This window comes from Cupressus sempervirens, chromosome 5 (genome assembly GCF_028749045.1).
Source record: "Cupressus sempervirens isolate cs-2001-9-10 chromosome 5, ASM2874904v1, whole genome shotgun sequence".
NCBI lineage: Eukaryota > Viridiplantae > Streptophyta > Pinopsida > Cupressales > Cupressaceae > Cupressus > Cupressus sempervirens.
This window is the reverse complement of record NC_143122.1, coordinates 375,379,568-375,451,656: the sequence shown is the minus strand read 5'-3', so window position 1 is coordinate 375,451,656 and position 72,089 is coordinate 375,379,568. Positions and strand designations below refer to the sequence as shown.

At 34.9% G+C, this 72,089-nt stretch overlaps 1 pseudogene; it reads right to left on the bottom strand.

Moving 5' to 3' along the window:
* Positions 1-28,536: 28,536 nt before the first annotated feature.
* Positions 28,537-66,881, bottom strand: LOC149556328 (oxoglutarate-dependent flavonoid 7-O-demethylase 1-like; annotated as a pseudogene).
* Between the last annotated feature and the right edge of the window lie 5,208 nt (positions 66,882-72,089).

Below are 72,089 nucleotides of genomic sequence, written 5' to 3'. Positions count from 1 at the left end.
CACATGAATGGTGGCATCATGGCATGGTGACTTTGGGGCATAATCATATTACATCCTATGAGGAATTCACTGAAACATTGATTGGGAGATTTGACACTAAGGATCCCGAGTTACATTTCAAGGAGCTAGCACAGTTAAAACAGTCAGGTTCTGTGGATGCTTACATTGTCGAGTTTCAGCGCTTGTCTGTACTTGTTACTGATATCTCTCCTAGGAGATTGGTGGTGTTATTTTGTGATGGTCTTGCTGATCCATTACGAGGTTGGGTGAAGGGACATGATCCACTCACGTTAACTGAAGCAACTAAAAAGGCACGAGATTTAGCCCCTTCGGTATACAAAGGAAAAAACTATTCAACAGATTCTTCCTACCGCAAGGACAAAGACAAAAAATCATTTCAGAAAGAGTATAGCAAACCCAAAGAAGGATCAAAAGGACTAGACAATGAAACCTTGAATGAAATTCGAAAGAAGAAGCTGTGCTTCCATTGTAGAGAGCCTTGGGACTTATCTCATAAATGTTCTCTCAAGGCTAAGGCAAATCAAATGGAGTATTTTTCAGCAGAAGAGTCAGAGTCAGAAGGGGAGGATCAACACTCCGATTCAGATGAGGGTAACACTATAGAGGAGAGCAACATTCCTAAGGATGATAGATCGTTGGCACGCTTGACAGGGGCCCAAAAGGCAATCACATTTAAGGTCAGGGGTACTATCCAGGGGCAGAAAGTGATATCTCTTATTGACACTGGGGCTACACATAACTTCATAGATGCACAGTTGGTAGCTAGGAGAGGGTTACAGACAGAGGAGCATGATGGGTTTAGAGTCATGGTGGCTAACGGTGATAAGTTATTATGCACTCGGAAGATATCTAATCTTCGCATCAGGTTTGGAGATGGCTATGAGTTGGAGGATGAGTTCTATGTTGTGGACATGGGAGATTATGATGTCATCCTCGACATGACATGGATGGCTTCACTAGTTGAGTTCACACTCAATCTAGCGAAATTGGAGATGAGATTCCAGCATGAGGGGAGAACTGTGGTACTTAGAGGGCTTTCAGATGGAGGTTGCAGAATAGTGTCCTTGAGGAGAATGCATAGACTTTTTCGTCATGATGAAATAGAGTGGGCGACAGAGTGCCACATTATGCCAACTTCACCAGAGCCACAAGAAAAGAGTCATCCACTAGATGTCCAGAAGATACTCGATAGACACACTAAAGTATTTAGCGATATTCCTCATGGGGTTCCTCCTGACAGAGGGATGGAACATGTTATTGAGCTCGAGGAGGGAGCCAAACTAGTTATGATTACTCCCTATCGTCATCCTAAGAAACACAAGGATGAGATAGAGAAGGCGATTAAGGATTTGTTGGAGATGGGGCATATCAGGCCCAGTAAGAGCCCTTTTGCTTCAGTAGTAGTATTGGTAAAGAAGAAGGATGGGACGATGCGCATGTGCATCGATTATAGGGCACTGAATAAGAAAACAATTAAAAACAGGTATCCCATTCCTAGGATTGATGAGCTGATTGATGAGTTGCATGGGGCATGCTTCTTCACCAAAATTGATTTGCGATCTGGATACCATCAGATCAGGATGAGAGCAAAGGACATTGAGAAAACAACCTTCCGATGTCACTATGGCCACTTTGAGTTCATGGTTATGCCATTTGGTCTAACCAATGCACCTGCTACATTTCAAAGTTGTATGAACCAGGTATTCAGGAAGCAGCTGAGGAGATTTGTCTTGATCTTCTTTGATGACATCTTGGTCTTCAGTAAGACCTGGGAGGAGCACTTACATCATCTAGAGGAGGTGTTATCTATTTTGGAGAGAGAGTCATTGTATGCCAAGGAATCTAAATGTGAGTTTGGCATGACTGAGCTCCTTTACCTGGGGCATATCATTAGTGCAGATGGCGTTCGAGTTGATCCCGAAAAGATTAGAGCTATTGTAGAATGGCCTACTCCCACAAACCTTACATAGCTTAAGGGATTCTTTGGTTTATGTGGTTTTTATAGGAGGTTTGTTAAGGGATTCTCACAGATTGCTACACCCTTGACAGATCTTACCGGGAAAGGAGCCTTCGTGTGGACAGGGGTAGCACAGAGGTGTTTTGAGCATTTCAAGCAGGTAATGTCTTCATGTCCAGTTCTAGCTCTACCGAATTTCACGAAGCCTTTTGAGCTTCATTGTGATGCATCTGGTGATGGGATTGGAGCAGTATTGATGCAGGAGAAGCATCCCATTGCATTCGAGAGTAGGAAGCTCCGAGGAGTTGAGAAAATTTATTCTGTCTATGACCGGGAGATGTTGCCCATAATGCATGCATTGGCCAAATTTCGATCATATTTGGTAGGTGGACGTTTTGTGATCAAGACTGATCACAACAGTATTAAATAGTTCATGAGCCAGCGTGATCTTAATGACCGGCAACAAAAATGGGTGACTAAATTGCAGGCTTATGACTTTGACATAGAGTTTGTCAAAGGTAAGAAAAATGTGGTGGCTGATGCCTTATCTCGGAGACCTCACTTATGTGCTCTGGCAGAGATTTTAGGAGATTGGAGAGATCGGATTATAGCAGAGTATGTCAGAGATGCTTGGGCTTCTGGATTGATTTCAGGTACCATACAGGATGATCGCTATGAGGTGATAGATGGATTGATCAGAGTTCAGGACAGGGTTTATTTGATTCCATCATCACATTTGAGAGAGGCGATACTGAAGGCATTTCATGATGCACCCACAACTGGACATCCAGGGGTCTTCAAGACCTACAGGCAGATCCGAGAGCGGTTTTCATGGAAAGGGCTCAAGGATGATGTTCAGAGGTATGTCAGGGAGTGTGTGGTTTGTCAACAGAATAAGGGAGAACACACATTTCCTGCAGGTTTATTACAGCCCTTGCCCATTCCTGATAGGAAATGGGAAAGTATTTCGATGGACTTCATCACTGGTTTACCACGAGTACAGGGAAGGGATTGCATCTATGTGGTGGTGGACCGCTTGACGAAGTTTTCTCACTTCATTGCTATTCCGTCCACTTACACAGCAGCACAGGTGGCAGAGCTTTTCTTTAAAGAGATATTCAGGTTACATGGGTTGCCCAGATTCATTGTCAGCGATCGGGATAGTAAGTTTATGAGTGTTTTTTGGCAAGAGTTGTTTAGGTTGTGTGGTACAGATCTTACACCTAGCACTAGTTATCATCCGCAAACAGATGGGCAAACAGAGATTGTGAATAAATGGGCGGAAGGATATTTGAGGAACTATGTAACTACACAACAAAAGGCTTGGATCAGATGGTTGCATATGGGAGAGTATTGTTATAACACCACTTATCATATGTCCATCAAGATGACTCCTTTCATGGCACTCTATGGTTATGAAGCACCTAGCTTCATGGATTTAGTTTTGGGGGACAGTAGAGTGCCCAAAGCCAAAAACTTATTGCAGGATAGTCAGGACATCCTAAAAGTGCTCAAAGAGAATATACAACAGGCCCAGAATCAATAAAAATTGTATGCTGATCAGCACCGAATAGAGCGCAGCTTCGAGGTAGGGGATATGGTTTACTTGAGGCTACAACCATATAGACAGTCATCGCTCAAGAAGAGCGGAGCTGAAAAGTTGAAACCTAGATTTTATGGTCCATACAGGGTGATTCGCAAAGTGGGCAAAGTCGCCTATGAGCTTGAGCTTCCAGAAGGCAATCGAGTGCACAATGTGTTTCATGTGTCTAGGCTTAAGAAAGCCATTGGTCAGAGTGTAGTGCCTTCTGTAGATTTACCCCCTTTGGATGAGGAGGGGAAGCTTGTGTTAGTACCTGAGGCTATTCTGGATACCAGAGAGAGGAAGCTTAGAAGCAGGATAGTGAAGGAGTATTTGGTCAGATGGAAAGACCTGCCGGAGGAAGATTCTACATGGGAGAGTGAGCAGGTTATTCAGCAGGCTGGACTGAGATTGCTTGAGGACAAGCAATTTCAAGGGGGGCGGACTGTAATGTCCCCATTTTAGTAGTTGACCAAGTGTGTGTGCGTTAGCCTTGTTCTACATGGTCCCGAGGGCTAACGAAGGGTTTAATGGGATCTTGGAGTGTTTTGGCCTAGTCATTTCCAGTTTGGGCCAAAACGAAGTTGATTTACTCAGTTTCAGGCATACTTACTATTTTTAGTAAGTCGGCAGGACACAGTGCAGGTCAATTTTGGCGATTGGATTCGATACTCCTCGGTGAGAGCTTTCCGATGAGCTATCACTCACATTATTCGGAGTTCGATTGCTAATACATTTTAATGCCTGAAGTTTTATTAAAGTAATGTCTAATTTAATTGTAAAATATTAAAGTGCTACTTTAATATTTATTTTATGGTGATGTGTACCCAAAGGAGACATAAGGGGTATTTTAATATATGTTTTATATATTACACATCTTTTATCCCACATTGCCCATATGAGTTGAGTGGACCCTTGGAAATAGAAGAAAAGGAAGCATTTGTGGCTTCATTAGACAGGTTGAATATGAGAAGAAATTGGTGTGTGAGTTGCAGCTTTGTTCTTGGCATTTGAGGACGTCTATCCTCTCTTGTAACATTCTAGACGTCATTCCCTTGGGGTTTGGCCTTTGGAATTCTTTCTTATTGGCTTCATTATCAGGCAGTTTAGTTGCATTTCCGGCTACAGGCAGATTTGATATTTTGGTCATATCTTCTTCACTACTTGTCCGACACTTATGCCACTTGGAGGGAATGGTATTATGAAGGTAGTGGACTGATTGGAGGACAAAGTATTGTAGCAGCAAGTTCGTAAGCATGGGCTGGAGTATTATGACAATATTGCTGAAGTAATTAGTGAGTTGATAAATCTGCCATGTATTTGGTTTTATGAATTCTGAAAATAAGATTTTATTAGCAGCCGTTCATTTCCACTTTGCATATTATTGTAGTTTCTTTCTTGTTTATGTTGTATGATACCAATTCCGTGCATGAAACACAACAAACAAATAAACGTTTGATTTTCGGAGTTAATAAGGGGTTTTAAGAAGTTGAATGCAAACTGTTTGACATAATTCCTTTCAGCAATTTGGTTTAGTTTTTTGGGACATCCAGGGGTGCCCATTACATTAGTCTAAAGTTTAAGCCAATAATAGTACCTCCCAACCAATTCTAAGGTTTTATCCAAACCAAAATGTCCACCAATTATTCCACTGTGTTTCTCTCTGATAATGTTTGTCCTCATAGAGCACCTGGGTACACATAGTTATCCTCCTCTGAAAAGAAGTCTGTCTTGTATCAAAAAATCAAAAAAATCAGCATGGTATCTCTCACCAAACTCCATACATACCTTGTAGATGTCACCAAAATTTGGATATGCTACATACATGTCCTTGAGTGCTTCAATTCCCACACTTTCTAGCTATATCTGGGAGCCAGTCAGATTCCTTCTACTAAGAGCATCAACAACCTTGTTTGATATGCTCTTCTTATGCTTGATGGTGAAGGTATAGGCCTGTAAATACTCCATCCATTTCATGTGCCTATGATTTAATTTTTCTTGGCTATTCAAATAACTGAGTGCTTGGTTATCAATATACACAACAAACTCCTTTGGAAACAAGTAATGTCTCCACCTTTTGAGAGCTTGAACCAATGCATACATTTCTAGGTCATATGAAGAGTATTTCTGCTTGGCTTTATTGAGCTTTTCACTTGAGAAAGCCACTGGTTTTCCTTCTTGACTAAGAACTACCCCTATAGCAACCTTGCTAGCATCACATTCTACTTGGAAAACTTTGTTAAAATTAGGTAAAGAAAGAATTGGCTGCTCACTAACCTTTTTCTTAAGCAATTCAAAAGCTTCATTTGCTAATTGACTCCATGCAAACTTACACTTCCTTCCTCCTTTAATAGTTTCTCCTTCCTCCTTTAATAGTTTCTAACATAAGAGCACATATATGATTGAAGTCTCTTATGAATTTCCTATAAAATGTAGCAAGACCATGAAAGCTTCTAACATCTCCAACTATTTTTGGGGTTGGCCAGGATAGTATAGCACTTACCTTATCTTTATCCATCTTCAAACTACCTTGGGAGATCACAAAACCGAGATATGTCAACTCCTCTTGCATGAAAAAACACTTTTCCAAATTTATTACCAATTTCTCCTCATGAAGTCTTCTCAAAACCATGTCAATGTGCTCTAGGTGTTCTTCCTTTGTCTTGCTGAAAATTAATGTCATCTAAATATACTATAATGAACTTGCCATTGAAGTCTTTGAGTATTTCATTCATAAGTCTCATGAAGGGTACTAGGAGCATTAGAGAGTCCAAATGACATTACCTTCCATTCATATAATCCATCATTGGTTTTGAATGCTATCTTCCACTCATCTCCAGCTCTTATCCTTATTTGATGGTACCCATTTTTTAAGTCAATCTTGAAGAAATACTTTGCACTTCCCAAACAATCAAGCAAACCTTCAATTCTTGGCATTGGAAACTTATATCTAATTGTAATCTTATTAATGGCTCTAGAATCAACACACAACCTCCAAGTTCCTTCCTTCTTGGGTGCCAAAATAACAGGTACGACACATGGGCTTAAGCTTTTTGCAATCAAGCCAAAATCAAGTAACTCCTTTACTTGTCTAGCAATCTCTTCTTTTTGTTGAGGTGTCATCTTGTATGCAGCCTTATTGGGTAAAGTAGCTCTATGAATGTAATCAATACAATGACTAATGTCTCATATGGGTGGTAAAGACTTTGGCATACCTTCTAAAATCAAACCTTCATACTTATCCAAAAGTTCTTTCACTTCATTAGGAATTGTCTTCTTTGTTTCAGCCTCCTTTTTGTCATTTCCAATGGGTTCTTGTGGTTGTGGGTTAGGTAGAAAAAGAAAATAAGGTTTAGGTTCATCCTTCATGTCCTGTAAGAATCCCTTTTTATCAACCATCATAATTTTTGCTTCCCTCTCTTTATTTTCTTCCACTTCTTCATGATCAACAAATGGAATCAATCTAATCACCTTTTCATCCTTCTTGATGGTGTATATATTGATTTTTCCATCATATTGTACCTCCAAATCATACTGCCAGGGCCTACCAAATAATAGGTGGCATGCATCCATGTCAACTATATCACACAAAATTATGTCCTTATACTTTTCAATCTAAAAATCAACCCATGATTGCTCATTTACAAGAGTTTGTTGACCCTTTGTTAGCCATGAAACCTTATAAGAAAAAGGATGAGGTATTCTCCTAAGTTTTAACTTCTCAACCATCTCAAGAGAAACTAAATTTTCAGTAGATCCTGAGTCAATAATGACTTTACATACCTTACCTCCAGATTTGCAAGCAGTCCTAAAGATAGTTTTCCGTTGTGATGGTTCCATGGTAGTAGGCACTTTCAAAAGTGTTCTTCTCATCAATAAACTTTCTCCTCTTTCAGGTACACTATCTAAGTCAGCCATCTCCTTCTCTTGGTATTCATCATCTTGTACCAAATGTGTTCTTCTTTCACCTTGTGAACTTGAACTTGCTCTATCCAGACACCTAGATGCATAATGTCCCTCCTTATTGCAATTGAAACAAACAATTAGACTTGTCCTTCTACTACCAAATCCACCTCTTGAATTGCCTCTTCTACCTGTGAAGTTACCTCTAAAATTTCCTTTGCTTTGCCTAGTTTCTTGCTTTATCTCCTTATGATCTTCATGGTTTTGTCCTCTTCCTTGGAAATTTACTCTTCCCCTTTCGTTTCTTCCTCTTCCTCTACTATTTTTTTCTTACCTTCTTTTCATTTTGGCTTCCAACTTCAATGATAGGTGATAAAATTTTTGTACTATATCAGGATACAATAAATTAAGTTCTTCTTGAATGCTCAACCTTAATCCATTGAGATATCTAGCAACTTTTACACTTTCACATTCACTCTGCTTTGCCCTCAGGCTTAATTTGTGGAATTCTTCAGTATAGGTAGTGACATCTAGCTCCTTTTGTCTTAAAATTTGTCTCCTTCGATGAAGTTAGATTTCATAATCTTCAGGTAAGTATGTTTCTCTCACCTTGGCACACATCCTTTCCTATGAAGTTATCATGTTCTTACCTTCTTTGACCCTTTCTCCTCGAGTGAAATTCCACCAAGTGAGGGCTGGTCCCTTCAACTTTGACTTGAAAATTTTTACCTTGTCCTTTTCTACTATATTTTCACATTCAAAATGGTTGTTCAAGGCTTCTATCCAATCTACAATAGCATCAACATCCATCTTTCCTGAGAAGATGGGTAGGTCACCTTTGGCATCCTTCTTGCCAACTCTTTCAAGGGCTTCTATGAAATATCTCTAGTCTATAGGTAAGTTAACCACCTCCTACTTAGGGGTATCCTTTTCTTCCCCTTCTTCCTCTTGCTCTAAAGGAGCCTTTGCTCCCTTTTCCATCTGGCCCTTCATCTTCTCAAATTCATCTAATAACCACTTATTGATTTTCTCTTGTTCTTGCATCTTCTTTGTCAGTTCAACATGGGTGATCATGTTTGATGTTTCAACTTCTGACTCTGATCTAGACATAAAATCTAATTACCTCAAGAGCTTTCCTCAAGCTTTGATACCAAAAATGATGTAGAGATAAAATTCAACGAAAGCAAAAACAAAAGGAACCAGCACCAACAAGAGATAGATAATAAAATTCTTCTAATTGATTTATCAAATGAACAATACATACACTTTCTTTCCTATAAATTTCTTCTCCTCGTAACTTTCTATCCAAAAAATTGACCTAAACCTAAACCTAAAACTCTATTTATACTTGCTAGGATAGTATACAGAACATTCTAGATTATTACAATATAGAAAATTCTAGATCAATATAGAATAGGGAAGAATGACCCCACAATGGTTTGAACAAATCCCAAGAAAAGATCTTATCCTAATGATGAAATCAAGATAAATTTCTCAAGTCAGCTTGTGCATAAAACTTGACCTAAATACTTTATGTGGGTGCTCTTGCACCATGAGGTTTTGGTGACTTTCGAGGCATTATAGAAGTCATGTGAAAAGCATAATTCATGGTTCTTGACCAAGACCTTTCAAGTCATGGAAAAAGCTCTGGGTTTTAGATGACTGAGGGTGTGAAGAAAATTGGATTTGCACAACTTGACATCTTGGGTCTTCCAATTTCTGATGCACATGCAGTATCTATTCACAGGATGACACCTCTGGCTCCCTCAATTCAATTGGCTAGTGAAGCTGGTGACTGGTTAGTTCCTACTCTAAGTGCTCTTGGCTCGGGACACCTTGTCTCAAAACCCCACTCAGATAATTCCAAAGCAACAATTTGTGGTGTTATTTCTGATGTTGTTGTTGAAGGCTTGAGCTTGGGATGGGAGGTGGTGCCACTACCATGTTTAGATATTGGATGGGGTCACTTAGTACAACATGGTTTGACTTCCACTTCTGTAGAGGGTGCCGAGGACATGGAAGAAAGTATAATGACATTCTTCTATTTTTTGAATTTTTTCTTCTAAATTTCAGGCATATTTTGTAAAATGTTTGAAAATTTTGGTTGAATTGAGTCCCTCATGCCTCCTATTTTGATACACTCGAAAATGTAAAATTCATTAAATTTTAAATTTTGGCAAAATTATATTTCTCCATCAATAAAATATGATTGTCAATATCGATGCTTGTAATTTGTGCATACTACGACGATGCTAAGTTTTATTTTCTGGTTCTTTCCCAGTTGAGCTCTTGAAACAATTTTAAATTTTATATATATATATATCCAGTGGCTCGTCCACTTTTGCCAAAAAAAAAAAAGCTATGTTGGGTTTCATAGTTTGGTTTAGAACGTCCTACAATGTGATGGGAGTTCTTGTAATTTAATCTAGGATAACACAAGATTTTTGGAAACATAAGAACTTTGGGATCCACTATGAAAACATCAATAAGGTATTTTGTATGATTTGACAATGTTCATTGATCAATACTATTTGCACACGGTGGGACTTGAAAAAAGGAAGTGAAATCTTTTGTAATCTCTGAGCCTACTTTACCAAGTTATAATGGAGTAATTTGATATGTATAGACAACATTATAAGGAAAATCACAATTTTTTTCATCATTAAACACATTAAATCTACTCAACGAAAAGCGTCTTATATTGGCATTTGTAATGGGCCAATGATGGCAAAAATAGCCAACAATTGTGTCTTTGAAAGTTAAATGGAATATGGGTTAATAGAAGGATGAAATGAAAAATCTTATCAAGCTATTATGCACATGAATACAACTTATGTAAATAATCACAATATTTTATTCTCTATGTTGTTAGTCATTTTTTATATGGAGTATTTCACAACAACAACATATAATTAAGTAATATAGTACTTTAGTGTAGTCTTGATCCAAGAGAGTACATTGCAAATCAATACCTTTACCTTTCAAATATAGGAGTAATTGTCAATTGCCTATAGGTTGTAAGACCTCATTACAAGAGGAGGGGTAGATGTTGAAAGAAAAGCACATCTTTAAGAAGCCAATGATGCTTGCGAATGTAACAATATCAATGTTTGGCTTGTGTAATAAATATTGATGAGACAAATTTAAATTCAAACTTTCTTCTTGATTGACAAAGAATCATTAAGTGCTAGTTTGAGATTAGGTTAATAATATCTTTACTTAATAAGGAAAACTACTATTGTAAATTAATGGGATGATATCTTATTTAGATGTACAAGGATCTTTTAAGTCTTAATAAATGTTAAGCTTGATGGAACATATTAATAGGAATTGATAGTAAATATTGTTTAAGCTAGAATATCTATGTTGGGTTTCATAATTTGATTTAAAAAGTCCTACAATGTCATGGATGTTCATGTAATTTAACTTAAGATACACAAGATTTTTGGAAATGCAAGAACTTTGGGATTTGCCATGAAAGCATCACTAAGGTATTTTGTATGATCTAACAATGTTCATTGAGCAACAATATTTGCACACGATGGGACTTGAAAAAAGGAAGTAAAATCTTTTGTAATCTCTACGCCTACTTTACCAAGTTATAATAGATTAACTTGATATGTTTAGACAACATTACAAGGAAAAGCACAATTTTGATCATCATTACTAGCAAAGAGTACCTTTACAAACCAAGAGGGAATTTTCTTTTCACTGTCTCATGATAGAGATTCAAACCAAACTATCAATCATGTTAGTTAGTTGAGAGCCACATTTGAAGTGAATTTACTATTTGCTTCATATTTCTATATATTCTTAGGAGCATCAAAACTAATTTACAAAAACTCAAACATTCTTTTCTACTACTATTTACATCACTTCATGAGGCTTTGAATCTTATAAGAATTCTTAGCTATATTTACTCGATAAAATTTAACAACCACAATAAAGAAACCACAAAAGATCTAACTATGAAACCTTTTTTTTATGGAAAAACAATAAAAGAAGATTGTTTGGGTCTACCATCCAAATCTAGCCGCAAAATTAAAACTCTTACAAAATTTGTAGACACCAACACATTGGAGACTTTAATCCCCACTTTTAAGTACCAAAGCAACAAGTTATCTGAACCTCTAAATGAACAAAACTTTATCTTCTTCACTATTGCTTCATCATTGCGTACTGACTATTAGATTTTCCTTTGTAAAGTCTTCTTGTACTTAACATTTATTTTTTTCTTTTGAAAATTCTACTTAAATAAGAATGATAGTACATTTTTTGTTTTCTTTTTTCCATTGCATATCTTTTTGACTCTCATTAATACTCATTAACCAAGAGAGCAATGGATCACAAGGGGCCAGCCATACTTGCAAATGAATACATTTATTTTAATTTTTCAAAAAGGCCATGTATACTTAGATGGATGATTCATTTTAAAAATCCCTCAAATCAAAGTTTTTAAAATAGGCTATCTATCTTTTTATTTTAAATTAATTCTTGATAATTTCCACTAGGGTTGGCCTTCTTTCTATAAACTCCATCAATGCCTTAGGTAAACTCTTTCTTTTACGAGGATCCATGATTTATGATTTATTAGAACAATGATATTAATGGCCTTCTACATTAACATGTTTAAGCCCATTATTATGTAGACATACTAATTTCTTCTACTACAATGGTAATATTCTTCCAATGAATTTTCTCCTCTGCTTTGACATAAATGAGAATAATGTTTTTAATAAAAACATGTATCTAAATAAAGGGAAGGATGCTTTTCATTCTCAAACCATTACTTACATGTTTATTCATCAACTATATTTGAAAAATCACCACTATAAATTTCTTAGGTACAAATATTGCTATATCAACTTTCAATTCTTGGGCCACATTCTGAAAACACGTAATTTGTGTCAATAGGGGATTAACTGGAAACATTATCTAAATAATTTTTTTTGAGCTATAAAAGCAAGTTTGAGAAATGTAGATAAGTGCACACAAAAGAATCCATTTGACACTACTATCTATGTAATGATATGGAAACATCCCTTTAGAAAAGGTGCTTTCTTCAAGCATGAACTTGTCCAGAGGTCACTAACATCAAAATGCAAACTTGTCATCTATTAACTTTCTAGGATTTTTTTTGGGTTTATTTAGAACTTTTAATTAAGTTTTTTAGCCTTCTTTAACTTTGTTTAGCCTTTTTTCATGAATAGAGACAGACTATCATTTAATCTTTCTCTCTTTTAATACTCATTTCTTGTGAGTATAACATTTCAATCTATGTAAAATACACTTAAAGTTCATTTTTTTAATTCACTATTTGTATATTTTTTAGTTTTATTATAGATGGAGTATATTTTTCATTAAAAGTAGTATATTTATTTTTAATTAAATTTTGGCAACTTTGAATTTGTTCTATAACATTCTTAAAGTAAAACGAAAAATTGAAAATATCTTAATTGTTTTAGGCCATTACTAGGAACCTTAATCTTAATTGTAAAAGAGAGAAGGAAATCCTTAGTTAATTTATTCTCCTTTTTTTGGGTCTTCTTTTCTACCTCTACTTTGAAAATTCAACCATGAATGTATTTTTATTCTTAAAAGCCTCACCATATTTACAAAAAATATTGCCAATGGACTTTCTTTTATAACTTTTGATAATTATTTATTGCTATACACTTTTAAATCATGTATAGATGATATTTTTAGTAATTGTATTCCACTTTACGATAAATTCTCTCACAAAGAATCTTGTACTTATATTTAATGAATTATATATTGATATCTTAGTAATGACTCATAATAAATACAATTACTATGATAATTATGATGACTTTCTTCTAGAAAAACCTCCCTTACCTCTTAGAAATTATTGTATCCCATATCATTCTAACCTCACTTGAACTCCATAATTCACTTAGAAGATTCTACTTTTTCACAGTATGATAAAATGTGAGCACACTTCTATAAACCATTATTCCAAAAGAATCCCATGAGAAGAGAAACTTGAGAGGTAACTTATAGCTTCCTATCTATGACGTGCAAGAATTAAAGTGATGTGTTGGTGGCTCTCAAATGAACCCAAATATGGAGACCCTTGCAAGGTGCACCATAGAATGGAAGATTCAAGAAGTAAGAGAAAGAATGCTAGTATCCAATAACTTCGAATGAGAATCAATGCAAGTAGTAAACTAGGGTGAGAATGCAAGATTAATCTCTTATGATAATGTAAGTGAAAGAAAAGAAAACTAAGATAAAAAGATGAAGATTAAAATCCTCCTAGTTTAGCTATGTGAGCTAAGCTAGATGCAATAAAAGTAAATACTAATCTAGTATGCAAATATGAGAGTGCAAAGTGAGTGTTCAAGTGCTCAAGAAATCAAGGATCAAAGAATCAACATAACAATAGCATGAAATCCAAATATGAAGAGGGTGAGGAGAGAGCCTCATTTTAAAGAGAGTTGCATTGTTAAAGATGAAGAGACGGTAGACATTTGTTTGTTAGTTGATCCATGTGAAATATATTCTCAAGAGCCAAAAGAGATGGATGAGATTAAGAGACACAAGATGAGCAGAGGAAGTTAAGAAGAAAAAGAGATTCCAATCACCTTGGAAAGTGTGCATTCAATTTGTATTTACTAATATTTTTAAATTAGAAATTCCTTTTTATGTGCACACATAGGATAAAGGGGATTTTTATTGATTTAAAAGGAGTCATGTTCTTCTAATTAAATAAAACTTAGGATAATGTGGTGAAACTATAATATAAAATAAAATAAATGATTAATTGATGATTTGAACAATGATTAATAAATTATGTCAAATTGATTAAGCACATAATGTGGTCAAGTGTATAGATTAAAAATATTGAAAAGGAGACTTATAATTTACTAGACCAAAATTAGGTGATTACATTTTCCCTCTTTAAATCAATTGAGTCAAAGAATGATGATGTCAAGTTGACTGATAAGAGACCTAACTTTGCACTAGCAATGAAAAAAGTGCATCAAAGTAGATTATCTTGAATGCACAATTTGATGGGAAGCGATGAAACTAAACATTAGGACAAGGTTGATAAGATAATACCAAAACTGATAAGATGCAATGAGAACTATGTCCAAGAGCAATTAGATAGATCAAGCATCCACCTAAATGAAGCAATTTTAAAAAATGATCTCAATTTGACGTAAAAACAATGAAGCTGAGATTCCCCTAGTGATGATAGCATATCACAATCAATTTCCAACTTTGACAGATCAATGATAAATTATTCCTACCCTCTTGAGATCAAATTTGAAATGAGATAAATTTGATCAAATCAAGATAAGGTATGGTTCAAGATGGTTGATAAGTAATTCAGAAAGAGTATAACTAAATTTTCCCACAATGTGATGAGAATTATGTACCCCACTTTGACTAATAATGATAAAATATAAGAATTAGGTTAAACAAAGAAGAAATGATGAAGATGATAAAGAGGTTCAAATGATGTTTTCCTCAAAAGATGTGGAAGATTTATCTTGAAAAGGGCCAGTCAACTAAGTAGAGAAAAAACAAAATTTAAAATGCAATTTTAACATTTAAGATGAATCTTGATTTTGATTTTGATCTCAAAAATGAATATAGGATGTCAAAATTGGGTAAGGGTATAATTTTCATGAAAATTTGAGACAATTAAAAATTAGGTCAAAATACTATATAAGCAGGTCCAAAAGGATAGATAGTTTTTATGATAAGATTAACCCCTTTGATGACATGATGAAAGAAGGATGATGAAATATGACAAGAAAAAAGATGTAAGGATGAAAAAGACATGATCAAGAAGAGAAGAAGAGATGTGAGGATGAATGTTGGAATGAATATATGGTAAACAAGATACTAAAATGTGGCGTGAATTAGGATCTTAAGCTTTTGACTTAAAAATCAATTTTATAAATTCACACCTAATTCATCTCATATAATAGATCTACCATTAAAATTGTAATGCTAAAACATAAATGAAATACATCAGTTCCACACAAATTTCAACACATAACACAATGATTTGGTAACCAAGAAACACTTCAAGATGAAGGTAAAACTTGGGTGGGGATGAAACCCACAAATCTTCATTGTTGCAACAATAAAGTTAACCTATTAGGGTTACAATGTTTGTTCATAAGATATGATCTACCCTATGAGGGGTCTTCCTTGCTAAAATCTTAAGAGATTGTTAAGTCTCACCTTGTTAAAATGATTTTACACTCACAATAAAGTAGGGACTTTGTTAGGAGGTTTACATAAGTCAGTTAAAACTACTCTGCTAAAGATTCACCTTGTCTCAATTAGTAATAACTAATTCAATACTTGACCCTCAATTTTCTCTGTAAGCTGATCTTGGGTCTCCTCTTTTCTATATCTTTGATTTGATCTCCTAATTTGATAACTCTGTTTAGTCCTTCACTACTCTAATTTTTCTCTATCTGATCTACTTTCAAACTTCATCTTCACTCCTTTTTTCTTTCACTACACATGATTCTAGGGTTAGAATCCTTCTTAAATAGATGTTTTGTGAAGGTTCTAGGTCTTGATCTATGGTTTACAGTTCACCATCTTTTGTCATTTCTATCCTATTTTTTTTATTGTTGAATTGCACGCCTTGGGAAAATTCCCTTATGAAATGATGCATGATCATATTCTTAGCTGGCTCTACAAATATTTAATGTTATATTAAAGTCAGCTAAAATGGTTTACATATGTTTTTGTACCATTACAAACTTTTATGACAAAAAAGAACCACTTGACACTTGAATGTTCTGACACTCGGTCATGTATACTTGTTCATGTTGTGACTCGACTACCTGTTTGATCAACACTTAATAACTTGTCAATATGCTTGGTCTCTACTATATTGCTTGACGTGTACATGTTCTTGATCACTATTTAATACTAAAAAATAACTACCCTTCTCAGTATAAGCTTTGTATGCTCAACCTTTACTAGATAACTCAGTTACAATGATGACCTTGTAATCTTGTCTACTAAATGACTAAGTGCTTGGACACTAATAGACAACATAGGCTTAGAGGTAAAAAATATCTCCCTTTGAAATTAGTGAAAAAAACACTTTGTCATGAATAAAAAAGTCATTTCGTTCAAAAATGAGTACTCCCCCTGAGACTATAGTTTGAATCTATAAAATCTAATATCTGATCTTTGATCTACACATTGCTTCTCCTTGTCTTATTCCTTATATCCCCTTTTTATTTCATATTGCCCTTGTTTTTGTCACTGATGGAACTTGGGGCTGCTGGGGATAATTGATACTTATAAAAGAATTGCTGATGACTTGCCACAATATTGGCGTAACCTTTATTCCATTGCTCCTTAACTTGATCCAAAATTTGAAACTAAATCTCTAGCTCAACAACTAGATCAATGAATCTTGTTATATGTGAAATCTGTGTATCTTTCTTCAAAATCTCTTTGGCAACATAGACTACCTTCTGAATAGTCTCTATACATTGCAATAACTAAAGTTGGAGCAACACAACCTTATGCTTAATCTTTGTATCTTTAGCCATGAGCTTGGCTAACCTCTTCTAAAGCAATGTTAAGTCACTATAAGAGGATGAGCTTGAACTTTCATTCTTTCTCAATATAATAACATCTACTCTTATGTGCATACAATAGCTCTGATGAGCATATATTATCTACCATAAAGAAATCGATATCCCACAAATTTCAAATAAAGAAAATTAATGGTTTGAAAAATTGCTTCGAGTTGTGTGACCAATATAGAAAACTTAGCTTGTCTATTTACAAGTTTCTATGAGAATCTCTCTAGCACTTTATGTTCCATTCTTCTTTCAGACCATTGTAGTAATTTGTCATTAGTTTCTATGTTGTCTATCTGAATCTTATCAACTAAGTATACTAGTTGATCCAAAATTGTATGCTAATTATTCAAATCTTTGATCCCAAATGCATCTACAAAATATCTTTGATAGTATGTAGTACCTGCCTTATCTTCTTCTCTCTTCTTAATTGTTCTTTCTTTACCTTACGACTCAACAAGGTTTGTAGCTCTTGCATCTGCTCTAGTGTAAGATTATTTGAATCAACCATAGGTAATGTAATTACTTCATCAAGGCCCATTGACTCATCATCTTCCTCTACTGCATGAGTCAAACTTGAGATTGTGAAGGTGTATCAGTTGGTAGTGATAATTATAATTGTTTCCCCCTTTTCACTTGATCTTGTTTGTGGCTGTTGAAATTGTGTATAAATTTCCTATTGCATAGGTGTCATAATTGTTTGTTCTACATCCTTTGAACTTGTTAATTGAATAAGAGCCAAAGTAGCCTCTTGCTCTTTCTATTTTACTTCTTCTTCAACTGATTTGGTGCATGGCTCTTTATCAAAATTTGCCTCCTTTGTAAAAATAGACATACAAGTTAATGATGTATATACAATTAAATCTTTACCAAGTTTCTCGACACTTTTATCCTCTGTAATTGATGTCACATTAATATTACTAGTCTTCTTATCTTCAATCATTCTACTATTTGTTACAAAATTGGGTTAGTACAATTTTTTATTGAATCTTTCATTAAGCCTTAAATTTCCTCTTGTGTTAGTATATTTAGATTAGGTGGAGGGGTGTCTGTTGGAAATAATCAAGACTAGCTAGGTTACTAAGAGGGGAGGGGTGAGTTAGTAACCTCAAAACTTTTGACAAATTCAACACTTAACAACATAATTTATTCACCATTAATTGATCTAATCTAATGCATGCATAAGTAACCGAAAAATAAACATTCATGACACATGAATGCAATATTTGGTGACCTAGAAACCTTCCAAATATAAAGTAAAATTGGGGCGGAGATGATACCCACAAAAATTCAATACTGCAACATAAAGTTGGCCTATTAAGGCTTACATTGATCACTTTTGGTGATCTGCCCTATTAGGAACAAATAGGACTACTAAGTCCACATTATTAGAGGGTTTACAAACATACAATGAAGTATGCACTCGATAAAAAGATTTAAAAAAAAAGGCTGTTAAGTCTACCCTATTAAAGGATTTAAATCTGATTCACCTATTAGGATGAAACATTGGATCTGACTTACAACTTGATTGCCGATTAGATCCTTGAAGTACTAATCACCTTTTTTGATAGACAACACTTTACTACTCCTAATTTGACATTGTTGAATACATTTCTCTATTGCTGATTCTCATTTGCATTCTCATCAAAACATCTTCTTATCATTATACATTACATGCATACATTGGTATGATACAATACATTACATATATACTATCCCAATTCTTATAATTACAAGGTTGGCCAAAACACAAGATAACACAAATATTATTGAGTCGGCCCAATAGTAGAAACTTGGGTTCTAAAAGTTGACTTGGTGAACTTCTAATACTCAACATCCACTGCATTACTCAACATCGTCATGCACTTGGTAGAAGTAGAGGCTCAGTCCATACTAATCACACAACATAGCTTCAAACCAAGTGACCATTGGAGACTCGGTAGATATGGTGTCACTCGGTAGAAATTGAGTACCATGTTTACCTTGCTTGCACTTAGTAAACACTACTCATCCATCACTTAGTTAACACTTGCTTCACATCACAGGGGAAGATGACTCAGTAGACACTGCAAAGCTTAGTAACAACTGAACTGCTCGGTGATAACTGTTGGACTTCACACTTTCTATTTTCACTCAATAACTTTTGGAATGCTTGGTGTGAACTATGAAACCTAATAACCACTGAATTGCTTAGCAAACACTGGAGATTGAATGATGAACTTGGTAATCATACTAAATTATTAATGAGTGTTGTCACTAATGAAAAACATAACTTAATGCCAACTGTGTCAATATCATCTTCTATTGTGACAATCTCTTTTTGTTCACACTAATTAACAAGCTATTGAATCTCCTCTATCACCTTGTCCAATTCTTGTTTGTATTCATCTTCAAATTCTATTGCACCTCAGGCTTCCCTTACTTCCATAGATGGAGTAAGAAACCCAAATGCTTCTTTCCATATATGAATATTGTCTTTTCATCCACTCTTTTTCAAAATCTTATATGTCCTGTCTCTTGGCATAAATTTCTTTACAAAATCTTTAAGGACTACAGACATATGAGTCTTCCCCAAATCTAGCATAGCTTGTTCTAGTGTTGTCTCTCTTATTTTCTTCTTAGTGGATAATTCCCATTTCCATTTTGCATCCACTCGATTATACATCCCACTGTAAATATACTTCCCAATTCTAGGGGTGTGCATCTAAATTTGATCATTATGTCAATCATGACTCTTTTAGGCTTATCTTGATCAATATTATTCAAAGAATCATTTATGTAGAATATCTTTGAATCCCATAATGCTTTTAGATTCTATCAAATTTTTACATACCTAACCTACAGTCATTGGAGGGAGTCTTTTTACTCTGTGAAGTTTTCTTGGTTCATCAGCCTTCAATCTTCTCTTCTTAGATAGACTTCCTCTTAATTTCTTAGTAAGGGGTTGTGCTATTTTTTTTGGTGATGATCACCTTGCCCTTTAGACTTTGAGTTGTCACCATTTCTTGCACATCTTTCTTTAGGTCAACCTTTACATTAGGCTCAATCACAACAACCTTTTTTTGTTTGAGTTCCTTTAGCTTTACAACAAAAAGTTCTTTCACTTTGCCTTCCTCAATCTCTATAGGCTATCTTGACCCTTCACCTTGTTCCTTATTTCTAGCCTCAACAATAATTCTCTTTCTTTGCTTCCCTACTTTGGGTGTGCCAGATTCAACAGTAAACTCGACAATTATAGTTTCATATGTGCTAAATTGCTCAGAACATGCATCTATATCTTCTGCCAAAAGTGCAGTAACTACTACAGTGACCTCATCTATATTTACTTAATAGGGCATTGGCCTTAGCCATGCTACCCTCGATAGTACTACTTGTGCATATACAAAATTTGTATCTACAATAAACCATACTTCATCACAGTATTTGTCCACAATTGACTTATGGATTCTCACCCTATTCCTCATTTTTGCCTTGAATTCTTCAAAGTAGTTGTCCATTATTTCTTCAAAATTTTCTCCAAATCTATTGATTAGATCATGAATCTACTCCAAGTAGTTCAATTCCTATACAAAGCAACTGTTCCAATAGTAGGAAAAGAGTTTTGTACATAGAAAAATATATAGATTAATAAGGATCCTAACTTAGAAGAGGTATTCTTTTCTTTTCTCACCGCCTCTAAATTATCTGTAAGTTGGTGAAGTTGCAGCTCAACAAGGTCATAGAAATGATCCTTCTTCACAATTTTCTATCCCAAATACACTACTACACAAGGTACATTTTTCAGCCTACTTGATTGATAAAATTTTTGTGCTATTACATGAACAATGAATTCAATTAATGGATCAATTCCATTAATTGACATATCATGAGCATTCCACTTTTCCTTGGTCAAATTTCAATTTCATTCTTTGTTCTAATTCTAATACTCTTTGGTTGATCCAAGGTAGGGTACCTAGTTACCTTGCAAATGATAGCCTTGTTAATTTTGATTGGCTCACCTTCTAACCAAAATTTCATATCATGAATACAACTAAGAACAATCTTTATCCATTCAAATTTGAAAACCTTTGGAAATCCTAGGGCACAGGTAAGCCCTTTATCAACAAGGATCTTTAATTCATCCTTTAGGATTCCATTCACACATAACTTGTCATAAGCTAATCTAATCTCAAAGTCTTCAATTTCTCCTATTTTGCATTGATAACATGATCTTATGTCTTGATTAGTCAAGAATTTGGAAATAATTGATGATAAAACTCCAATATTATCAATAGTGTTTTTGATGTTCACTGAATTTTTGAAGTTTGGTGGAGGTCTTTGATCATTTCTTATGATTTGTACACTACTATCCTTCAAAATTTCACTTCCAAATGCCAATTCAAACTAGGGTTTAAAACAAAAACTTTCACAAATATCTTCATTGAATATTCAACTTAGCACTAAGAGTAATACTTACTTTGTTTCACAAATTCACTGATAAACCACTATGGTTCTTTTGCTCTGGTCACTAAAATTGCTTTGATCACCTTGAAATCTTCTCGTAATCTCTTTGATCACTTGGTGAATGAAAATTAGTGTTCAAATTTAATAAATACCTTCAAAATTTTATTTTAGTCTATAATTAATGTCTTCATACTTGGTTGGTGTATGACAACTAGCTCGGTCAAGGTTACTCACTCACTCATAACTAATTCAATTGTTCAATATGTTATCTTCTTTGATTACTCAGTATATGCTACAAAACTCAGTTAATATAGATTGTACCACTGATACTCAATACTTTATGATTTTATTTTCCTGACAGTTCTTAATGCATCTTTGCTTATGCAGATATGAAATTTTAGCACTTCTATAATAGGAACTTATGTAATATATAATATTGAGTATAGAGTTCCTACATATCTTCTTTCTTTAGTGAGATGTGGTCTGATCACCTAATCCATCAAATTGGGTGATCACAGTTTCATCTACTCTACTACTTCCATCTGATATTATCTCTATCCATGCTTTACTTCATTTAGATTTGTCACTTCCATTACTTAGTGCTAGTGCTAGTGTTCAAGTTTTGCAGTTTCTACTAATGTGTCTAACTTTTGTTGTTGTTGTTGTTGTTGATAATCACTTTTGACTAGAGCTTTGGACCAATGAGGCCACATTCTTGAGGGACCTCATCCTCATTTTTTTTGACATTCTATTCTTTCCATCCACTACCTTGTGCCATACACCTTATATCTCATAAACCCTTATCACTCTGACTTCTAATTACTCTATCCTCCTTATCTCTCCTTACAAATTCACTTTATTTATCCATTACCTTATCACTCTAAACTCCTCATATCAATCCTTATGACTCCTAAAATGATTTCCACTATACTCCTTATGACTCCCAAATAATTGACAGAGACACTCGAAGAACGCGAAACACCTTATCAATCCAACCCCATTTTTACCTCTTAAATACATGGTTTATTCAACAACTTCCTTCATGGGTTGACCGAACTAAGGTCCACCATTATCACCAAGGCATGGGGAACACATCAAGGTGTGGTAGTAAACCTCTAAATTCCATGTCAATGCCTCTAAACACACATCACATGAACAAGCATCACCAACAGGCCACCGATGAGAAAACAAGGGAAGAGGACAAATCATAGCATTAATAGCTTCACCATAAAATTGAAACACACAATCACCCCACCATTCAATTATACCTCATACAAATGAGGCTTGTGACCTTACTGCCACACTGTAGGGTCATTCCTCAAATGTGTCCAACTTTGAGACAACTGAAACGTACTATTTCTCCATTTCTCCATTTAGCTATTTCTTGTAATTTCCTCTAAAATGTGTTTTGATATAGTTCTATGGAATGTGTCCATATTCTTTAGAATGGTAACAACTGTACCATGTATTGTAATCCCAATTGTAGGAATTGCCTTTCCTTGTTGTATAAGTTTATTTCTCAAGTAACTAGTTTGAATTTTTCTTGAATATGCATTCATGAGCTCTATATCCATACTTTTGACAATTACAGCAATGACCTTGGAATCTAGATCCCTTTATGGTTGAGTCATTATTCTTTGATCTACATTCACATGCTTGATGTCCTGCTTTCTTGCAATTAAAATAATAGCCAATTTGTTTAGGTTTAGGAAATTGCTTACCATATTTTCTTTTGCAAATATTGGCTATGTGTCCAGTCTTCCCATAGTAATGACACATAGATTTGCCTTTGGATTTTGCATTTCTTTGTTCTCCACTTTTGGACGATTCTCCTTCTTTAGTAGATGATGAGTGCTTGTTGTATCCAAGTCTAGAGGTGTCTTTTGTTCTTGGTGACTTCAACATTTCTTCAAAATGTTTGATTGCTTCATTTGGTTGATTCATTCTCTCCATGAGTTCCTTTTCATGCCTTAACTCACTTTTCAATTTCTTATTATGTAGCCTTAGATTTGTGATCTCCAAATCCTTTCTATTTGCTTTCTGATTTTCAATTACGAATTTATTGATCATATCCAACTGATTATTAGTAAGATTTTGTACTTCAAATGATCTCTCTTGAAGTCTGCTATTCATCTATCTTTTTTCTTCTTCAGCTATGAGCTTATCTTCCATTTCTTTCTTCTTTTGTTTGATTGCTTCACATAGTGTAATAGATTGGATTTCTTGTTCTATCTTGAGATCTTTTGCTTCTTTTGCTAGGGCACTATTCTTTTCTAGCAATTTTGTCAATTCTTCATCATTGTTGCTAGTCTTTCCATTGTCAAGAAAGCCTTCTATGTCAACTTTTTTTTATTGAGTGTCATTTTTCTAAATAGCTATCTATTTTCTTCTTTTTAGGGTTTTCCCTAAATCCTATTTTGCTACTTCCAATTGTTGCAATATGATATGGATTTCAATCATCTGATTCTCAATAATTTTTTTCATCTTATACACTTCCATTTCCATGATCTGATCCTCTCAAGTTGTTAGTGTAGACACCTAAATTTGATTACATTACTTTGGTAATCTAATTTAGCCATCTCTAAAGGCATCATTAATTAAATTCTTATTTAATTAATCCTTTGTCATCCCCTAGTTGATTAATTTAATTAATCATCTATAGTCCTAATTGATAAATCAAATAATCTATTATTTATCAATTAAATCCTTTTCTCCTATCTAATTCCAAAATCCCCCATTTATTAAATAAATCTATTTGATAAATGAAATCCTCAAATTCAAAAAAACCCTAACCTATCTCTAATCCTCCATTTAGCCTAATCCACCCCATCCACCCATACTAACCAAGCTTAGCCACTAACTCACCCACCCTCATTAATGCCATCCACTTGCACATCTCTAATATCCCTAATCTAATCCTAAACCCAAGCCTAATCCACCCCCTAATGTTGTCACATTCCTTAAACAAGTTTAAGACTTTCCTAATCCAAACCAAAGTCTCCCCTCAAAAAAACCCAACCATTAAGTCATGAGTGCTCTTACAAAACATAAAGACTCTTACAAGCCCACTCATGACTCTTACACCCATCTTCCACACTCTTCCCTCTTTCACACTCATTCCTCTTACATCCCTCTTACATACTCAACCCCACTCATCATGCCCTTAACCAACCCTTAACCCTACCCTCTCACACTCATCCTCCTTGTGACAAGTGTCACCTTCCCATTGGTGCTAAACAAGCACAATCCATGTGCTCCCCTTTGAGTGCATCTTAGCCCTCCTTAAGCCTTCATCCATCCTTGCATCTAAGCCCTCCACCCCTCTACCCCTTAGCCTATAAATTGAATCCCATCCCAAGCCATTTCATCAAAAATCTTTGAGCTAAAGTTACCATGCTATTTTGAGAACCAAAGCCAGCAACCATACCCTTATAATGCCAAATTGAGAGCTCACAAAGCTACCAATTTGCCATTACCCATCTCCATTGAAGCAACTTTTGAGCATCTTGAGCATACATCCACAGCAAAAGGACACATCTACAGAATCAAGAAAGCATGGAGTGTTTTCTCTCGTGAGGTTTGCACTTCTTATTTTCTTTCTTAGTCTAAGCATATATGTGAATTTAGTTTTTGGTTTGTGAATGTTTACTTTATTTGTTAATGTTCTTTGCATACTGATTCTGGTTCTACAGTTAGGACTTGTGATAAGATAATTTATCTCTGATACCAATTGTTGGAATGAGTATATGGAAAACAAGATACTAGGGTGGGGGGTGGGGGTGGGGGTGGGGGGTGAATCAGGATCTTAAACTTTTGATTTCAAAATCCTTTTCATAAATTCACACCTAATTCATCTCATATAATAGATCTACCATTAAAACTATAATTCTGAAACATAAATGAAATACATCACTTCCATAAAGATTTCAACACATAACACAATGATTTGATAACCTAGAAACACTTCAAGATGAATGTAAAACTTGGGTGGGGATGAAAATCACAAATCTTCATTGTTGCAACAATAAAGTTAACCTATTAGGGTTATGATGTTTGATCATAAGATATGATCTACTTTGTGAGGGTTTTTCCCTATTAAAATTTTAAGAGACTATTAGGTCTTTCCTTGTTAAAGGATTTTACACTCACAATTAAGTAAGGACTCTGTTAGGAGGTTTACATATGCCTATTAAAACCACTATGTTAAGAGATTTACCCTATCTTAGCTAACAATATTTAATTCAATACTTGACTCTTAGTTTTCTCTATAAGATGATCTTGGGTCTCCCCTTTTCTATACCTCTAATTTGATATCCTAATCTGATGACTCTGTTTAGTCTTTCACTGCTTTGATTTCTCTCTGTCTGATATGGTTTCAAACTTCTTCTTCACTCCTTCTCGCTTTCACTACACAAAATTCTATTGTTAGAATCCTTCTTAAATAGATGTTATGTAAAGGTTCTAGGTCATGATCTACTATTTACAATTCACCATCTTTTACCATTTCTATCCCTTTTTCTAATTGATTGAATTGCATGCCTCAAGATCACTCCCTTCTGAAATGACAAATGATCATCTTCTTAGCTAGCTCTACAAATATTAAATGTTACATAAAAGGTTTCCAAAATAGTTCACATACGTGTTTGTGCCATTACAAATTTGTATGTCAAAAATGAACTACTTGGCACTTGAATGCTTTGATGCTTGGTCATGTATACTCGTTCATGTTGTGACTCGACTTTTATATACCTATTTTCTTGACATTTAATAATTTCTCAATATGCTTAGTCTTTAATCTATTGCTCATCATGTCCATCTGCTTGGTCACTATTGATACTCGATAATCACTATCTTGCTAAGTATAAGCTTTGTATGGTTGGCCTTTACTAGATAACTTAGTTGTAGTGATGACCTTGTAATCTTGCCTATTAAATGACTAACCCAAAAAAGGGTAACCTAAAAGGTAAATTCCATTTAATAATTACTAATTAATTATTAAATGTGATGCATAACTGCATAAAGTGAAATCTTAAGAATGGAGTAAAGGTAATTTAATAAATTAAATTAAGTTAATGCTTTACTCTAACACCCCCCTTAAAATGAGCAACAATGCAACTACAAACAATGTAGAAAGAGCACAATGCAATGCAGAAAGAAAAATTAGATCCCAGCAACAAGGCCTGATGAGGTATCCAATCACAACCAGATCTCTATGAAACATATAAATAGAGAAAAATCAGTGGGAAAAATTCTACTCCAAAAAGAGATAGCAAGAAAAGAAGGAAGGAAGGACTCATCATTGATACCTCCTAAGGTGTTAGGAATTGATAGATCCGAAACAATATAAGAATAAATAGTTAAATGCAGAAACAAAAGAAGAAAACCATAAGAATATAGATAATGCACAGATTTAACATGGTTCACCCAAAACCTGGGCTATGTCCACCTACATAGCCATCCAACCTTTCTTATCACCCAGTGATTTTAATACAAAGCCTTATAGATCAATACTGCTGCAAGAACAACCTATCTCATTATACATCACATTTTCTTGATACCTAACCCTCAGCTATCTTATATGATATATCCCACTTTAGGGTTACAATAAGCCTATCTAAATAAGGTGCAATAAAATGGGAGTAGATTTTTTTTTTAGGGTGATGCCTTGAAACCCCCAAAATTATGAAGTATGTACAATACTTCTCTGATCAGTCACCACAAACTAACAATCTTCCACTTGGGGACTAATTAGACTCCACCCTAGACAACAATCTCCTACTTGGAGACTAATCATGTAGCAATACCAGTACCACATGGGGCTCCCACTGGATAAAAGCCTTTTCTGTTTATTACCTCCATGATCATCAATCAATAAGCCCAATAAAAGATGAGCAAGAAACTAGCTTCTCCTTGGGGACTACCTTTGTGACCATGTCTGGAGGATTATCACTTGTGTGAATCTTTTCATTCTGTAGTTGGCCATCCTCCAAAAAAAACAATATAAAATGGTACTTGAGTTGTATGTGCTTTGTCCTTGAATGAAAAGAAGAATTCTTTGCAAGATGAATTGCACTCTAGCTATCACTGTACAATGGGTGATATTCTTGCTTTTGACCCAATTCCTCCAGAAAACATTGTAACCAAATCATCTCTTTGCTAGCTTCTATAGCAGCTACATACTTAACTTCGGTGGTTGAAAATGCATTAACCTTCTACAATCTAGAAATCCAACTAGCTACAGTACCCCCTATAATAAAAACATACCTTGTAGTACTCCTCCTTGTATCAACATCTCCAGCTAGATTAGAGTCAACAAAATCACTCAGAGTAGAATTGGATCCTGTGAAACATAATGCCTTTGTAGTAGTACCTCTTAGATATCAAAGTATCCATTTGACATCACTCCAATCTTCCATACGTGGATTACTCATATACCTGCTGATAACTCCCACTGCATGAGCAATATCTGGCCGTGTGCACACCATTGCATACATCAGACTGCCAATTGCTAATAAATACAGGATGTTAGACATTTTATCTACCTCTTCTTGTGCCTTTGGGAACATCTTCTTAGTCAATTTGAAATGACCAGCCAAAGGTGTACTGATTGCTTTTGCATCCTGCATATTAAACCTTTTCAACACCTTCTTTAAATACTCACTTTGGGACAAATTCAAGATTCTATTTTTCCCATCTCGTGTGATCCTAATACCAAAGATTTTCTTAGCAACACCCAAATCCTTCATAGCAAATGACCTTGCTAATTTTTGTTTAAGTTCATTTATCTATTGCATATTAGACCTAGCAAAAAACATGTCATCAACATAGAGTAAGAGAATAATGTAACTCCCATTATCTAGTATCTTAAAATATAAATAATGATCATAATGACATCTATGATAACCTTGTTTAGCCATGAAACTATCAAATTTTAAATACCATTTTCGAGGTGCCTACTTTAGGCCATACAAACTCTTCTTTAACCTGCACACCAAATTCTCCTCACCCTTGACCTCATATCCCTCTGGTTGCTGCATTTAAATTTCCTCCTCCAAATCTCCATGAAGAAAGGTTGTTTTCACATCTGGTTGTTCAAGATGCAAGTCATCTGCAACAACAAGACTTAGTACAGTTCTAATTGAAGTCATTTTTACAACAAGGGAGAATATTTCATCAAAATCTATACCCTTTTTCTATGCTAAACCTTTTACCACAATTCTGGCCTTATACCTTTTCTTTCTTTCATCTTCCTCCTTCAGATTATAAATCCATTTGTTAGGAAAGACTCTTTTTCCTTTAGGTAAAGGGACTAAGTCCCAAGTTTTATTTTTCAACAAGGAGTCCATCTCCTCTTTCATGCCCAGTTTTCACTATTGTCTGGCATCTACCTGTATTGCCTCTTTATACTCCTCTAGTTCACAAGAATTAGTCAATAAAATAGAGTATAAAGAAGGAGAAAATCATATAGGAGGTCTAATCAACTGAGTAAAACATCTAAAACTTACAAGAGTTTGTCGGATAACCTGCATGTTGTTGCTGAGCATTAGGTACCAGTGGCATTTCTTTTTTAGGAGTCTCATCCAAAACTACATAGTCTTCTTTGACCTGTTTATGCTTCCTTTCCTGCAAATATTCTTTGTACATGACCTTCTCATTGAATATAACATCTCTACTTCTAATTAATTTTAGATTTTCAAAATCTCATAACCGATAACCATAGTCATCTATTCCATATCCAATGAAGGTACATTTATGAGATTTAACATGAAGCTTGGTTTTATTTTCTTTATCAACATGGACAAAAGATTCACAACCAAAAGTTTTTAGAAATGAATAATTTACCTTTTTACCATGCCATGTTTCCTTTGGAATACCACCATCCAAAGGAGTTGAAGGTCCTGTGTTTATCAAATAGACAACAGTGTTTACAACATCTTCCCATAAATGAAGTGGCATCCCAACATGCAATCTCATGCTCCTTGTACGTTCCATGATTGTCCTATTCATCCTCTCAGACACACCATTTTCTTGTGGAGTTCCTAGAACACTCATTTGCCTTCTAATTCCATTAACAAAATAATAATCTTCAATGGACTTGCTACAATACTCACCTCCATTATTTGATCTGAGACACTTTAGCTTCTTTCCTGTCTCATTTTCAACCAAAGCTTTCCATTTCTTAAAAGTTTCAAAGACATCAAATTTTTTCTTTAGAAAATACACCCATGTCTTTTGAGTTGTGTCATCAATGAAAATAACATAGTAATGAGAGCCACTGAGAGATGATAACTGAGCCAGTCCCCACACATCCGAGTGCACTAGCTGCAACTTCTCACTCTTCTTCTCTTTTCCAAGTTTGAGAAATCTGACTCTTCTTTGTTTACCAAAAACACAATTTTCATAGGACTCTAAATCAATATTTTTCAATCCTGGCAATAAAATCTTAGAGTGAAGGATTTTCATCCCTTTCTAACTCATGTGCCCAAGCCTATGGTGCCAAACAACCAAATCTTTTCTTGCAACATTTATAGTAGCTTTTATTGCATTATCAATATTAGTAGCAACTAAAGTAGAATAAGTGTTTTCAGTACACAAGTACAATGTGCCAACCTTTTCACCTTTAGCTACTACTAGTGAACCTTTAGTTACCTTCTAGACATTGTCTGTAAACATGACTACACAACCTTCACTACCTAGTTGTCCTACAAAAATTAAATTTCTTCTTAAATTAGGAACATGCCTTACCTCCTGTAGCATCTAGTCATTTCTGTTTGGTAACTTGATCTTTGTTTTTCATTTTCCAACAATAGGAAAGGGCTTATCATCCCCCAAATATACCTATCCAAAATCACCTTGAACATAATTTTGAAAATATTTCCTATGGGCTGTAGCATGGAATGAGGCCCTAGAATCTATTACCCATGAATCATTAGCATTATCTAAATATAAGATTAAAACATCTTGTAAATCATACTTGGAACATTAGCTTCCTTACTATCATCATCACTACTATCTCCTTGTTTGTTTTTTGAGACTAGCAATCTTTCTTCAGGTGACCAGGTTTTCCATAGTACCAGCAATCTTTCTTTCCTTTAGACTGAGAATGTCCTTTCTTTGACTTTCCTTGTGACTTATCATCTAAAGGGCCTTTTCCTCTTTGAGTTGTTCTTCTTCTATCCTTCACATTCAATGTGGAACTTGATAAGGTTGAAATTTCACCTATGCTTTTTCGTCACATTTCCTCACTTAGGATAACACCAACAACTTCATCAAATTTCAAAGTATTTGAACCAGAGACAGAGTTACTTATAGCCATAACCAAGCTATTCCAGCTTTGTAGCAAAGAATATAAAATTAAGAGAGCCTAACCTCTTCATCGAATGAAATTTTAATAGATTGCAATTGACTGGTGATTGTGTTAAACTCATTTAAATGATTTTCTATAGATCCTCCCTCACCCATTTTCATATTAAATAAATGTTTCGTAAGAAATACCTCATTTGAAGTTGAGGGTTTCTTGTATAACTTAGCTAGTGTCTCCATCAAATCTACAGTCATTTTTTCCTTTGATATATTGAATGTTACAGATGGGGCAAGGTACAATTGAATAGATCCTAGTGCCTTCCTATCCAAGATCTCCCAATCTTACTCTGTGATCATTCCTTGTCTCTTAACTTTCCCTTCTAATGGCTTCCATAGATCCTTCTGATATAGATAATCTTTCATATGCATTTTCCATAACTAAAAATTATGGCCATTGAATTTTTCAATCTTGAATTTGGAATCCTTCATTACTCCCACTCAAATCTGAAAGTCCTGTTAGTCTACAACAATAAACCTTGCTCTAATACCAATTTTTAGGAATTGACAGATTTTGAACAATATAAGAATAAATAGTTAAATGCATAAATAAAAGAAGAAAACCACAAGAATATAGATAACACATAGATTTAACATGGTTCACCCAAATCCTAGGCTATGTCCACCTACACAATCGTGCAACCTTTCTTATTATCTAGTGATTTTAGTACAAACCCTTACAACTCAATACTACCACAAGAACAAACTATCTCATTATACATCACATTTTCTTGATACCTAACCCTAAGCTATCTTATATGATATATCCCACTTGAGGGTTACAATAAGCCTATCTAAATAAGGCACGATAAAATAGGAGCAGATTTTTTTTTCGGGTGATGTCCTGAACCCCAAAGAATTATGAAGTATGTACAATACTTCTCTGATCAGTCACCACAAATTAACACAAGGAAAAATTCCTTCATGCCAAGCATAGAACACAATTCAAAATATTGTGGGGATGCAAAAGGTTTAGCGAAGATGTGCTCCAAGCTCAAAGTGCCATCCTGAATCAAATTCTTGATGAAGTGCATGTAAAGCTTGATGTGCTTGGTCCACTGATGCTCAAATGGATTGCAGGAAATGTGTATAGCACTCTGATTGTCACACCATAGAAAGTTGGGACTATCAGGAGGAAATAATCCATGAGCATGCTGCTTCTTGCAAGACCATGTGATAGGACCATAACCAAGAAAAAGGAAAAACTAGAAATAGACTTGTGATCATCAATATCACCAATGCAATATGAATCTATGAAACTAATAATGCGAGGATCCCCTATTTTATAGTGAATGCCATAACATGTTGTACCCCTAATGTACCTCAAGATACATTTAGAAGCTTGTCAATGACTCTCATGTGGATCATGGGAGAATCAAGAGACAAGTACAACCAAAAAGGAAATATTAGGATGTGTATGTGTCATGTTCAAAAAACTACCCACAAGCTATAAGTGTAGAGTGGAATCCACTATAGGAGTAGAGCAAGTAGTAGATAAAACAACACCTGACTAAAAAGGTGTGGGAGTAGGCTTGCAATCAAAAATGCTGAATCTCTGAAGCATATTAAGAGCATACTTCTGCTCGAGTATGTATATCTCATTCAAAAATCGAACAACCTGTAGGTCCAAAAAATATTACAGAAGTTCAAGGTCTATCATCTCAAACTTCTCTCTCAAGGCTTTCTAAACACTTTGTATCATAGAAATTGAGCTACCTGCAATGATGAGGTCATCTACATAAAGCACAAGTATCAATAAGTAAGACCCATGATGCTGAATGTACACTGTAGGATTTGAATGACATCGAGTGAACTATGAAGCAAGCAAGAAGGAATCCATCTTCTCATACCAAGCCCTAGTGGCCTTTTTGAGACCATTTAAAGACCTCTAAAGCCAACATACTAATGAAGAGTCCTACACAAAACCATGAGGCTACTCCATATAGATCTCCTCATGAAGGTCTCCATACAAAAAGACACTCTTCATGTCCATTTGAAAAACTGTCGATCCCTATGAAGCTACAAGAGAGAGTACAAGGCAAATGAAATTCAACTTGGTAGTCAGGCAAAGATCTTGGAATAATCAATACCCTCAACCTATGAAAAAACCTTTGCAACAAAATGTGTTGTGTACCTATAAATAGAACCATATGCAACATACTTGGTACGATACACCCACTATCAGCAAACCAACTCTCTTCCTTTCAAAAGAGGAAAAAGATCCCATGTGTGGTTCTTCATCAAAGAAGAGTACTCGTCATCCATAGCCCTATCCCACTTTGAGTGTCCTATCACTTATGAAAAACTCTATGGATCATTTGATATGACATGAATCAAGATGCCACTACCTACAGTTTGAGCATGGGTATGGCGAGCATCAATAGGATCACCTACCAAAGGTTTGTCTACATCAACAGTATCATGAGCCCAATTGGGCACTCATAAAACATCTGTTGGAGGTGGTGAAGGGGGAAAAATGTCTTGATCTTCCTCAAAGGATGCATAATATTATATAGGAGTAGAGGAATTACTGGGTAGTGAGGAAGAAGTTGGAGATGGAGGATCTATTTGAGGATAATTCTCATCAAATTGAACATCTCAATGAAGGAAGACATCTCTAGAATCAACATCAAACAACCTATATGCCTTCACATCCTCCTAGTAGGCGACAAAAATGAATGGTCAACTCTTCTTTTTCATTGATTTCTACTAAGCATCTGGAATAAATGCCCAAAGCCTCACTACAAAAAATGTAGAAAGTAGAAACATTAGGCTTGGCATGAGTCCAAGCCTCCTTAGGAGTCAAGTGTCACAATGTCTTGTGAGGCATATGATTATGAATATAGTTGGCACAATTGATAGCTTCAGCCCAAAATGAAGAACTCATAGTTCAAGACTGAATCATACAATTGGACATCTCATATAATGTCTTGCTCTTTCTCTCTGCAACCCCATTCTACTGAAGGGTGTGGGGAGCTATGAACCGATGCTGTAAACCATGTTCTATGCAAAAATCTCTAAAAGATTGATTCAAATATTTTCCTCGCTATCAGTGCATATATGCCTGACATAAAAACCATATTTTTTCTCCAAAAATGTCTTAAAGATTCAAAATGAATCAAAGACATTAGACTTGTACATTAAAAAGTACACTCATGTGCATCTAAAGGAGTCTTTTATGAAGGTGAGAACATATCAAGCACCTAAAAAAGATGGAGCGAGAAATGACATAAGATCATGTATTAACTCCAATGGTGCCTTAGCATGTGTGGATCTACCTGCTAGAAAAGGTCTTTGTGATGTTTTCCAAATGCACAACCTTGAGACACACCATCAATACAAGAGATCTGAGGTAACCTAATCACTAGCTCCTGTGTACTCATTTGCTATAGATATCTGTAGTTGACATGGAAAAAATGCTGATGCCAAGGTTTTCTCATTGAGTCTACATGAGCAATGAGAGAAACACCTATTGAATTAGATTTTTCAAAGCCATCAAATTGATATAAGTGAGACTAAAGATCAACACTCCCTATAGCAATAACTAAGTCAGAATCATGGAGGTCTCGAATAACCACATCATGTGGTGATAACTCAACTATCTTTCTAGAGCCTAAATGAAAAATCTAAAAGATAGACAGGAGGTTCAAAAAGATGGCTAGAACCAAGAGAACATCATATAATGAACCACCTTCTAAAGAGATAGTTACTGAACCTAGACTGAAAGATGATAAGAATCACCAACTGCAATCTGTGTAGTAACACTCTGAGAAAATTAGGTTGCCAAATCAGGTGAGTGTATCATATGATGTGAAACTCTCGAATTAAGAATCAAAGGAGCTATAGAAGACAATGCTCATAGAGAAAGAGCATGTCCTTTCCCAGTAGGAGGAGGTGGAGACTTCATAGAAGAAATACTGGTATGTTGCATGGCCTCTTCAAAGCCTCAAGATGTTTCCAACAGCTAGAAACTGGATGTCCTTCCTTGCCACAAAAATTGCAAGGATCATCTATGCACTTCTTAGTATTGGAGGAAGACTCACCAAACTTAAAAGAATTACCCTTCTGAGAGGGTTTCCAAGCATCTGGTTTGCGATTAGGCTTGGAGGAACTCTCACTGCTTTTTGCATTTGAATTATGCTTTGATTTCTTCTTTGACTTTCTTGTAGATGTCTGAGCTATCAATGCCTTTTTCTTTGAACCAGTCATAGTATCCAACTATGTAAGCTTCAACCACTCTCTAGTCAAGTGATCACAAAAGACCTCAAAAGTAGGCATAAAAAATCTATTACCCAAAGAATCTTTGGTGGAATAGAAAGTAGAAGCATAAATCTAAAAGTTCCCTTAAAGCTTAGAGAGAATTAGATAAATACACTCAGTGTCAGTATTCATCTTTCCATAACCCTATAATAAGGATCTCTATTGATTAAACTTTATCAAGAAGTCATCAATGGTTGGAAAGGAACCTGGTACAAAAGAGGTAAGATCTGCATCAATCTAAAGTGCCTTGAAATCATTCACAGTACTAAATAAGCCTTGAATCTTGGTCCACATGGCTAGAGGGGTATTGCACCCATCAAGATGAAATTGTAAACTATCAGATACCTATAATGAAAAAAACCCCATCACCCCATCCATCTTGTTCTAGTGCTAAATGACCACATAAGGCCTTTGAAAAACTAGTTGCACCACATCTAACCAAGATCACAACCCTTTTGACCAGAGAAGTTGAGTCATCAAGGTCTTCCAAGTGTGATAGTTATGAGGGTTCAGAAGTTCTAGACAAGAAGAGGTCTTGACCATTGTTTTAGAAGTTATTGAAGTGTTTTTGAATGAAGTTTTGGTTTACTTAAGTAAATAACAAAAACAATATGATAAAACACCCCCCATAATGCAAAAAACTAAAACCTAGCTACTAGTAGGAATGCTTAAATGAGAGAAGAGAATTTTTTTTCAAATATGAATCATAAATATCTGGAGAAAATATTGGTCAAATGATAGAGAATCTTTGTAGTGCTTGCCCTAGTTTACATTTTTCTGGATACATTGTTGCTATCATTGTCGAACTCTGTTAGTTCAGTTTTATGTTGATGGTTAGTAGCATTGTTTTGAGACTATCAGATATTGTGTTATAGATTCAGTTGATATATGATGAGACTACTTAGACTCTACATTTCACACATGCATGATGATTATTACATTATTCTCAGTTTTGATGATGTTTAGCTAAATGAATTATTATATGTGTGTGCTGTCTTATGGATACTTACCCCATACTGCATGTGTATGGTGTGCATGTTTATTTTCTTTATGTATGAAATTTCTAATGTGGTTAAGGAAGGGAGTTGTAGTCACCTACTGATCATGATCTACATGATGCACCACTACTTGCCATTGCCAGTTTAGCTTAGCATATATATATTATGTATATACATGCATGGATTTTATGCAGGTTGTAGGTATCGAGTATTGACTTACCTGAATTGTGAGGATGAGTGTACCCTATTGCACTATCTCAATGGTAAGAGAGGGGAGATACATTCTCAAGTCCAAATCCTAAACCCTTAAACCATTTGTCCTAGAAAGGTAGGACAAGTATCTGAGATGTTTTACCTTTCGATTGTGTCGGATGACATAATTCTTGATTTTAACCCCTTAGACTGATTTTGTATGGATTGTTCTATGATGGGTTTTCATATTCTATTTTGGAGGTCGTTGGTGAATTTTCTATTAATTAAGTCTAAATTAAAAGATTTAATTAGTGATTTAATTATTTTGGAAAAAATAATATAATATTATGATATTATGATATTTTGATTTTAATTAAATAAATGGTAAATTAACTAAATAAAAGAAATTAAATAATAATAATAAAATAATAAATAAATAATAATATTAATAATAATAATAAAAGAATTAAAATAAAAGTCATAAGTCTACCTAGGAGTATGCACACCCCTTGAATGCACGTGTGTCTACAACACAAGAGTTAGCACACAAATTATGCACATGGTGTTTACAACCTTCTGACTCATCTAGAAGGTTGGAAAAGGCTCATGCTTAGTTGTCAATGTTTATCTTATCTTCTAGTTCTTTCTAGAGACATTCTAGGTGCTTCTTGAGAGGTCCTTATATTCAGGCACTCCTACTAGCTCAAAGCATTTTTGGGTCGATCCGCGAATGTTGGAGAAGGAAGGAACTTTTCTCTATAGATTTTGAGGAGAAGTGAATTAGCATCAATGTCTAGGTAGAAATTCATGATTTTTCTTCTTCCACTTCCTGTCTTCTTCGTGTTTTATGAATGCTTTCTTAGGATTCCATGTGTTGAATGCTCCAGTTATATGCAATCTTGTCATGAATATTTAAATTTCTGTATGAGAAACCCCACATGCGTAGATCTGAGGAATTTATGGGACTAGGGTTTAAATGGTTATGGAAAAACCTATTAGAAGGATTAAATAGGTGAATCTAAAAAGGGATACGTTGTACTCATGCATTAGAATTGATCTTGATCTTGTATATATATATATGTAAGTTCTTTAAAAATAAATTTGGGAACAATCATTATAGGGGAATGCTTATTTTACAAAAATGTTTATACTGAAAAAAATATTGGAAAAACGTTTTCTTTTAAATATATATATATATATATATAATTCTGAAAATGTTTATAATAAAAATATTTAAAAATTTTAATGTGGGAGGGACGGAACCCGTACCCCAAGGACCCTGTGAGTGGCAGAGTACCTGTTGTCGTAGGCACTGCGACGACAGGGGTACTCTGTACTCGCTATCAGCACAGACCTGCGACAGTACTGCATACCCGTGACAGGCCTGTGATTCGCAAGTATGTCTTTTTATTATTGTGTATTTATTTTTATTAATATGTGTTATAAAGTTATTATTATTATTATTTTTGTTATTAATAATTATGGTTATTAAATATTAACAATTTTTAGATATTAATTATTATATATTAATAATTAATAATTATTAATTATTATGTAATTTTTTAATGATATTTTATAGATATCAATTAATGATGTAGTTATATTTAAAAATTAATATAAAATTAGATTAATTAAGTGTTAAGGGTATGTTTTTATAAATTAATTAATATTGTAAATTGAGTTATTTGAAAACAATAAATGATAATTCCTCCTAGAGTAATTTAGAGAAATTGATCTTTTAAAATGAGGGATCATTTTCAATATAGTGATTATGTAAAATACTCTTAGAACATTTTAGAAAATTGTTTTAAAGATCTATGGAGGAAAACTTCGATCTATCAAAACAGATACATGGGTTAGGAAAAAATGTATAAATGTTCCTTCACTTGATATCTAAATTCGAAACGAAAATTGAAACCCCACACTTAATCCAACTATGGGATTTTAACGAAACAAAAACATGTTCTTGCTTTTTGTGTGTTTTCTCTATGCTATCTGTTTGGGGGTTTTGGTTTGACTAGATTGGTGACCAGTTATAGGACATCTACCGGAGGCTCAGGGGTTATGATTTGTGATGTCATGCTAATGTCTTTTGATCTTGATATTTTAAAACCCAACCATGGTTATGAGATGGCATGCTCTATGATGTGTGTGGTTTACTGATTGATATTGCTTCCAGTCTTCATGTGTAAGCTGTGATATATGTAACCATTTTTGAGTCATCAATCAGTTGTATTTCGATTACTTTCCAGTTGCCTTGATGGGACTGAAGTGTTATTTGATCTTGATGATGTCATGTTGTGACATGTATGACTTGACCATTTTGGAAGTCTTTGAACAATGTTATTTTGAGATATTTTTCGGTTGCTTGTTGAGAATTGATGGACATTGTGAATTGTCATTTGATGCTTTTCAGTTAATTGCAGAGAACTGATATGATATTATGATTATCTTTACGATGCCTTCGAGTCGCTTGTATAAGACTGAGGTAATTCTATGATTTTGTAATTTCATGAGCTTAGGGTAGGTTATCTACATGTAGTGTCAGAAAGTGGCTTGCAATGGGGGCCGAGGCCCTAAGTGGCTGCCAGGGTAACTCATTGTAAGTTGTTTAATAAGTGAAAACATTACACTAAATATTGACTTAAATGAACCTAATAAGATAATTGTATGTTCTTGCCCATGCCTCGAGTTCTAGTACAGACTAGGATGGGAGTAGAGAGAATGCTTGGTTGTGACCTTGGATTTCGTAGTATGCCTCGTCAGTTACAAGAGGATACTAGTGGCCGCATAGGGATCACTAGGGGGCCAGGGTATATTGATAGACTACCAGGGTAACTCTAGTGTGATTCATGCGATGACACTTTCCCACTTACATAGTAGGTTTCCTACATGTTTTATGTGCCTTTGGGTATAGATGTCAGTTTATGTTGAAACTTTGAGTTAGTTTACCTTTGATTCCTGGACTTAGAAAGTACTTGTGCTATGCAATTTGATAACCTGTTTGGGACTGGAGATTATCTCCTCAGCATGGTGGGAGTGGGCCATTTAGGACCCACGCGGTCAGGTGGTAGTACTTTTTCACTCTTACCATTTGAGATCCATCTGAGACACCGTGGCTGAAGCATTCTTTGTTGGCATTTATCTTCATGCTATTCTTGGATTATTATGATGGACATGTATCCTTATATTGATGATTAGGATATGATAGATGATGTTATTTACTTATCTTATGCCTTATTTTGCATGATTATATTTCTTATGCATATGTTGTAGCATGTTAGATTTCTTTTTGCATATGATGTATTATGTTTTAGGAGTGACATTCCTACTATGGTAATATCGATGATGATGTAGGAGCATTCAGAGGTATAAGGGCAATCCCGTGTCACCCGAAAAAATATACCTAGACATAGTTTTTGTTTCATGTGTTTTTATTTCTGGATACCCATTTCGGTCAAATAAAGTTTCCAACTTTCACAGTTCCACTATAAGTGTTATGGGTTAGAGTTTTTTTAAGCACCTTGGGATACATGTAAATGCCGAAAAAATAGGACTCTGTCATTGAGCCATAATTATGGTGAGTTAGAAGGTGTAAATTGGAGGGATGATTAAAATTGTAATTTAGAACATTTTAGAAAAGAATCAGGTCAAAAGGCTACACAGTTTGAAAGTTATCACAGTTTTTTGATTTTTGGAGATCTTTAAAGAATGCTTCAAAGTCAGGTTTGAGGCACTAAATGACCTCGTACAGGCCTAAAAAATTAGGGATAAGCAAAGCTGATCCATAGGGCTATAGAACACTTTGAGAGCTTTCTAAAAATGTAAACGGTTCATCAATCAGAGCTACAGTTCAAAAGTTATGCCTCCCGAAAGTTCAGCTATCATTTTTGGATTCTTCTAATTTTGTATCGACTTCTGGAGCCTTCCATTTTGGTGGTGGATACCAACTAGAAATTTCTAGAATGTATTCCTAATCCTTAACCCTTTGGGGGTCTATTTAAGAACATTTCTAGCATTGTAAAAGGCAGTTCAGAGTGGAGTTTGAGAGAAGGTACTAGGAGAAGAAATTATCTCCAGATTTATACTATTGTAAGCCCATAGGGCATGTTTTGGAGTTTATTCTCTCTGCACTGAGTGTATTAGCATATTTTCATAGTTAATAAAGTTTTCCCTTTCCTATTGTGTCCATTCTGTTCTTGGGTTATGTCTCCATCAAGTGGTATCAGAGAAGGTTTTCCTGGGTGTGTAGACAGAGCACCGACTGTGAGGCAGTTTGCACTAGGACTGTGTGGTTATGGGTTTGAGTTAAGAAGATGCCTCCATGAAGAGATCAAGGTGGAAGGGCCAGATCTATTAATCTTGAGGATGTTAGAGCCCTGCAAAGGCAGGTTCAAGTGTTGCAGGAGGAGCTTCGTAGAGGAACAAATGTCGCCGCAGGAGACTAAAGTGTGGACGACAATGAAGAAGAAGACATTGGACCGGAAGGGAAAGTTGAAGGAGAAGTTTTGAATCAGGCAGAAGAGAGGCTTTTTAGGGCCATTACTAAGTTTGGAAAAAGACCTATAATTAATGTGGGTGTATTTTCAAGAAATCTGAAACAGGATGAGTTGATCGACTGGATCAATGAACTAGAGGAGTATTTTGAGTATGAGGATGTCAAGGATCCAGATATGGTTAAGTTTGTAAAGGAAAAATTGAAAGACCATGCCAAAATTTGGTGGCAAGAGGTTCAAGTGGAAAGAAATAGAAGCGGAAAGGGAAAGATCACAAAATGGGATCGCATGGTGGATAAACTAAAGAAGCAGTTCATTCCTGTTGACTATGAGCTTGATTTGTTTAAGAAGATGCATGGGTTAAAGCAAGTAGAAAAATTAGTCCAGGAATATACAGAGGAGTTTTATTGACTTTTGATTAGAGCAGGGCATGCAGAAGCAAATAAGGAGAAGGTTGCTCATTATATTAGTGGGTTGTGACCTAGCATCCAGGAGGAATTAAGTCTGGTAAGAATGACCAGTGTCGAAGAGGCATACCAGTTTTCCCTTCGAGCTGAAGAGAAGCTAATAAAAGGTTTGAAGGGAGACAAAGAGGGCACGATCAAGGAGGAAGGGGCACTGGTAAGTCATCTAGAGGCCGAAATGAGATCCAAAAGAAAAATGAAGATGTGGGTACTATCAGGAGTCGGAGGAACAAGGATTTCAACTGCTCCCATGATCAAAAATTTGGAGATCAAAGAGGAAGAGGTAGAGGATGTGGACAAGGTTCATGAAGAGGAGGCTTCTGTGGTACCTATTTTGATTGCAATGAACAAGGTTATCATGCCTTTGAATGTCCTCAACGATAAGGAAGGATAGATAGGAGAGCTGAGGGCCAAGCTAAGGTCGCTTATGTGGATGAGGATGCATAGTCAACACATTCAGAGGATGCAAAAAGAGGAGAGACTTTAGTAAATGAAAGGGTCCTACTAAGTGGTGAGATTGAACCAAGAAAAAGGAGTTTATTTCATACTACGTGCAAGTGTGAGAATAAATGTTGTGATGTGATCATTGATGGTGGTAGCACTGACAACTTGGTGTCAGAGGAGATGGTCTCTAAGCTAAAGCTCAAGAGGGAAAAACATCCCCAGCCCTATCAGATTGCTTGGGTGAAGGATGATCATAAGGTCCTAGTAAGTAAACAATGTTTAGTGAAGTTCAAAATTGGCAGTTATCATGATGAAGTTCTCTATGATATTATTCCAATGGATGTCTACCATCTATTGTTGGGAAGACCATGGAAATTTTATAGGCATGCAGTACATGATGGTCATGCAAACACATACTCTTTGACAAAGGATGGAGTTCGCCACAAACTGAAGCCCATGATAAAGGAAGGTGAAAAGGTATGCAACAGTGCTAGGATCTATTTTGTTCATGAAAGAAAGTTTTTAGATGGCATGAAACATCAGCGTATGTGTTATGCTTTGATTCCTAGAAAATACAAGAAGGTAGTAGTGAAATACCACTTGAAGTTACAAATTTATTAAGTGAGTTTGGAGATATCATCTCTAATAATGTTCCAAAAGGATTGCCACCAGTAAGGCAAATTAGTCATCTGATAGATTTAATTCTTGGAGCTAGTTTTCTTAACAAGGCTGCTCATAGGATGACTCCTACTAAAACTGAGGAGCTAAACAAATAGGTTCAGGAGCTATTGAGGAAGGGTTTGATTCAAGAGAAGAATGGGAAGTGGAGAATGTGTACAAACTCTTAAGCTATAAACAAGATAACCATCAAGTATTAGTTTCCTTTGTCAAGAATGGATGATCTTATGGACTGCTTAAGTGGAGCTCAGTACTTCACAAAGATAGATCTCAAAAGTAGCTATCACCAAATATGAATAAGAGAAGGAGATGAGTGGAAAACTACTTTCAAGACCAAGGAGGGTCTTTATGAGTGGCTAGTCATGCCCTTTGGATTGAAAAACACCCCAAGCACCTTCATGCGGCTTATGAATGTGGTACTTAATAAGTTCTTGGAAAAATTTGTTATTGTCTATTTGGATGATATTTTAATTTTCAGCAAGACTTTGGAAGAACATTTATTTCATATTCGTAGTGTCCTTGAAAAGTTGAGGGAAGAGAAACTATTAATTAATCTAAAGAAGTGTAGCTTTGCAAAAAAAGATTTAGTCTACTTGGGGTTTTTTGTATCACCGAAAGGTCTCAAAATGAATCCAGAGAAGGTAAAAGCCATCTTGGAATGGCCTACTCCAAGATCTGCTACTAAGGTAAGATCATTTCATGGTCTGGTTAGTTTTTATAGGAATTTCATTAAGAATTTAAGTGGCATATGTGCACCCCTAAGTGACACAATAAGAGGGGATAGAAAAGAGTTCAAATAGACTGCGACAACTACGAGAAGTTTTGAATTGTTGAAGAAGAAGGTGACAAAACAACCTATGTTGGCACTTCCTAATTTTGGTAAGGTGTTCCAAGTGGATTGTGATGCTAGTGGCAGTGTTATTGGGGCTGTATTGAGCCAAGAAGGTAAATCTATTGCATATTTTAGTGAAAAATTGAATGATGCGAAGAAGAAGTATTCTATTTATGATCAAGAGTTCTATGCAATAGTTCAGGCCTTAAAGAAATGGAGGCATTATTTATTTCCAAAGGAATTTGTTTTATATACTGATCACCAGGCATTACAGTACCTAAATAGCCAAGGTAAATTGAACCAGAGGCATATGAAGTGGGTAGAGTTCTTGTAGAGCTATACATTTGTGTTGAAGCATAGAAGTGGAAAGTCTAATAGGGTTGAAGATGCATTGAGTAGGAGGTAGTTGTTGCTTACAGTAATGCAGGTTGAAGTAGTTGGGTTTGATGAACTCAAGAATCTATACCTTGAGGATCCTAATTTTGCTGAAGCATGGAAAGCTTGTAAATAACTTGCTGCTGTAGACAGAACCAAGTGGTTAGACTATTTGATTCAAGATGGTATGTTGTTCAAGGGTAGTCAATTATGCATTCCAAGGAGTTCCATGAGGGAAAATCTGATTAAGGAGAAACATAGTGGAGGGATGGCAGGACATTTTGGTCGAGATAAGACCATTGCCATTCTTAGAGAACATTATTTTTGGCCTCAAATTTCACAGGATGTGAAGAAGTTTGTACAGAGTTGTCAGTTTTGTCAAGTGGCCAAGGGATTTAGTCACAATACTGGACTATATCAGCCATTGCCTATTCCATCAAAGTCATGGGAGGACATAAGTATGGATTTTGTTGTTAGATTTTTGAGGATGCAAAGGGGTAATGACTCAGTATTTGTGGTGGTTGATAGGTTCTCCAAAATGGTACATTTCATTCCATGCCACAAAACTCATGATGCTGTCCATATTGTAGACTTGTTTTTCAGAGAGGTGGTGAGACTACATGGTCTCCCAAGGAGTATAGTTTCTGACAGAGATACTAAATTTGTGGGGTATTTCTAGAGGACATTGTGGAAGAAGTTGAGAACAGACTTGAAATTCACTTCCACACATCACCCGCAAACTGACGATCAGACAGAAGTGGTAAATAGAAGTCTGGACAATTTGTTGAGATGTTTAGTTGGGGATAAGCCCAAGGGATGGGATTTGATTCTACCACAAGAAAATTTTTCTTATAATAACTCTATAAATAGGAGTACTGGTAGATCACCATTCCAAATTGTAAATGGAAGTAGCCCAAGGACTGCATCAGAATTGAGGAAGATGGAGCAAAGGGAGAGGATGAAAGCTGAAGTATAAGAATTTGCTAAACATATCAAGCGTCTACATGAGGAGGTCTAGGCACACATTACCAAGATGAATCAACAGTAGAAAGCTAGGGCTGATCAAAGGAGAAGACATAAGGAGTTCCAAGTAGGGGATCTAGTCATGGTATACTTAAGAAAGGAAAGTTTTCTAGTAGGTACTTACAACAAGCTGAAGATGAAAAAATTTGGCCCCTGCACAAGTTTGAAGAAACATGACTTAGAAAATGCAACTCACTGTCCACAGGGAGCACCTCAGTATTCAAGTCCTAGGCCAATAGCATCAAAGTCCACAATTAGAGGTACAGGTAGAGATGATAGAGTGTTTGCAGTGGTAGATCACTATCAGACATACCATCAGGGGATAGTGGTTGAAACCACAAGAGCTATTTGAGGTACACCTCTCTCAATGTTGTTTGATTCAGGAGCTATAAATTCTTTTATTTCTCCATCTCTAGTTGCTTAGTGTAAGCTGGAAGCAGTTAAGCAAGATCATGATTGGCAATTAGAACTAGCCTAAGGCACTAAGGTCTCCATAGATTCTATAGTTCATAAGTGTGGGCTTAACTTAGGATGAGTTGATACTATAGTTGACCTTTGAGTTGTACCTCTTGGCTCCTACGATGTGGTTTTAGGTGTGGATTGGCTTGGCTCTCATAGAGCTAGTATAGATTGTAGGAAGAAGATTATTATGTGTCACAATGACCAAGGGAAGGATGTGAAGATTGTTGGGATATTGAGACCTATATCTCTATGAATGATTTATGCTATGCAATTGAAGCAAAGTTTTTGTAAGGGATGTCAGATATTTGCTATTATGATAAATGAGCTAGATGAGGAAGATCCCATAAGAAAGACTTTAGATCACCCCATTTTACAAGAGTATGCATATGTTTTTCTGAGTGAGATTTTGGACATGCCCTCAAAGAGGGACATTAATTTCAACATTGACCTCATTCCAAGATTGGAGCCTATCTCTAGAGCTCCTTACCATATGACTACAAAAGAATTGGGTGAGTTGCGTCTTTAGCTAGAGGAACTTTTGGTGAAGGGGAGTATCTAACCTAGTGTGTCACCATGGGGAGCTCCAGTGCTCTTTGTGAAAAAGAAAGATGGTTCTTTGCACCTTTTTATTGATTACAAACAACTAAATAAGGTGACAATAAAGAACAGGTATCCTCTACCAAGGATTGATGATTTATTTGATCAAATCAAGGGAGCTATAGTATTCTCCAAGATTGACCTTAAGTCAGGATACCATTAGCTTCGCATAAAGGAAGCCAAAATTTACAAGACCACCTTTTGAACTTGCTATGGGCACTATGAGTTCATAGTGGTACCTTTCGGGTTGACAAATGCTCCATCAGTTTTCATGAGCTTGATGAATGGGGTGTTTCGATCTTATCTTGAAAAATTTGTACTTGTGTTCCTTGATTATATATTGATATATTCTAAGTCTCAGAAGGAGCATGAGGAACACCTACGATTGGTTTTGTAGTTCTTAAGAGACAATTAGCTTTATGCCAATGCGGCTAAGTGTGAATTCTTCAAATCAGAGATACAATATTTAGGGCACGTCATATCAGGTGATGGTATCTCTATAGACCCTGCGAAGATCCAAGCAATAGTAGATTGGCCTACACCCACCACTATGTCAGAGATTTGTAGTTTCATGAGTCTAGCTGGTTATTATCATAGATTCATCCAAAACTTCTCCAGAATAGCGCATCCTATCAATTCCCTTCAAAGGAAAGGAAAGAAGTTTATATGGATGAAAAAATGTGAGGAAGCATTTTAGAAGCTCAAGGAGCTTTTGACCAGTGCACCAATCTTAGCAGTACCTAATCTGGAAGGTGATTTCATGATGTGTACAGATGCTTCCTTTGAGGGGATTGGAGTGATTTTGATGTAGAATGGATGGGTGATTGCATATGAATTGTGCAAGCTCAAGGATCGTGAGTTGAATTATCCTACTCATGATCTTGAGTTAATAGTGGTAGTTCATGCTTTGAAAAGGTGGAGACATTTCTTTTTGGGGCACAAATTCAAACTACATAGTGATCATCGCAGTCTTCAGTACATTTTTACTTAACCTAATTTGAATGCTCGCCAGAGGCGATGGATGGACTTTTTATGTGAATATGACTTTGAGGTAAAGTATATTCAAGGGAAGGATAATGTAGTGGTAGATTCTTTGAGTCATAGGAGACATGTGATATCATCTATGACTCTTAGTGTTGATTTGAGGAGTCAGATTCTTCAGGCACTTCCTACAGATTCTTGGTACTAGGAGGTGTACAAAGAAATAGATTTAGGGAGACCTTTGGAGGGTAAGTTTTCAGGCTATGTCCTAGAGTCAGATGGTCTTTTGAGACATTCAGGAAGGATTTATGTGCCGCTACTGGATGAGCTTTGCACCTTGATTCTAGCAGAAGTCCATCGTGCACCTTACTCGACATATCTAGGTGTCAAGAAGATGCATGCAAATTTGTGATGTTTATTATTTTGGTCCGAGATGAAGCATGACATTGCTGATTATGTGGCTAGGTGTCTTGAGTGTTAGAGAGTCAAGGCAGAACACCAGCATCCGACAAGACTCTTGCAACCAAATCTCATTCCTTCATGGAAGTGGGACATCATCTCTATGGACTTCATAGTAGGATTACCTATGACTGCTCGTCGTCATGATATTATCATGGTCACCGTTGATCAGTTGACTAAGGTAGCACATTTTTCACCAATTAGGTCTTCCTACACTGTAGCTTCTGTAGCTAATGTCTTCATGTGTGACATTGTGAGACTACATGGTATTCCCCAAAAGATCATTTCAAATAGGGATCCTGTATTCACATCTGCATTCTAGATATCATTATAGTATGAGCTTGGAGCACAATTGAATTTTAGTTCGGCATATCACCCAGAGACAAATGGTTAGATAGAGAGAGTGAATCAAGTTTTGGAAGATATGTTAAGGATGTATGTGATGGATAGGCAGACAGATTGGGAGGACTATCTTTACTTAGTGGAGTTTGCTTACAACAATGGGTATCATAGTTCTATTGGCATGACACCATTCCAGGCTTTATATGGATGTCCTTGTCATACCCTTTTGAGTTGGGATAATCTTGAGGATCACATCCTATTAGGTCTTGAGATGCTTCATAATATGGAGCAGTAGGTAGTGCATATCCGCAAACACTTGACTATAGCACAAGATAGGCAAAAAAGTATGTTGATGCACATAGGACAGATAAGCAGTTTGCTATGGGGGATAAGGTATTCTTGAGAGTGCATCCACAGAAGAGTCTGATCTGTTATAGAAAGAGTTCAAAGCTAGCACCTCGCTTTGTGGGACCATTTGAGATTCTTGAGAGGATTGGCCCAATTGCCTATCGCCTTGCTTTACCGCTAGCCTAGCTCACATTCATGATGTTTTCCATGTTTCAATACTTAGGTAGTATATCCCTGATGTAGTACATGTTCTTGATTGGAATGCATTTCAAGTAGAGGATGGGTAGCTAGCTTTGGAGCCAGTTCATATTCTAGAGTAGTGGGAGTTGACCCTCGAGGGTCGAACCATAGAGTAGATAAGGGTCCAATGGGACCCTACTGATGACTCTTCAACTACATGGGAGGATGCAGCTAGATTATGGGATTTATATCCCTACTTGTTTGTAGGCTTCCAATAGTAAGCCTAATCCTAAGGGGGGTGGATGTAGTGCCTGCCTAGTTTACATTTTTCTGGTTCCATTGTTGCTATCATTGCCAAACTTTGTTAGCTCAATTTTATGTTGATGGTTAGTAGCATTTTTTTGAGACTATCAGATATTGTGTTACAGATTCAATTGATATATGATGAGATTACTTAGAATCTACATTTCATGTATGCATGATGATTATTACATTATTCTCAGTTTTGATGATGTTTAACTAAATGGATTATTATATGTGTGTGTTGTCTTATGGATACTTACCCCATATTGAATGTGTATGGTGTGCGTGTTTGTTTTCTTTATGTATGGCATTTTTGATGTGGTTAAGGAAGGGAGTCGTAGTCACCTACTGGTCGGGATCTACACGATGCACCACTTCCTACCATTGCCTATTTAGCTTAGCATATATATATATTATGTATGTACATGCATGGATTTTATGTAGGTTGCAAGTATCGGGTATCAACTTTCGTGAACTGCCAGGATGAGCGTACCCTATTGCACTATCTCAATGGTAAAAGAGGGGAGATAAATTCTCAATTCCAAATCCTAAACCCTTATACCATTTGTCCTAGAAAGGTAGGACAAGTATTTGAAATGTATTACCTTCCGATTGCGTTGGATGACGTAATTCATGATTTTAACCCCTTAGACTGATTTTGTATGGATTGTTCTATGATGGGTTTTTATATTTTATTTTGGAGGTGTTTGGTGAATTTTCTATTAATTAAGTCTAAATTAAAAGAGTTAATTAGTGATTTAATTATTTTGGAAAAATTAATATTATTATGATATTATGATATTTTGATTTTAATTAATTAAATGGGAAATTAACTAAATAAATAAATTTAATAATAATAAATAAATAATAATATTAATAATAATATTAATAATAATAAAAGAATTAAAATAAAAGTCATAAGTCTACCTAGGAGTATGCGCACCCCTTGAATGCACGTGTGTCTACAATACACGAGTTAGCGCACAAATTAAGCACATGGCATCTACAACTTTGTGACTCATCTAGACAGTTGGAAAAGGCTCGTGCTTAGTTGTCAATGCTTATCTTATGTTCTGGTTGTTTCTAGAGACATTCTAGGTGCTTCCTGAGAGGTCCTTATATTCAGGCACTCCTAGCAGCTCAAAGCGTTTTTGGGTGGATCTGCGAACGTTGGAGAAGGAAGGGACTTTTCTTTATAGATTTTGACGAGAAGTGAATTAGCATCAGTGTCTAGGTAGACACTCGTGATTTTGCATATGTTATTTTGCTTCTTCCACTTCCTGTATTCTTTGTGTTTTCTGAATGCTTTCTGAGGATTCCATGTATTGAATGTTCCAGTTATATGCAATCTTGTCATGGATATTTAAATTTCTATATGAGAAACCCCACATGCATAGATCTAAGGAATTTATGGGACTAGGGTTTAAATGCTTATGGACAAACCTATTAGAAGGATTAAATAGGTGAATCTAAAAAGGGATATGTTGTACTCATGCATTAGATTTGATCTTGATCTTGATATATATATATATAAGTTGTTTTAAAATAAATTTGGGAACAATCATTATAGGGGAATGCTTATTTTACAAAAATGTTTATACTGAAAAAAATATTGGAAAAGCATTTTCTTTTTAAAAAAAAATATATATAATTCTGAAAATGTTTATAATAAAAAAATTAAAAAATTTTAATGTGGGAGGGATGGAACCCGTACTCCAAGGACCTTGCGGGCGGTAGAGTACCTGCTGTCGCAGGCACTGTGATGATAGGGGTACTCTGTACTCGCTGTTAGTACAGACCTGCAGCAATAGGGTACTGCGTACCCGTGGCAGGCCTGTGTTTCGCAGGTATGTCTTTTTATTAGTGTATTTATTTTTATTAATATGTGTTATAAAGTTATTTTTTATTTTTATTTTTGTTATTAATAATTATTGTTATTAAATATTAACAATTTTTAAATATTAATTATTATATATTAATAATTTTTAAAATTAAATAATAATGTAATTTGATAATGATATATTATAGATATCAATTAATGATGTAGTTATATTTAAAAATTAATATAAAATTAGATTAATTAAGTGTTAAGGGTATGTTTTGATAAATTAATTAATATTGTAAATTGAGTTATTTGAAAACAATAAATGATAATTCCTCCTAGAGTAATTTAAAGAAATTGATCTTTTAAAAGGAGGGATCATTTTCAATATAGTGATTATGTAAAATACTCTTAGAAAATTTTAGAAAATTGTTTTAAAGAGCTATGGAGGAAAACTTTGATCTATCAAAACAGATACATGGGTTAGCAAAAAATGTATAAATGTTCCTTCACTTGATATCTAAATTTGAAACGAAAACTGAAACCCCACACTTAATCCAACTATGGGATTTTAACAAAACAAAAACATGTGCTTGCTTTTTGTGTGTTTTCTCTATGCTATCTGTTTGGGGGTTTTGGTTTGACTAGATTGTTGACCAATTATAGGACGTCTACTAGAGGCTCGGGGGTTATGATTTGTGATGTCATGCTAATGTCTTTTGATCTCGATCTTTTTAAACCCAACCATGATTATGTGATGGCATGCTCTATGATGTGTGTGGTTTACTGATTTATATTGCTTTCAGTCTTCATGTGTAAGCTGTGATATATGTAACCATTTTTGAGTCATCAATCAGTTGTATTTGGATTACTTTCCAGTTGCCTTGATGGGATTGAAGTGTTATTTGATCTTGATGATGTCATGTTTTGACATGTATGACTTGAATATTTTGGAAGTCTTTGAACAATGTTATTTTGAGATATTTTCTAGTTGCTCGTTGAGAATCGATGGACATTGTGAATTGTCATTTGATACTTTTCAGTTGCTTGCAGAGAATTGATATGATATTATGATTATCTTTACAATGCCTTCCAGTCACTTGTATAGGAGTGAAGTAATTCTATGATTTTGTGATTTCATGAGCTTAGGGTAGGTTATCTACATGTAGTGTCAGGAAGTGGCTTGCAATGGGGGTTGGGGCCCTAAGTGGCTACTAGGGTAACTCATTGTAAGTTGTTTAATAAGTGAAAACATTACACTAAATATTGACTTAAATGAACCTAATAAGATACTTGTATGTTCTTGCCCATGCCTCGAGTGCTAGTACAAACTAGGATGGGAGTAGAGAGAATGCTTGATTGCGACCTTGCATTCCGTAGTATGCCTCGTCGATATGAGAGGATACTAGTGGCTGCATAGGGATCACTAGGGGGCCGAGGTCTATTGAGAGACTACCAGGGTAACTCTAGCGTGATTCGTGCAATGACACTTTCTCCCTTACATAGTAGGTTTCCTACGTGTTTTGTGTGCCTCTGGGTATAGATGTCGATTTATGTTGGAACTTTGAGTTAGTTTACCTTTAAGGTTCCTAGACTTAGAAAGTAATTGTGCTATGTGATTTGATAACCTATTTGGGACTTGAGGTTATCTCCTCAGCGATGGGAGTGGGCCATTTAGGACACACGCGGTTGGGTGGTAGTGCTTTTTCACTCTTACCATTTGAGATCCATCTGAGACACCGTGGCTAGAGCATTCTTTGTTGGCATTTATCTTCATGCTGTTCTTAGATCATTATGATGGTCACGCATCCTTATATTGATGATTAGCATATGATAGATGATGTTATTTACTTATCTTATGCCTTATTTTGCATGATTAGATTTCTTATGCATATGTTGTAGCATGTTATATTTCTTTTTGCATATGATGTATTTTTGTTATGAAATTTTGGCTTTTTTATATAGAAACTATTAAATCTCCTCCTTGGGCTTATATTGATACAATGTCTAACACATATACCTAAGGAGGTCATACACATTAGGTCAATTGATCATTAGTTATACTGCACCCACAAATGCCCATTTTACATATTAGTTTATGGGAACTAAACTATTTTACATTTAGTTCCACAACAAGGTAATATGAGATTCCTTCTCTTCTTAGGAAATAACTTGTCCAAGAGGATCTACCCTACATATTATCAAATTAGTTCAATGCTTGAGTTGGACAACATTACTAATCTAAGGATTGAAAATAATATAATCAACTCATTGTGAACAAAACTTTGAATTTGAGCCTTTATTTAAATAGTATAACTATGAAATTCAAACTTATAAAACTGATCACCAATAAGATAGCAATGAAAATAAAAATAAAGCCAACACCAGAACATAATTTAATATATTTTCTTGAAGAAAACCCTTGATCATTAAATATTGTACTAATATATAAGTTCCGTGTTAAAGGATCTAACCTTGTTAGGAGTCAATACAATGCATTTAGTTCAATTGTCCCCGTTAAAGGACTGGTCTACAAGTTCCAAATCATAGATCTATGGATCTAAATATGTTCTTGAATGCTTGAGGGGTGAATTCTTGAAGGATGAATACTTGAGGGATGAATGCTTGTTAAGTATTGATGAATTGTAGATGTCCTTACTTGATGGCTAACTCCAATATCTCCTATGAATAAAGTAGCTAGATCTTGAGAAGGAAATGTATGAGTGATGACATGAAATAAGAGCTTTAATGAATCCTTTCTTCCTTGGCTTGAACTCCTTGAATGCAAATTTAAATATTACTATCAAATGATTAATTGTAACGTACCTTTTGCAACACATAGGTGACACAACAAGTGCTAACTAGAATAAAAACAAAGTGCAAAGGAGTAAGCCCAAAATAAAAAGACTCAAAACTCCCACCACAAAATATGAAGGTTGAGAGTTATTTCTATTTTGTAAGAATTGCATCCACAAAATGAGTGCCACATCAGCAATTTCCATAAAATGTGGAAAGTCTACAAGAGTCAAGGTCATCAAAAAGTCAATAATTATAATACCATTAAATTTAAAAGAAATATGTGTGTGTGTGTATACAAGTATGAAGAAAAAAAGATTAAATGACAAGTTCTAATTCAAATTTTTTTTTACCAAGATATATGAACTTAATAAGCCACTGAGACCATAAATTAGTTATCAAAATACCAAGATGTTTTGATCATGTCAACCAAGTTGCCAAGGGCTCCAGAACCTACTCAAGAACACAAAAGGCTGAGAATATTGTAGGAGTGCTTTACAACCCTACCACAAAGTTGTTAAGCTTCCCTTGAACCTATCCTAACATGAAAGATGCCCATCTCAACAATGAGGAAGTCTAAACAAACAAAACTAAGAAGAGCAATGGAATCGTGTGGCATCAATAATATGCTCTCAAGAAATGTAATAATATGTGTTCATAACATTGACTTCCTCTCAAAAAAGCATTCCAAGGGAAACCAATATCTTAAGATATTGTACACGAATTTTATTGTCAATGAAAATGATATCAGTCCTTCCATTAGAAAACATATCAACATGCAAACATAGAATATTGAGAATTTTTAACAAGTCGTATAATGAAATGAAATAGAAGTCACAAAATTACCTCCTCATTAATGATATATATATATATCTATATATCAACATGCAAACATAGAATATTGAGAATTTTTAACAAGTTGTATAATGCAATGAAATAGGAGTCACAAAATTACCTCCTCAATAATGATACATACATACATACATACATACATACATACATACATACATATATATATATATATATATGTATATATGTATGCATGTATGTATATATATGTATGTATGTATATATAAGTACGTATGTGTATATATGTATGTATCTATATATATATATATATATATATAATACATATATACATACATACATACATACATATATCTATACATACATAATACATATATATATATATAGATACATACATATACATACATACATACATACATACATACATACATACATACATATATATATATATAGGTATGTATATGTATATATATACATACATACATATATATATATATGTATGTATGTATATATGTATATGTATGTATATGTATATGTGTATATATGTGTGTGTGTGTGTGTATGTATATATATGTATATGTGTGTGTGTGTGTGTGTACATATACATATATATATGTCGGGTGAGTTAGTTGAGTCTCTCTCACTTGGCTAAGATTTATCTCAGCAAAGAACATAACAATCTTTCAAAATAGTATGTCATGCATCAATTGATCACATAACACATATAGGATCTATTTATAGATACAGTTTTCGTCCAAGAAGTGCTAAAGGGCATAACCAAAATTCAAGAAACATGCATCATGTACAATACATCTTGATAATTATATATTTTCCTTTTTGTTGTCTCGCACATTCCTAATTGCAAAATGCAACATGCAATACTTTTTCAAACAAAATCCATATTCTTCCTATATATCATGCAAAGTTACTCTAAGAGTCTCATGAATCCAGTATCAAAGTTCTTGCACCACAAATGCAACATGTGTCAATTGCACAATATAAGATATATTTTCATTGTTTCCGCAAGCCAGGTCTAGAATTTTGGAGGTGCTCATAACCTTGTATAAAAGTTAACCATCATTTAACTATCAAAATAAATAATATAAATTCACATCTTCTGTAATTCATGCATGCAAAGAAACAAGTACTTATTTTTTTAAAGTATAATATGTAATGCCCCACCCTAGGATCCTTGGAAACAAGTCTAAACATCTACTAATATTCTTTTCTTTTTAAACTAAAGCATAGCTACAAACATATAATCAAAAGATCACAAGGGAAGACTTAACTAACCAACCAATCAAAGATCCTCAAGCATTCATCATCGAAAAACACATACATTTCTGATAGCATGCATTAAGAAAACAAGATTTATTTTAAAACTCAAATATAAGTCCTTAGGTAATTAAACCACACAAGTTCATTTAGTGGTCTAAAACATAACCATAATAAAAAAACTACTAGCACCAAAAAACATCCGATAAGAAAATTATTATGTTATAGGAAGATGTAGGACACAAAAGGGTATCTAAAAGTGCAAATTGTATCTTCTCAAATCAAGGAAAAATGCTCGTTGTTTTCCATACAAAAAATTATGTTGAATGCTCGTGCAAGCTAGGATTGGCTCCCATATGAGCATTCTCTACAAACCAAGTGTGTCATTCTTTAGGCTCATACAAGACAAAAAACCCATGTAAAAGAATTTGTCAAGCCACACAAGAGGATGCCTTTATTGCAAAAGGGATTGCATTGTTGTACAAGACATTGCTCTCCCATACAACAACATGAGGACAACAACACTCAGTCTCTTAACGAGAGATAGAAATATGGAGGAACCTCCACACCAGGGAATACTGGAACCATGCAAATTGAAGAGTGAACACTTGAGAGCATCAAATAAAGATTAATAGGCCTATCATGCTACATCACAAGCATATTCCTACTCTAAGCTAATTTATACATCATCAAGACAAGACAAAGGTACCAAGTACACTTATGGATCAAGAGTACCTAAATCATGAGTAATCCATAAGTGTCAAACAATATAATCAAGGACATCTAGCATGTTATTCTACCAAAACATTTCTAGTCCATAGCAATGATAATCATACACCTAAATAAAGTTAATGGATAAGAAGGAGAGTACAATTTATCATCTAAACATGATATGAAAGGATCAAAGCAATAACATAAATCACAAGGAAACATACATTGAAATGCCCAAAAATCCAAGTGAACATCAAGCTCCAACCTCAAAACTAGAAGAAAACAGTCTCTATACACCGGTCCCTAGTAGTGCTATAGGTAGCTACACCCCCAACCACATAGTACCCTCAAGCCCACACCCACCATGCTAAAGGAGATAGTGACTTGACTAGAATCACAAAAGACAATCACCCATGGCTAATACACACACTAATCAAGTATACTACAATGATGAAGGATGTTCCCCTTGATATCACAAATACACTAAAAAATAGAGAACAATATTTTAACAAGAATAGAAAACGGGCTTCTTATTATTGCCACAAATGTGGAATTATAGATTTTTCAAAAATACAATATGAAAAGCCACATGGGCAATTTCTTTATAATATTCTTGAACAAAGAGCCACAAACTACCGCCTAGAACTGCCTAAATTTCAGTACGGGCCTTCCTTAAATAGACAATTTTTTTCACCATCTAGGAAGGTTCTAGACATTAACCCTAACCCTTGAGGCTGACCAAACCCCAATTAAATATTATTTTCTTATTTAGTACATAGGGTTGGTTCTCACTATATTTTTAGCTATTCCAACTTGTGGAGGCCATAACATTCAAAACGTATGTCTAATTTTTAACTATGAGTACGTTTTAGAGATGTCAGCTCCTAATCTACAATTCTTATCACCCACACATGCCAATCAGCCCAGGTTGACCTTGTTCCAAAGCCTCCAAGGCCTTCAAAATTGAACTTAAATAATTCATACACAAAAGCCTCAATAATTTCTACAATGTATATGGTATGACAACGCAACTCCACTTGTAGGCTAATATGACTAAGAGGAACCTCCACGTATGAAATCAGAATATTCCAAGATCGTATGATCCACTTATTAAAAATAGAAAGTTTTCCTAAATAGTAACTCTTTACTAAAATAGCCCTTATTGAAAATGACAAAACAAAAATATTTTAGGGTGATGCAAGATTGCCCGTACACCCTGGATGCTCCTACATCAGACACCTAGGGTAATTTGAGAAGTGACCTTGTCACATCTTAGGTATTTAGAGGAAAACTAAGATGATTGACCTCCTCCCTTGTCATCCATGATGAATCTTCTACTAGTCTCCCTTTCTACTTGACCAGATACTCTTCATATGTTTTGTTCCTTGTACTTCTACCAAAATAATTGTCAAGTATCTCCTCAATCTCTTTTGTAGCTTATGTAGCTACTAGAATACTTCATTACACTTCTAAAACTTCATCTCCATCACCTCCTTTGTGATACTTTGTCAAATCTAAAAGGTTAAATACCAGTGAAATATTTAGTTTAGTGTACAACTCTACTTCATAGGTATTTTCAGAATCATGCATTTTCACTATCTTGCATGGTCCAAACTTCTTCATTTTTAACTTATTATATATACCCACTACAAATATCTCCTTCCTCAAATGAGCAATGACTTCATCTCCAATCTAAAATTTCTTATACATCATTTTCACATATGTCTTAGCCTTGTACTATATATTCATCCTTGTGATGTGCTTCCTCACTTTCTCATGAATGCTCTTCAAATGTTCAACAAAATCCTCTGCTTCAACACTCCTTATCCCTCCTTTATCCAATTACTTCAATTTAGAATAATTTCTAGAGTTTATTCCATATAAAATCTAGAATGGTGATTTACTAGTACTCTTGTTGAAAGAATTATTGTATGCAAATTTTGCCTATGGTAAAATCAGATCCCATCCTTTTGTCTTATTGCCAACCAAACATCTTACCAAGTTCATCAAACTCCTATTCACCCCATTTATTTGTCGATCAATCTACGGATGATGTGATGAACTGAACTTCAAATCCATCTTAAATTTCTTCCATAGTGTATGCCAGAAAAACCCAACAAACTTGGTATCTTGATTTGAAACTACGATCTTTGGAAAATCTTGTAGTCTCACCACCTCTCTTTTTATAATTATGCCACATTAACAACATCAATAGTCTTCTTGCGGAGATTGAAATGTATCATCTTTGAGAATCTATCAACCACAAAAAATATTGAATCATGACATCATTATGTCCTTGGTAAACCAAAAATAAAATCCATATTGACACCCTCCCATGGTTTTTCTGGTACAAGTAATAGTTGATAAAAACCTGTAATATGCTTTACTCATTTTTCCATCTAACATAATTTGCAACTCTGTACAAAATTCTTAATGTCTTGAGCTGTAATTGTGGCTAGTAATAATTCTCACCAACCAAAGCAACGGTCTTATCTATATCAAAATGTCCACCCAATCCTCCACTATGCTTCTCCTTGATGAGATTCTCTCCCATAGAACTTCTTGGAATGCACAATTGACTTTCTTTGAACAACATATCATCCTGGATTATGATATCCAACTGCTTAGTCCTATCAAGTGTAACATGTTTTGCACAAGCTTTGTAAGCTTCACCAAAATCAAGATCCTTCAGATATAAGTTTTTGAGTTTCTTGAACCCAACCACCTCAATCTACAATTCTGCCAACAAAAGTTGTCTCCTACTAAGAGCATCTTCAATTCTATTAGACTTCCCACTCCTGTGATTCCAATCTAATGTATAACTCTAACATTAGCAATATCAATTTTTGATATCCATTTGTAATGCAAGTTCATTTTGGATTTGATTGTGTGTGTTTTTTACCATCATGGTTTCAGATCATTCTTTGTAATCCATCATCAACCAGATGAGAGAGTGCAGGATGCATGCAAAATGTCAAATCATACTCAAGGCATGTGAACTATTTTATAGAATGCCTGAAAGAAGCTAAGAATATTGAAATGAAAGTACAACAGATCAAGCATTAAATATGGCTTTCCTCTTCATAGATTTTAGATCATCACTATCAGCAGAACTTTTAGCCAATGCATCACTATAATTAGCCTCAAAAAATTAAAACAATTATATTCAACATTGCAAATAGAAGAACATCTTAAATTTTTTTATATGTTAACCTTTTCTATGTGTACAATAGTGACTATAGCCTCCCATTTTCATATTTTCCACATGCAGCTTAATCTTTCCTAGTTCAAGCTTCTAAGTTCCACCTTTCACTTTTTGCTTTCAAGATTTGGGATTCATGCATGTGCATTTCTAAATGTCTTAAAAAATTGATGACTGCCATAGTCTACTAATGACAACTTTTAAGCTAGGGTATTAAGCTTTCACTTCTTCTCCTTATTTGTCTTTTGCTAGGCTTAAAACAAATAAGAAAACTAATGTGAGTGGAGAAGGAGGTGAATAAACTAAGTTTTTATGGATGATAATCAGATTTCAAAATTAAAAAACACACTTGTAAAACAAAAGAATTTTATATTATCCTAAATTGTACGTGTTATATTTATAATTTAAATCGTACTTAAAAACCTGATATAAATGTGAGGACTAATTCCCAACATCCTTCTTCAGTGTGAACATGTAAAAAGTTTCACACTTTCAACTACAATAAGCCCAACTAGCGTAGCTAATGAAAGGAACCTCTCATGGTTTTCACACATGTTTACCACAAACCTAGAGACTAATCAGGATACACTCATCAATGTTGTCATGATGAAATCTAGATCACAAATAATAAACACCAAATAAATAGAAATCAAAATAGACAAAATAGACACATTCCCTTGAACACTATATTAAAATAGATCATGATACCAAGCAAGATCATTTCTTGCATACTCTTGTAGAGGGTTTCTAGTGTTCTTGCAGGTGATCATGAAGTGTTGGGCTAATCTTTAGCTCCTATAGTATGTAGATGAGAAGTGCATCAAGGAAGGGTTCACTGCAAGAAATAGCTCATCTAGCTAAACAAAACTTAATTATAAATATATGTTAACATATATGTATATTGATGAAACTGTATCTACCCACACACATTTATATTGCAAACACAAAGCACATAACATATAAAAATCAATACAACACTACTTGCAAATTTTTTTTTCATTGAGTCCAGGCTTGAAAATTGAAATTAGGGAAGAGGAATTTGAGAAGCATACCAAATATGTTTAGTTCCAACCTCACATATACTAGTTTAAAGAAACGATTTACAAACTGAATAAACTAGGTGATATAGAAAGTTATTGCAGCTGGAAACAAAACTGCACTACAAAATTGTGTTCAACATTTCAATCCCCCATAATCATCTAGTACACATTTTAACATAGATTAACAAAGTCCCAATCCTTATTAAAACTGAAATTTGAAACAAATGAAATGGTCTATAGATGAATAGGTTTCAAAGTACAATGCAATAAATGGAAAAAATGCCTTCTTACCATCTGCTGATGAACTTTTTTGAAACCCAGCTCTGCAGAACATCATAAAAAGCATGGTCAAATACAAAACCACACAACTTTGAATTACAGAACCGTTCAAGAATTTACTAAGCTTTTGACAACAAAAAAAAAAAAACATAACAAGCACAAAACAAATTAAAAGTTAGAGTAGCATCATTAAAATCATAAACATAAAACAAATTAGAAACTTATTTAAACTATTTTTGGAATCCATTCAAATTAAAAACATTATAGAAGTTGCTACACTATCTTATTAAAGAGCCTGAAGCACTTTTTTGGGTATATGTGACCAAAAATATGTACAAAAGTCTTTAACAAAGCTTGAAATACACAAAGGAAATTAGAGGCTGAGCAGAACTTAATCTTTTTAAACATAATGACTAAGAGTTACAACATGCTTTACATGATTCCTCATAGTAGTAAGCTATATGAAGGATTATAAAAATATGAATCCTTGAATCATCTCACTTGGATCAAATTTGTAAGCTTTGCATCATACTCCTCAACTGTCAGATTATCTTTTATACATGATAGTCACCCTAGTTCAGCTTCCACTGTAATGTTCTTTGCATGGGCCATGGTTATCATGTATTTAGTATATAAAATATTCTCACTGAAAGATAGATGTGAACCGTCCACCTTTATAAAGTCAACACCCCAATAAACAATCACATACACAACAACATGTCTATGGATGTTTTTGCACATATAGATAATCATTCAATGTACTATGAGGATTTATTTCTAATACCTCCAAAAGCCTTCATAAGTAATGATGGACATAATTACATTTTAAGAAAAAAATGCAACAACTATAATGATCTCATCATGGAACAGGTGACAACACAAGCATGCTATTGTATGATTCATTTCTTTCTAGAAGGTTCCACTGAATCATTTATTCAAATACTAAGAGATGTTTTAAATATGAAAAAGTTTTGTTATTGCATATAATGATCTCATCATGGAACAGGTGACAGCACAAGCATGCTACTGTATGATTCATTTCTTTCTAGAAGGTTCCACTGAATCATTTATTCAGATACAAAGAGATGTTTTAAATATGAAAAAGTTTTGTTATACCAAAGTCTCAATGAAGTCATGCCTTTCAGTTCCATGATCAATATGCACTGTGATAGGGACTTGTCAAAGTAACTTTTATGTTAAGCACTATTCAGAATTGAGCCAAGTTTAACTATCAAAGAATAAAATTGGGATAATTCATTATGTAATTCTACTGAAAAGACTTCACTTCACATTTAAATAGGATAGAGAATGATCGATTTCAGTTTATGGATGCCATCCTACATGAGATCATTCATTTTTCTTGAATTTCAAGCTTAAGGACTAAATAAATTGTAAGCATCTTCATAGCTACTTATGCAAATCACATGCTCCAAAGAACCAACACTTACTAGCTCAAAAAGTAGTAGCAGATCATTGAGGAGCAATAGAAAAGAAAGTAGTGGTAGTATTTTAAGTCATTACTGTACTTGATACTAAAATACTGTACAAGAAGCCCCTTGTGGATATGCATTAGGGGATTGTTTTCCATTTACCTTTACATAATAATTAGAATACTCCTGGGTCCTCTGACCCTATGACAAAGTAAATTCAAACTTGAAAATGGACAAGGTTTAATGTGTCATGATTTGATAGTAGTGATATGGTCAAAGAAATACCTGGAACAGATTACTTCCTACCACACAAATTTCTACTGTTGCACTTCAAAATATTTTGATAATATTTGTTTCTCACTGTAAGTCCTATACATACATTACACTGCCATTTTATTTTATTTGACTCTGCAAGGACATTGCCTTTTGTTCCATGCATGATTTTCCTTTCTAAGATCGCTTGTAATATTCATAAGAACCTATTTTCTCCATAAAACAAGTAATTCCAACATGCAAAAATAACTTAATTGTTTTTACAATGATATATTGATGTACACAACATTATAAACTCTTTGGATACATACAGCAACATGCTATGCAACAGAGATACAACTTGCAACCAAAGGTGCTCCCCCATGCTTAAGGGCACTTGGATGGAACTATGAATACAAGAAGAATAAATCAAATCAGCAGAGACCAAAAGAAACATGTCATTCCAAAATGGCTACCTGGTACAATTATGTTATTAAGAAAGTAAAATTGTCATTAGTTTTGATTATTATACTAACAAATAGACATCATCTTGGGTGTCCTTTTATTGTGGCTTGAATGATATAAAAGCTCAAGAAGAAAACAAGTCATGTAGTGAGGAGTTCGATGGAAGTGTAGTCATAGAAGAGATGGAAGTCTAAGCATTGTTATAGATTTACTTGGTACTAAAGGAGTAATAAGGGTCACTGGATGCTGATAACCTTAATCCCAATCACTATTTTTGTTAAATTATCTTCTAATTTTCTTTTGGAATTTTCTAGCTAAACCATCCTATAAAAATTTTAAAAAAGAATTATTGTCATGATAGTAGAAGAGAAACCCTGAGGAAATAACTGCACAAATTTCTAAGGTTGGCAAACATGGGATGATCTCGAAGTTGGCTCAAATCTTCCACAATTTTGGAGATGTTGATGAGAGGGGTGTCAAAGACTACTATTTCACTGAATTGTGGGCATTCTTTATAAAGAAAGCTAGCAAAGAAACTTTTAAAAATTCTTAGTAAAAGAATCATATGATTTTTTTAAAAAAAAAATTATAGGTTCACCAAATTTTGAACCTGATGCTGAAAATTTGGCAAACCTTGTGACATAGTTTGAAAGTGGCTATTATAAGATTTTACTAGGTGTAACTGAATTATTTTTGTTGTTTTGCTTTATATGAGAACTCTTTCACATGTTTTTATATTTGTACACTTGCAATCGGCCACTTGTGCTTTGCATTCTTTAGGTAATCTTCTAACATGCATGCTTTGTGCCTGCTCATACTTTCATTTTGCATGTCTTTAGGAAGCTTCCACCCACAATTTGCATGCTTATCAAATCTGTCATTTGTACTTCTATATGTCCTATGTGCAACTCTATAAAATGAAATCTCTTGTTCCATGTTGTAGAACTACAGTCTCATAGACAATGTCTATTTCACTACAACTCTTACCAACCTTGATTTATATATCCTCCTAAAATCTTGGCTATTCTGTTAAGAACTTTTAGTCTCTGAGTGTATTTATTCTCTATATGCTTAAACAACTTGAATATTTAGGATTGTTCTGAGTTTTGGTGGGAATGAGAAGAATCAAATGGGAACATGTGAGAGCAATGAGGTGAGAACTGCTATATCATCATGAAATGAACCAAATTGTACAGATGTGAAGGATGTTGAGATATAACAGATTCTAGGAATGTGGTAAAAAAGGATACAAGACATAATCACAGTCTCTTATGTGTGCATAAATGCTATTTTGCATTTCTCTACATTTGCCTCTAAAAATGTTTCAGTTTACCTCCCCACTTTTCCCAATAAGTGTAACTATGTCATCCCAATCCATAATTATTGGTCCTATTTGATTATTTATTGACTAATAAGAAAATTATTTATAGTTATAATTCACTGACCAAGTTGATTAAATGCTAAAGGGTGTCATGACTAAAAGGCTCAAGGGCAAACCCCATAGAAATAAAGCCCCAAAGTACTTTACAAGGGAGGAGTTTGCGTGAAGACCTAAACTAAAACATACAAGATAACAAACCCAAAACAAACAACACAAAATCATACTTTTTGTTTTTTATACCAATCCTCATTACTTTTTGCTAACAACATTTATTCACAAGGTAAGTCTATAAATCAATATTACAGCTTGTCAAATACTCCCAACATACAAACTATATGCCAATTGACGTTAGTTGCTTTTGTTCAACTGCTGTAGTAAAGTGACAAACACTAAAAAGAGAGTTGAAAGTTTGTTAACTTTTAGAAAGTGTCTTTTCTTGTGGGCCTCTTGCTCAATTTAATAGATCCAACTCAAAGCAATTTTCAGCCATGGCAGGTAAGTCCACACTTAACTAAGCAGTCAACTATTTCCTCAATTTCAGCAAATATATAAGCAGTCCTCCTTGGTGGATGGTAGTGTGTAAATGCTTATCAAAGCTGCCCCTCAATCAAAGCAAAAACCATATAGTTAACCAAGTACTTTATCATTGTCCATTGCAGACTCTTATATAACAATCTAACTACAAGCCCTTCTTATCTCAGTCCAAATTATATAACATAAATTATATACTTTCCTGTCTATGCTACTTCTATAAAGGCAAGCCACTCTATCAAAATGGGGGCATCACAAATCCACCCCTCACTAAATTGATTGCCCAAAACTAATACGGTGCTGGATGTTACACTATCCCTAGCCTATCCCAATTACCACCTCTGCATGTAGATGCTGCCAATGGATCAAGATTCCAAACCATAACCCAAGAAGAATTATATTGGACTTGAGAGAATAGATTTTTGTGCAATTTACCTATCATTTTTCCCCTTCCCAAATTTGATTGCCCAAAACTAATGCAGTGCTGGATTTTCTAGTATCCCTGACCTATCCCACTTACATCCTCTACATGTAGTTGCCCTCAATGGATCAAGATCCCAGACCATCACACAAGGAGAATTGTATTGGACTTGAGAGAATGGAGTTCTATACAATTTACCCATTACTTTTCCACAACCACAAGAATTCTTCCCAAAATTATAGGAGCTGACACTTTAAGTCCACAATCAACTATAGTATTGCATGGTAGATTACACAAAAAACAATATTGAATGATTAATTTCTCAAAAATATAATATAATTGGTGAATCATTATAATGGTTTAATAATGCACATGAAGTAATAAATAAAAAATTTCAATCTCATAATGAGGCTCATATCACATCATCTACACAGTAATAGTCCACTACACAATTTAGAGAAAGAAAAACATGATTGTATTGCTCTGTCAAATTCCCAAGTTCAACCTCAGCAAATTGCTCCTTTATTGTTTGTTGTTGTTCTGATTCCACTCCCAAACAAGTTGAAGGAGTACTACTGCTAGAGTTTGTCGTCTACCAATTTCTGTAACCCGTGGTTCAATTATCTACTTTTCTAAGGCTTATCGAGGTTTTGATCCAATCTTTATTTTCCAAAAAAAGGCATAACAACTTTTGCAAGTTTTAGAGTGGAGATTGAACTTTTTCCTCTATTAAATGTTCTATAGTAAATTGGATTTAGCATGCTACACAGAGGCTGCAACCCTCATCCCACTAGCTCAATCATTCTACCTTGGTAACTTGTAGTGCCCAGTAGTAACTCCATCTATTTGTCTTGAAGAAAATCTATCATGGGTCTTCAACTTCCATTTTCCATAAGCTAGCAAGATGAAAATCATAGTAGAGAACCAAACTCAAAACATAAAAATAACAAACCCCAAAAATACTAACATGATGGTCAGTATGAACAACCTACTCTAGAGTAGTATAGAATTGGTTAAAAAATTGGTAATCTGCTAAATGGAATTAGCGTTTAAGTGTGTACGATTTAAGCTCATGAGCATTGAGAAGTTGGTTATGAAGATTGTCTTAACATAAAACTCCAATTGCATATAAACAAGATGATTAAGACATGATAAAATTTAGTAAATTTTACTTACCTGCAAGAGATCACCAATATTGACAATGAGTAATCTAGGAATAGGGGATACAATAAACCATTCTCCATCTGTCTTAACTTGAAGACCCTTAACTTGATCATCTAGCAGGGCAGTGATCACACTCCCATCTGAATGGGGTCTTAGTCCATTCACCAAATTTGGCTGAGGGCAAGGAGGATAATAATTGATTCTAAGCTGAAGTAACGGTTCCTTGATAAGGGTTTGAACATAATCAGTATCCAACCCCAAACCCTTAAAAAGCATACCAAGCAACTTATCTGTAAGATCGAGTACCTCTTCTTCATATTTTTCATAGGTTTCCCTTCATTGTCCACCACCAATCAATCAGTATTAATTTATACTCCAAATTAAAAATTGCTTATCTATGTTGTAATTAAATTTACTTACCTATATGAGAGGGGTGTTTTTGGCCAATGTTCAACTACCTTTATAGAGGGTGGGGTGATAAAATGAACAAGGGCATCGACCTAATCCAAGACTGTGTCATCAGATATGTCAAAGAAGTGACCGTAGCCTTCAAGCATATGAGTACCGAGTCTTACTAGGCACTATTTTTTTTTCTTCCAAAGGAAGATCAAAAAAATCTTTCAACATGCATTTAACCCTCTCCAAAAATGAAAGATCTATCCCATGATTTATTATCTTCAAAAGAAGAATCCAAAACCCTGTAATCATTGACCCAAATAGAAAATATTTAAAATATGTAATTTGGGTATGTATGGTTTAATGGTGTTAGGGTACAAACCTAGAAGAATCCCCAGTCTTGGGCTGCTTGGGTCAATTGTGTTACTATCTTGGAGTGTTTGCTTGCTAAATCGATGATATGAATAGATTGAGGAGCTTGAAGAGCAAGAGATGGCCTTTAATCAGATGGAAGAATATATCGAGCAGGATTTTCTTTGATTTGATAGTCATGGAAAGTTTGGACCAAGTCTATTGGCCTCTGTAGCATCTCATAATGCTTTAGAAGAGCTTCCATCTCTTAGGAAAACTTCTAGCGCAAAATGGACTTCAAAAAAGAAATGCTTCAGTAATCAATGAAGCCTTTCTTTAACTCGCAGCTGCTTACCACTAGGAAAACCCTTGACTCTCTTGACAACAATTACAGCTCTCGTGCATGCGTCGAAACCCTTTTTAATTTTAATATGTTAAGCTCGTGTTGGTCAAAATTTTGACCAACACGAGCATGGATTTAAAAAAAAAAACATATTTTTCCTTCCATATTCTGACCAATCTAAAACATTTTAATAGACGGTTGAAAATTTTGGTCTAAAAATGGAGTCAAATGTACTAGTGTAAAAAAACTCAACCCATTTCAAATACATTTAGTTCAAATTTGCTTGATTATTCAAATATTGCAAATCTTGATGATCATTATACAAAACAAACTCCTTAAGAAGAAGATAGCGTCTCTTTGGAAAGTAAAGTCCACCAATATAACTGAGAGGGGAGGGGGGAAGAGGTGAATCGATTGTCCAACTATTATAACATTTATCAACCTTATTAATCCTTAACGATATGAGCAATATAATCAGCACCCATAACAAGATACTCAAGCACAATAACACTAGATATGTTAACTAGGGAAACCCTTAATCAGAGGAAAAACCCCGGTGGGGATGATACACACAGAATGATGTACTAATATAAATATTTCTTGTTAAAGGATGGACCCTGTTAGGAGTCAGTAAAAACATTCAATGCATATCTATCCTTGTTAGGAGACTTTGAATCCATGTTAGGAGATTTAAAACCTATAGGAGTTGTGCCAACCCTATTAGGAGTTGTAGAAGGTAGATGGGTCCACTTTCTAAACAACTTCAAGGGCAAGATCACTAAACTCATTGTTCAACTGATCTCTATATTATTCCTTGTAGAATAATAGAAATGAACTGTACTTATAATTCATCTTCCTCTTTCTTGTCAACTAGATTTCTAATCTCGATACTAGATCACCAATTTTGCATCCAATAATCCCTTGGATTGCTTACTCGCATTTACCAAATACTCTGCTCTTTCTCGCTTCATCTCAATCACAATGCATGCTTACAATCAAGGAAAATACCTTCCTTTGTACCATGTCCTCAAAAAAATTCCTTGAGTTGGCCTTAAGGCTTTCCCAGTTAATTATAACATGACTTCTATAAGATAATATATAATTATTTCGCAATTACACAATACTGTCGACTCATAGTCTTTACAAGTCTTCACATGTGTGACTCTAGATCTTGCACACTTGCTAATGTAATCACCAAAATGTCTTTTATCATTGTTTAAATTTGATGGAATATTATCATTGATTTCAAAGGATTGATAAGCATGAACTAAAAGTATCATTGATGTCAAAGGGACTATGTGAAAGACATGTCCAGAAGAGATGTGTATAAGGTTGATAAAAGAGAATATGAGTGTAAACATTGAGATTGTTGACAAGAAAGAAGATATGTTTTAATTAATGATTTAAATATTTCCAAATCAACAAAGGTTTAATGTCAAGATAGTTGGAATGATTAAATAGGATGGAAGACTGTTTATCAATTCATAATCTATATTAATTTTATAATAGATAGCAATACTTTGTAAAGATTATATAAACAGTGACTTCCTTGTCTAAAACTGCAAGAATCATTAGCAGATCTAAAGACAACATTCAGACTTAAGAAGGTCTCTGTAAATACAACATATAATGACACTATGTTTTTAGAGTAAGCAATAAGAATGCAGACACAACATAAATATTATCCACGTCATCATATATGCGCAGTTCAGGTTTGAAGATATGGACAGAGTCATTATTTGTAACACCATTCAATTTGTTGGAGACAAATAGGAAAATAAATAAATATTGATACCAGCAATATATCCTACCTTGCAAGCAACAGTGGAGAAATGAAATTATATATATATATATATATATATATATATATATATATATATATATAGGCCATTGGAATATATAAGATAATGACTACAACAAGTATATTGAAAAGGTATGATGTGATCACTCATAACAGTATGGGAAAAACAAAGATATTTACACCATTGTTACTGCAGAGATAATGATTAGTAATATGGAATGGTATCATGTGTCTAATAGAGATGTATGGGCAAGTGCATGAAGAAGTAGTTGTATAGATGCAATGATAATGGATAAAGAGTATTGTTATAAAGAACTATTATGATATTCATAATTTTAATGAGAAAGCAATGGAGGTTAAAGGAAGAGAAAACTTGTGATTGTAAATATCTTGTGCGTCTATGATTAAGACTTGATGTGTACGATTTCTTGTGTGGTCAATGGCAGTAGTCTGAGAACATTATTTCAGTAAATAAATAAACAAGACGGATATAATTTGGAGAACAAGCCATGACATCTGGAGTTTTGAATTTGTGTAAGGAGCATGGGGTGCAAAATCTAATCCAAGCCTTTTTAAAGCCACTAGTCATGAATGATAATGTTTTGTTAAAATAGTTTGGTGAGACTATGATCACGAAAAGGTGCAATTTATTTTGGTTTTAGTTTAATAAAGTATTCTTTAAAGAGACATGACCTTTGGCATTGAAAAGTCACTTTAAATCAAAGGATTATAAATAAAAATTATTTTATCTGCAAAGAAGATTTTAAGGAAAAAAAGAATATTTAAAAGAGTGGAATGGAGGAGAGTATATGATAAGTGATGTGGAATGTTTTATATATGGTTAACGAGAAACGTTAACCTCAACAAAAAATGTGTGTTAACCCACAACTCAGCACATGAAGGAAAATAAGCCAACCCGGTCAATGAACAAATTGAACTAGCTTGACACATGAAGGAATAGAGCCAACTTGGCTCATGAAGAGACCAAGTTAACACGAGATGTTAACCCAACCAAAAAGTGTGTTAAACCACATCAAAGCATCCAACCCATTGAAGATCTCTCAGATTGGTTATTAATGATGGGCTAAATGTGGGGCAAAAATGGCCAATATTCTTAGTGACTCAGAGGGGATGCTTTCCTATTAAACATAGACGAGTGGCCTTAAACAATCCATTGGGCATAGAGTCACTACCAAGAATTGACGCATTATCCCACCTATAACTTCACAAAATTCTACAACAAAATAAAAAAAAAAATTGTAAGGAGCTCGAAAAAAGGGAGAAAATGTGCTTGTGCACTTTTTGGAAAGCAAAAAACACCTACTCTAATATGTACAAGTGTTTGCATTACAAAAAATCAAACAAAGACATTGATTGGCTTGTTGAAATAGCTACCCTTCCTCACAAGTTGATTCTTTCTCCCATGCACATGGGCAGTTGAAAATAGCAACAAGCCCAAAAAACCTGCTACTACATGGGACACCTCTTTCCCAATGCTGAAAATAATGAAGCTTTCTAGCACTAGGACATTGTCAACTTGAGAAAAACATGCTTGCTCTTCTTTGTGATCTTCACAATCATGCTCTAGTGTAAGCATGATCGGGGGAAACATGTTGATTTGTTGTAGAGCTAGATGCCTAATGGGGTATCCTCTTGATGGCTTTGGGTCTTGGCAATCAACCTTGATCATATTGTGCTCTGTAGCCTTGGTATTGTGTTGGTTTGGAAGTGGCACCTCCTCTTCTTGTGAAGAAATAATCTTCGCATCTTGCTCATGATGCTCATGAACCACCTCCTTTGGAGCTACTAGTATGGTGTGTCTCTCCACTTATTGCTTCTGCAACTCATGATTATTTGATGAAGGAGCGAACTATTTCATGTCCAAGGATGAACAAAACATCTCCATCTCATCCCAAAAAGTCACCTCATCAGAATCCTCTTGCTCTGTTGTAGTAATATGCCTAGGTTGAGGGAAAACCTCATGCATATCAACATGTTCCTCCTCAAGGACAGAGCTATCCTTGAGGCTCTCTTCTCCATCCTCCATATCATGGAGGACTGCCAGCTGCAATAAATGATCTTCATCCTTCTCTAGTAGAAGATCCTCATTTTCTTCTAAAGGCTCAAAAGCCATGATTTGTTCCTCAAGGAAAGGAACAAACTTTTTTTCTTCTTCTTCTTCCTCAACAAAGGAGGTAAGCTCTTCAAATAAGAGGATTGGATCCTGTTCCTTCTTCTCAACAACTACCTCGTCATCCACAGCAAACTGCAACTCCTCCCATGGCAGCTTTATGGGCTTGTTTTCACTCTCCCAAAACTCTTTATTTGGACCATGATGAGTCCATACAACCGGTCCACCCTTGAAGAGTGAAATGGTGATAGGTGTGGAAGGCTAATGAACAAGCCAATTTTCTCACATACGGAGTGGAGAAGTTGCAGCAGCAGGCTCTTGTAATGAAGAGGTCTTCTTGAAGCTTGAAATGACATATTTTGGAGAAGGGGCTGCCTCTGCTTCCTTGGTTTGAAAATGAGCTAACTAGAGCCTCATTTACTCCTCTCTTGCTCTAGCAACTTGCCTTGCAAGATTCTCCTCAAAATGTCTCTATCTCTCCCTCTCTTCTTCTTCTTCTTCTTGGAGATAGGCCTAGTACACCATCTTCTCTTGATGTCTTTCGATCTCCTTTTGCCTTGCAATCTCATCAAGCCACCTATCAAGGTCTAGAACTTTCTCATGGATTTCACTCACTTTCTTATTCAATGCGTCCATCTTCCTTTTGGATTCCAATAACATATATTTAAGCTCTTTAAATGGGGATGTTGGGACTGATGGAGTAGAGGTAGGAGAAGAGTAATAATTTTGAGTAGAAGGACTATAGATAACTTGGGGCTGAGATTGAAAATGTCAATATGAGTGCTAAGGAATAGTATTGTCATGATATGGGGGGAAATAGTAGCTATTTCTATGAAATGGGTCCATCGTTAGAGCTTCATAAAAAGTTGCATTTTCATAGAAAACTTCAAAATCACAAATGATCAAAGATGATCTTTACATACCAGTACTGTTTCATCTTGAAACTAGTAGATTTGCACTAGAGTCACAATGGTGTTAGATAAATGCCTCCAAAGGCTGATGCCACTAAGAATAACACCCAAATTCTTGGTGAATAAGATTGAAACTAGCTAATCAATAGACTTATGAGGCTCTAATTTGTGTCCCACTGGGTGTGCCAAAAATTGTTGACATAAAAGTATGCACATTTACCTAAGGAACTACGTCTCGGGAGACATTGTGTAACATGAAAATAACCTCCAAGTGTGGGACTTGCACT